The 72,089-nt window shown below is 39.5% G+C and overlaps 1 protein-coding gene and 1 pseudogene across 2 annotated transcripts in view; one reads left to right on the top strand and one right to left on the bottom strand.

Annotated features, from left to right (window-relative positions):
• Positions 1-55,803: 55,803 nt before the first annotated feature.
• On the bottom strand, positions 55,804-57,779 carry CGA (glycoprotein hormones, alpha polypeptide; the record flags this gene model as incomplete). Its single annotated transcript, XM_080806174.1, has 3 exons — positions 57,668-57,779; positions 56,305-56,489; positions 55,804-55,881 (listed from the first exon to the last, which is right to left on the bottom strand). The coding sequence occupies exons 1-3, from the start codon at positions 57,765-57,767 to the stop codon at positions 55,804-55,806; spliced, it is 363 nt and encodes a 120-aa protein (XP_080662300.1). The 5' UTR covers positions 57,768-57,779.
• Positions 57,780-67,248: 9,469 nt separating this feature from the next.
• LOC308344301 (large ribosomal subunit protein uL15-like) overlaps positions 67,249-72,089 on the top strand; it is a 5,432-nt pseudogene continuing 591 nt past the window's right edge. The window contains exons 1-3 of the transcript in view: positions 67,249-67,452; positions 67,556-67,790; positions 70,732-70,790. The product of the transcript in view is annotated as a large ribosomal subunit protein uL15-like (transcript). The remainder of the gene's footprint in view (positions 67,453-67,555; positions 67,791-70,731; positions 70,791-72,089) is intronic.

Raw genomic sequence — 72,089 nt, 5'->3', positions numbered from 1 at the left:
TCGTTCATTTATATATATTTAATCATAAGCCCAATTAACAATCACATTATTCTTAAGTATGACACTTAATAAACCCAAGAATTGAATGCTGCACTATTAATATGAATGCTCGGCAAGCTGTACTCTCTAATACATTCCCTGTAGTTTGGCACTTCATGTGTATGCCCTATAAAGAGCTCTCATAATAAAATCTGTGTCTAAGATAGCATATGGTATACTTACTATCTATCTTTAACTGTCCCCAGTAACTTGCATTGCGATGCTCCCAATTCTAAAACATACTTTTCTGTTACACTATCCTAACTTGATTAAAAGTTGTTGATGATTTATATTCAGATTTCATTTTGACTACTCCTATAACATTTTCCTCCCCTTCTCAATTCCAATCATTCTTCTTAAAATAGGATGTTAAACGGGACATTTCCGAATCTCAGTTGAAACTAATAGGTGTGACTTAACTCTAGGTTCTAAAGAGAGGTGCCAACTACCCATACAGGACTGGCTAAGAATCATTCCCCCCACCCCAAAAAAAAGAAAACTACAATCCATAGCATTTCACCAATCTCCAGGATACAGGAAAGCAAGCCAATATGTGATTTAAGGTTGTTGGCGAGTCCTTGACCAGAACTCTGAGTGTTATGCATTTCCACCCCAACCCCACTAGAGGACTGCCATCCCCTGCCACTAGCCTAAGGATAGGGCTTTCAGAAACTGCTCAGAGAGAACAGAGGTGTTTTCTGGGAAAATGAAGGATGGACAATGAGGAAGGGAGCCCCAGGAGAACATTACTGAGCACTGGGCCTGTGTAACCATGGAACAGAGTTTAACCTGTATCCTCTGGGGTTGGAAAGGGTACATTCTGGGGCCTGTTATTATCTAGAAAACCTTACAGGAGAGGCTGGCTAGAGTGACTTTTGACTGGATGGGGCAAAGAGAAAACATGACATTTACACTCATAGTGGGCCAAGCAGAACAGAGTCAGGCTTGAGTGACCTGGGAGGAACCCTGCCCCAGATGACTGCCAGAGGGGTGAGCTAAGCCACACAGAAAGATACTGCATGGCACAGACAAGAATGGACATTGCAAGGGGGTAGCCAGGGAACACAAAGCCAACTTCAGAGAAATGTTGAAGGCTCTTGGCCAGGGAGTGGGAGGGATATCTGAAAAACCAATGAAAAACTCCACAAGAGAAAGAGCTAGCATTTGGGCATGAGCCACAGAGATCACCAGTTCTAGATTACAGTCATACCAGGCAAGGCCAGATTGCTTCCATTCCAAATGATCAGAACTGATTTGAACCTACAGTAACTATCCTACTAAAATAAAAATGTTACAAAACCTGAAAACAAGACATCTTAATAGGTTATGCTTGAATTAATTTACTTTTTATGGCAAAGAGATTAAAAACAAGTAGCAGTTTTGAAGGCACAGAGGGACCGAGGGAAGGAAGCGATATTATTATTATTATTATTATGCATCATCTGGCACAAAATAAATAGTTTCTGGCAAACCGGGCTTAACCTTAGAATCGTACAAATTTGATTTTTAAGGGAATGGGAAACCTGAAAGAGATCTGAGAAACACAGGTGAAACTCACCTTTCAAAACCATATTGATTCTGCCTGGAAACCAACTATTATACAAATACAAATTGCAACACAGATTTGTTCAAGAGAAAGAGTTTTGTTGGCATAGTATCGAATAATGCCCATTAAATAAATGGCCATCTACTTGCTAGGCAAACAGAAGTGTCAGTCCCTGCTATTGTCAAGAGATCAGTCACTCACCAACTTCAATTAGAGACTGTGAATCAATACTCTGGTTTAAGAAGCATAACTACTCTCAACCACACAAAAGGATGGATTTCCTCAAGGAAATTTTCTCATGTATTCCTCACCCATGATCAAAATTTACAATAGACTTTACCAAGGTATTGTCAAAATATGATCCCCTGACACTTGAGACCTGTAGGTACGTGATGATGACAAAGTCAGGATCTGGGGCCTCATACTCTACAGTATTTCTAATAGAAAACTGCAAGCCTAGATACTCCCCATGCCTGGGATGGACTACAGGCAGGCTAAGCAGCTGTAAGCCACAGCCCACAGGCCCTCATGTTGTTCATCTTGAGGGTTGCTACCTGGGTTAGATTTCTAGGGCTGCCATAACAAAGTACCACAGACTGTGTGTCTTAAACAACAGAAATTGATTTTCTCACAATTCTGGAAGTTGGAAATCCAAGATCAAGCTGTAGGAAAATTCCCTTTCTGGTGAGGTCTCTCTCCCTGGCTTGTACATGGCCACCTTTTCACTGAGTCCTCAATTACCTTCCCTCTGTGCTCTCAGGTGAGAGCTCTCTTTTTCTCTTACAAAATTACCAATTCTGTTGGATTAGGACCCCACCCTTATGACCTCATTTAACCTTAACTGCCTCCTCAAAGGCTTTTTCTCCAAAACAGTCACACTGGGGTTAAGCCTTCCATGGTTTACCAACTTGGGGTGGGGAAATGATGACACAGCTCAGTCCATAACACAACCAATTTGGCAATAAGAGCAGAAATCAGGGTGGTTAATGTGAAAATGGAAGTATAAAATTTAATCCTGTCCTCTAGCTTCTCAGAATTCTAAGATTAACTATTCAACCAAAGTAACACTTTACTAATTCAGACATCACTAATTTGAAATTCACACTGGAGAATCTGAAGCTTCCACTTGTACCCTAGAGGCCAAAGTAATCACCGAGGCAATTGCAAGAGTTCACAAGATTGCAGAAGAATTGAGAAACAAGAGAGAATAAATTTCACCCACTGCCATTGGTATGTAAGTAATAAGCAGGTTTCTACTTACTCTATTCTTGCCGTGAAAGCAGGTTGGCCAGCTCTTCCTTCAGTGTTCCCTACTCATCTTTAGTCAACTAACTATATCTTCGCTGCTCTACTCTTCAAAAATATGTCTTTTCAAGAATTTCTGAGCTCTGGTGGTGAGGAGCAAGATGGCAGAAGAGTAGAACTAAATTTCTCCTGGTCTGAGGAATTCAGCTAGATGGTTATCAAACCATTCTGAACATGTACAAACTCAACAGGAGATCACAGAGAAGAATAGCAGCAATTCTTTGAGCAGAAAAAAGACCACTTTCTGGAAGGTAGGACATGTGGAGAAGTAAATCCAAGGTGATACATGGGACATTAGACCCCGGGGAAGGGGGGGAGCTGGCTCCCGGCAAGTGAGAGAGCAGCAGAGCACAAAATTGGAACTTTTAGAAGTCTGCTCCACGGAGGGACATTGCTCCAGAGGCTAAGCAGGGGGTGGAACCCTCCCTGGGTCAGTGTGGTCTCAAGACCCTGGAGTCACAGAAAGGCCAGAGGTGCCTGTGTGTGGCAGAGCTCCCAGGTATCAGAGCAGGGAAGCTGGGTGCAAATACAGAACCCAGTAATGAGCTCTCATCTCAGGGTTGCCATCAACCATGATCCAAGGAAAAGTCAAGCCACTACTCTTCAAGCAGGAACCCCACAAGTGGCAGATCTGGGGAGACCCCCTCCTTCTTCCTCTGGGAGGAGTGGCACGGGAGCACCATGGCAGGAACCTGCTGGGTTTGGAGACTCCAAATGGTGCCATGCACCAGAGATAGAAATGCTTAGTCACAGGCTGGGTGAGCTCAGAGTGCGGCCGGACACAAGGGAGATGGGAGGGATTGATTACTCTTCTCTGAGGGCGCACTGAGGAGTGGGACCTGAGCTCTTGGCTCCTCTGGGCCAGACACTGGGTAGCTGCCATCTTCATTCCCGTCCTCCAAAGCTGTACGGAAAGTGTTCTGGGAGCAAATGCTCCCGAAAGTGAACCTGAGCAGGTTACTTAGCCCAGCCCCTGGCAAGGGTGGTGCAATTCCGCCTGAAGCAAAGACATTTGACAATCACGGCAACAGGCCCCTCCCCCAGAAGATCAGCAAGAACATCCAGCCAAGACCAAGTTCACCAATCAACAAGAACTGCAGAATTCCAGAGCTAGGGGAAAACAATGCATAGAATTCATGGCTTTTTTCCCATGATCCTTTAGTCTTTCAAAGTTAAATTTTTTTAATTTTTATTATTTTTTTGTCTTCTATTTTTTTTAATTTTTCCTCTTTCCTATTTTAACTATTTTCTTATCAATACCTTTTTTAAAATCTATTTTAATTTTCATTTTTATAGTAATATTCTATCCCTTTATTGTATTTAACCTTATTTTTTGTATACATATAAGTTTTTCTTTCTTTAAAATTTTGGGATACAGTTTCTTCTAACAACAAAATATACCCTAAATCTAGCATATGGCTTTGTTCTAATCTCCAGCCTGATCACATTCTCTCCTTTTCTTTTTTTCTTTTTTCAACCACCTGATTATCTTATCAATTCCTTTAAAAACTTTTTTTAAATTTTTATCTTTACAGTCATATCCATCCCTTCATTGTGTTTACCCTTATTTTTATAGATATATAGGTTTTTCTTTCTCTAAAATTTTGGGACACAGTTTCTTCCAACACACCAAAATACACCCAAATTTAAGTGTGTGGCTCTGTTCTATTCACCAGCCTAATCATATTCTTTTTTTTTTTTTCTTTCTTTCTTCTCTCCCTGGTTTCAGGTCTCTTCTGATTTGGCTAGTGTATATTTTTCTGTGGTCATTGTTACCCTTTTAGCATTTTGTTCTCTCATCTATTCTTCTCTGGGCAAAATGACAAGGTGGAAAAACTCACCTCAAATAAAAGAACAGGAGGCAGTACTGACAGCTAGGGACCTAATCAATATGAATATTAGCAAAATGTCAGAACTAGAGTTCAGAATGATGATTATAAAGATGCTAGCTGGGCTTTAAAAAAGCAGAGAAGATACTAGAGAATCCCTTTCTGGAGAAATAAAAGAACAAAAATCTAACCAAGTTGAAACCAAAAAAAGCTACTAATGAGGTACAATCAAAAAAAAGAGTCTCTTGGGACACCTGGGTGGCTCAGTTGGTTAAGTGGCTGCCTTTGGCTCAGGTCATGATCCCAGCGTCCTGGGATCAAGTCCCACATCGGGCTCCTTGCTTGGTGGGGAGCCTGCTTCTCCCTCTGCCTCTGCCTACCACTCTGTCTGCCTGTGCTTGCTCACTCTCTCTCTAACAAATAAATAAATTTTTTTTTTAAAAAAGAGTCTCTTCCTGCTAGGATAAATTACGCAGAAGAAAGAACTAGTGATATAGAAGACCAAATGATGAAGAATAAAGAAGCTGAGAAACAGAGATAAACAACTACAGGATCACAAGGGGAAAATTCGAGAGATAAATGATGCCATAAGACAAAACAATATTAGAATAATTGGGATCCCAGAGGAAGAAAAGAGAGGGGGCAGAAGGTATAGTGGAACAAATTATAGCAGAGAACTTCCCTAATTTGGGGAAGGAAACAGGCATCAAAATCCAGGAGGCACAGAGAGCCCCCCCTCAAAATCAATAAAAATAGATCAACACCTCGTCATCTAATAGTAAAACTTACAAGTCTCAGAGACAAAGAGAAAATCCTGAAAGCAGCTTGGGACAAGAGGTCTGTAACCCAGAATGGCAGAAATATTAGAATGGCAGCAGACCTATATACAGAGACTTGGCAGGCCAGAAAGGACTGGCCTGATACAGTCAGAGCACTAAACAAGAAAAATATGCAGCAAAGAATACTATATCCAGCTAGGCTATCATTGAAAATACAAGGAGAGATAAGAAGCTTCCAGGACAAACAAAAACTGAAAGAATTTGCAAACACCAAACAGCCCTACAGGAAATATTGAAAGAGAGAGAGAGCCTAAGCAAAGAGAGAGCCTTAAAGTTACAGACCAGAAAGGAACAGAGACAATATACAGTAACAGTCACCTTGCAAGCAATACAATGGCAATAAATTCATATCTTCCAATAGTTACTCTGAATGTAAATGGGCTAAATGCCCCAATCAAAAGACACAGGGTATAAGAATGGATAAAAACCAAACCCATCAATATGCTGTCTGCAAGAAACTCACTTTAGACCCAAAGACACCTCCATATTTAAAGTGAGGGGGTGGAAAACAACTTACCATACTAATGGACATCAAAAGAAAGCTGGTGTAGTTGAGCTGGATAAAGCAATCCTTACAGTCTTTGTCTGAGCCAAAGACTATAATAAGAGATGAGGAAGGACACTATATCATACTCAAAGGGTCTGTCCAACAAGAAGATCTAACAATTTTAAATATCTATGCCCCTAACATGGAAGCATCCAACTATATAAACCAATTAATAACAAAATCAAAGAAACACATTGACAATAATACAATAATAGTAGGGGACGTTAACACCCGCCTCACTGAAATGAACAGCTCATCCAAGCAAAAGATCAACAAGGAAATAAAGGCCTTAAATGACACACTGGACCAGATGGACATCACATATCTATTCAGAACATTCCATCCCAAAGCAACAGAATACACATTCTTCTGTCATGCACATGGAACATTTTCCAGAATAGATCACATCCTGGGTCACAAATCAGGTCTCAACTGGTACAAAAGATTGGGATCATTCCCTGCATATTTTCAGACCACAGTGCTTTGAAACTAGAACTCAACCACAAGAGGAAAAGTTGGAAAGAATTCAAATACTTGGAGGCTAAAGAGCATCCTACTAAAGAATGGTCAACCAGGAAATTAAAGAATTTTTTTAAAATTCATGGAAACAAGTGAAAATGAAAACTCAACAGTTCAAAATCTCTGGGATGCGGTAAAGGCTGTCCTGAGAGGAAAGTGGATAAAGTCTGTCTCAAGAAACAAGAAAGATTTCAAATATACAACCTAACCCTACACCTAAAGGAGCTGGAGAAAGAACAGCAAAGAAAGCCTAAACCCGGCAGGAGAAGAGAAATAATAAATATCAGAGCAGAAATCAATAAAATAGAAACAAACACACACACGCAAAAACAGTAGAACAGATCAACAAAACTAGGAGCTGGTTCTCTAAAAGGATTAATAAGATTGATAAACCCCTGGCCAGACTTAGCAAAAAGAAAAGAGAAAGGACCCAAATTAATAAAATCATGAATGAAAGAGGAGAGATCACAACCAACACCAAAGAAATACAAACAATTATAAGAACATATTATGAGCAACTATATGCCAGCAAATTTGACAATCTGGAAGAAATGGATGCATTCCTAGAGACCTAGAAACTACCAAAACAGAACCAGGAAGAAATCAAAAACCTGAACAGACCCGTAATCAGTAAGGAGACTGAAGCATTCATCAAAAATCTCCCAACAAACAAGAGCCCAAGGCCAGACGGCTTCCCAGGGGAATTCTACCAAACACTTAAAGAAGAATTAATACCTATTCCCCTGAAACTGTTCCAAAAAATAGATATGGAAGGGAAACTTCCAAACCCATTTTATGAGGCCAGCATTAACTTGATCCCAAAACCAAACACCCCATCAAAAAAGAGAATTACAGAGCAATATCCCTGATGAATACAGATGCAAAAATTCTCACCAAAATACTAGCCAATAGGATCCAACAGTCCATTAAAAGGATTATTCACCACGACCAAGTGGGATTTATTCCAGGGCTGCAAGGTTGGTTCAACATCCACAAATCAATCAATGTGATATAATACATTAATAAAAAGAAAGAACAAGAACCATATGATACTCTCAATAGATGCAGAAAAAGCACCTGTAAAAGTACAGCATCCTTTCTTTTTTTTTAAGATTTTATTTATTTATTTGACAGAGAGAGAGAGAGCACAAGTAAACAGAGCAGCAGGGAGAGAGAGAGAGAGAAGCAGGCTCTCTGCTGAGCAGGGAGCTCAATGCGGGGCTTGATCCCAGGACCCTGGAATCATGACCCAAGCTGAAGGCAGCTGCTTAACCAACCGAGCCACCCAGGTGCCCCCCAGCATCCTTTCTTGATCAAAACTCTTCACAGTGTAGGGTTATAGAATATATACCTCAATATCATAAAAGCCATCTATGAAAAAACCACAGCTAATATCATTCTCAATGGGGAAAAACTGAGAGTTTTCCCCTGAGGTCAGGAACACGCAGGGCTGTCCACTCTCACCACTGCCATTCAACATAGTACTAGAAGTCCTGGCCTCAGCAACCAGACAGCAGAGAGAAATTAAAAACATCCGAATTGGCAAAGAAGACACCAAATTCTCACTCTTTGCAATGATATGATACTTTATGTGGAAAACCCAAAAGACTTCACTCCAAAACTGCTAGAACTCACAGGAATTTAGTAGTCAGGATAGAAAATCCACGCACAGAAATCGGTTGCGTTTCTATACAACAACAAAACAGAAATAGGAGAAATTAAGGAGTCAATCCCATTTACAATTGCACCCAAAACCATAAGGTACCTAGGAATAAATCTAACCAAAGAGGCAAAGAAACTGTACTCAGAAAACTATAGAACACTCATGAAAGAAATTGAGGAAGACACAAAGAAATGGAAAAATGTTCCATGCTCATGGATTGAAAGAACAAATATTGTGAAAATGTCTATGCTACCTAGAGCAATCTACACATTTAATGCAATCCCTATCAAAATACCTCAACTTTTTTCAAAGAAATGGAACAAAGAATCCTAAAATTTATATGGAACCAGGAAAGACCCCGAATAGCCAGAGGAATGTTGAAAAAGAAAACCAAAGTTGGCAGCATCACAATCCAGACTTCAAGCTCTATTACAAAGCTGTCATCATCAAGACAGTATGGTACTGGCACAAAAACAGACACATAGATCAGTGGAACAGAATAGAGACCCAGAAATAGACCCTCAACTCTTTGGTCAACTAATCTTCAACAGAGCAGGAAAGAATGTCCAATGGAAAAAAGACAGTCTCTTCAACAAATGGTGTTGGGAAAACTGGACAGCCACACACAGAAGAATGAAACTGGACCATTTCCTTACACCACATACAAAAATAGACTCAAAATGGATGAAAGACTCATTGTGAAACAGGAATCCATCAAAATCCTTGAGAACACAAGCAATAACCTCTGTGACTTCAGCTGCAGCAACTTGCTAGACATGTCTCCAGAGGCAAAGAAAAAAAGGTAAAAATGAACTATTGGGACTTCATCAAGATCAAAAGCTTTTGCACAGCAATGGAAACAGTCAACAAAACCAAAACAACCAAAAGAATGGGAGAAGATATTTGCAAATGACATATCAGATAAAGGGCTAGAATCCAAAATCTACAAAGAACTTATCAAACTCAACACCCACAGAACAAATAATCCAATCAAGAAATGGGCAGAGGACATGAACAGACATTTCTGCAAAGAAGACATCCAGATGGCCAACAGACACATGAAAAAATGCTCCACATCACTCGGCATCAGGGAAATACAAATCAAAACCGCAATGAGATACCACCTCAAACTAGTCAGAATTGCTAAAATTAACCAGTCAAGAAATGGCAGGTGTTGCTGAGGACATGGAGAAAGGGGAGCTCTCCTACGTTATTGGTGGGAAGGCAAGCTGGTGCAGCCACTCTGGAAAATAGTATGGAGACTCCTCAAAAAGTTGAAAACAGAGCTACCCTATGACCCAGAAATTGGCCTACTGGTTATTTACCTTAAAGATACAAATGTAGTGATCCAAAGGGGCACGTGCACCCGAATGTTTATAGCAGCAATGTTCACAATAGCAGACTATGGAAAGAGTCTAGATGACCATCTACAGATGAATGGATGAAGAAGATGTGGTATATATACACAATGGAATGCTATGCAGCCATCAAAAGAAATGAAATCTTGCTGCAATGATATGGATGGAACTAGAGGGTATTATGTTAAGCAAAATAAGTCAATCAGAGAAAGACAGTTATCATATGATTTCACTGATATAAGGAATTTGAGAAACAAGACAGAGGATCATAGGGGGAGGGAAAAATGAAACAAGATGAAACCAGAGAGGGAGACAAACCATGAGACTCTTTTTTTTTTTTTAAACATTGCTTTTTGTTTTTTGTTTTTTTTTAAGATTTTATTTATTTATTTGACAGAAAGAGATCACAAGTAGGCAGAGAGGCAGGTGGGGGGGTGGGGGGGGAAGCAGGCTCCCTGCTGAGCAGAGAGCCCGATGCGGGGCTCGATCTCAGAACCCTGAGATCATGACCTGAGCTGAAGGCAGAGGCCTAACCCACTGAGCCACCCAGGCGCCCCAAACCATGAGACTCTTAACCTCAGGAAACAAACTGAGGGTTGCTGGTGCAGGGGGGAAGGCTAGGGTGGCTGGGTGATGGACACTGCTGTGAATTGTGTAAGACTGGTGAATCACAGACCTGTATCCCCGAAACAAATCATACATTATAAGTTAATTTAAAAAATTTTCTGAGCTCCTCATGTATTTATAAATCATACCCAATATTCTCAACCGGACAGTCATTTAATTTATACAGAGTTGCTCTTCTCTAAATTCTCCCACTACCTCTGGCTATGCCATACAGCTCTTCTTGCTAGTTATTTTTCCTAAGCAGGTCTTTAAATAATTGTGAATTCTTTCAAGCCAGCTACTACTGACTTTTAATGGTTTTTATCATCCAAAGGGCTTAACACAGGGTGGAAACACAATGCGGTAAATATTTTTCTCTTCAAAGTAGCTCGAGTTCAAACCTCTCACTCCTTCAAATCAATCTTCCCAAGTAATGTTAATTACTGAGGCTGTGCCGCATCTGGCATTTTATTCATGCTTGACATCTCAAACCAATTCTGGAGCAAAAACTCTGTGATATCAAGAAAGAAACATAAAAGAGGTCTGAAAATTGACAAATTTTTTTAAAAAGGTGTAAAGAATCACTGAGCAGTAGTCAAGGAACGTCACCTAGAGAAGTTTTAATATAGAAAGGAAAGTTCATCGTTGAAGTACTAAGTGGGAAAACAATTTAATGTTAGCTTACATGTATTGGTGTGAATTATTTAAATGATAAGAATAAAATTAGTTTCTTTTCTTAAGACCAAATAAATGCAAACCTCTTGAATTTTCTGAAATACTAAAGCAAAGTTTTGGGTAGAGTGGGATGGGGTAGGACGGGGCCAGGGGGGTTGGATTGAATTCATCACCTAAGAGCAACTTCTACCCCTTTTCAAAAGAATAAGCTACAGGGGTCACATTCTGGCCTCACTGCAACATGAGACAGTGATGAAAAATTGCCTCTTACAGCTCTGTGAATTAACAATTTTCAACCCTTTCAATTTGCTTCTCTTACTCTAACTTGTCTTTACAACTGCACTCCACTAAAAGTCACCCATGATATAATTATATACACACTTGAAGCATATAAGCTAAAAACACATACTTTTACTAAAACTCTAGACACAAAAGGATAGGATAGATGGCACTGAATTGCCTAAGATATCCATTCTAGAACCTAAGTAAAGATTCTCAGCACTTTCTAATGCAGACTTTTACAATCCTGTAACTCCAGGCAGAGAAAGCTCATAACTCCCTCTTCCTGAAGTCCTTGAAGTTTGATAATCCAAGCAGCTAACTGACACACCATGAGATTTCAAATAAAAATCTACCATTCCCCTCAGCTTTGACTTCAACTCCTATAATCCCTTGTTTAAACTGGTCATTGTGAGATCTTTTATTTTTCCTACACAGTGGGATTATGGGATTGTGTCCGGAAACCAACTCAGAGATCTGAGGGATTGTCTCATAAAAGGGAGTGTGGGAGTGTAATAGTTTTCACCAGCTGGGTTTGACTCATTTTCAGCTGTCCTATCTAAAAACAATGTATTCCAAATGGCTGAAATACACACAACAAGGACAGCATCTTTCCTCGGAAAGTAATTTGAAGCCTTGTGAAACAATGAAAGCTTTTGAGCAAAACAACAGTTTTCCTTTGTCTTTTTTAATACAGAAAGCAGGTGGCCTATGGCATTCTATAGCCACAAAAAAAGCATTTCAATTTCAGTCCATCTGAACAGAAACTGGACAGTGATTTGGATCAATCATGGATCAAAGCCTCAAATATCTGTAATTTTTGTATTGGTTAGAGATTGCAAAATTGAACCAAGGGTGAATGATAAAACTAAGTTGTAGCACATCCAAAATAAACCATTAATTTGTCACTGATAAAAGTCATTCCGTTTTCTACTATTACAATTACAGTTGTGGTATCTATCTTTTCTGATTCCTGTGACAAAATATGGTATTTTAAAATTTTGCATACTTGATAACTACTCTTGCTTAACTTTAGGACATTGGATAGGTTTTTCCCACCAACTTCTCCAGGCCAAAAGTTATTCTGAAGTATTTTTCTCATCTGCCAATGAGGAGGCAAAAACTGACAACTGAAGTGGAGACTCATCACAAACAAATATCCCAGGGAGGATCCTTGTAACATTTGCGGAGTTAAGTCTTCAGATAGTTTTATTACTTGTCGGGTTTTCTTTTCTGCCATCTTTATTCTTGTTGCGTTTGCGGGGAGCTTTAACATGCTTAAGGGAATTTTGATTGAGATACTGTACCTCTCCTCTGAAGAATGTATTCCACCAGGATTTCAGAAACTCTGCTCATGTCATGCCAAAACGAACTCAAATAAGAAACACTCCCTTTACAATGCAGGTATCTGATAGGCAGATCAGTTACATATGGGATTTTTTTTTTTTGAAACTAGAAGCTTGGTAAAATAAAACAGAGTTGACATTCTCAAGTCGAACAGACTCAAATCTTTAGGTTAAAACAGTGATAATTTTACTTGTGTTCTGGATGAGGAAAAGTCACTGAGGATATAGACAAGAAAAGTGAAAAATAGATTTCTTTCTCCATCATCAAATGATTAGATATTATTTAATAGCTTATTATATCCTGGGGGGAACAGACCAAGATTAATTTCACAATTATTAGAAGCAGATACTGACGTTGATAAAAGGAAGTTGTTGAAAATTGCACCCTGGCTTTTCTACTGTTAAAACACTCTAACTTCCTGTCACTTAGAGAGCAACCTGGGCTGTACGTGATCACAGGCTTGAGTTCACATTATAAAAATAAATAACCCCAGTGAACCTTTTTCATGAGAGAACACCTTTCAGAATTAGAGGAAAAAGAGAAGGCCTGGTCTGTTCCATGGTTTCACATTACACAGGAGTGAACTCAATCCCTCAGGACACTTAACAAGTGATGAATAATTATAACCCCTTTATTCAGAATCCAGTAATTAGGTTGACAGAAAAGCAACTCTTTTGGGTGGGTGTGAATTTATTACAGCAAGTATAAACTCCTCCAAACTTTCCATAGCTACCGACACCATATTATGTGTTCTCCATACCTTATCGCACTTAATCTTCACAAACAATCCCGCAGGTAAATAAGAAAATTGAGGCTAAGGAGTCAAGAAAACTTGCCTGTGATCATACAGCTTATAAATATTTAATTCAGGATTTGGACCAAAGAAGAGTTTTGCCAACAACTACATTCTTAACCAGTACCTTCCCTGTAACAAAAGAAGCAGTAATGAGGAAACTGGGACACCCTTGGTTTTATGGCTATAATTCCCATTTAACTGGTGTGTTTGGTCCATAAAGGCAAACCAAAAACAGTTGATTTGCACTACAAATAAACCCAGGCAGTTATTAGACCTGACCCTTGGTGGTATTTTCCTTATGTACCCTCAGTCACTAAGCTTCAACACTCTAAATCAATGGAACCATATGTCAGCTGAGTTTATTGCATGTGGAAAAGCACCCAGGAACAAACAGAAGAAATAATACATTGTTTCCAGGAGCAAGTAAGTGATTATTGATCATGATACAGAAGAGTTCACTCAGGTGCTTTGCTGTAGTTGAGTGGGTAAGAAAGAAAGAAAAGAGGTTGGTAAAATAGAGCTCCATAAAGAGGTGGATATTCTCTATGCCCTCCCCAAACGCGATTTAGGAGTATAAATTTGTGCCTCAGAGCTTGCCACCCACCAACCACAAGTGTAACTGTATCAACATACTTTTATTTTATGTTAACCTTCTTTGTTCAGTTCTTCCTCTCTATTCTACTCTCCTTTTTGCCTCAGGCAACCCATGTGAACAATCTTGTCTACCATAATTGTCTTCTTTCTTCCGTAAGCATGTGAGAACTCCATTAATCGTGTGCACACACAGGACTCTGTGACTGTTCTTTAAAAACTGGATTATTTTATGCAGTCTTTGGCAACTTCCTTTTCTCACTCATGTTATCTCATGAAAATCCCTCCAAATCAATCAGAAGAGGTAAATCTAATTCATTCTGGGTCATGGCTGCAGAAAAGTCCACTCTCTTGCATGATAGCATTCACTTTGGTTCTAGATTTTCTCTACTAAGAAACCATGCTACAATAAACATGATTGCACAGATATTTTATGTGGTGGTGATTTTATTTATAAGGGATCCATTTCCTGGAGTGAAGTTTCTGGGTCAGGGTGTATATGGATTTGTGACTTTAAAACTGTTGCTAGATGTTATATTGCCAAAATGCTGCAACAATTCCTATTTGCACCTGCTGTGAATGTGAGAAGCCTTTGCCCCACACCCTCACCAGCAATGCCTTTTTCATGTCCATCTGTCTAAGAGTTCTAAAATGATATCTTGGTGTTTCTTTAACTTGGATTGCTGGCTCACTAGTGAGTGTGAGAATCTTTTCACAGGCTTGCTACCCATCTGAATTTTCTGTTCTGTGAATTGTTCGTGTCTTTTGATTTTATCTCTACTGAGGTCTTTTGGCAATTGGTTTTAATTTGTAAGAGGTCTTTGAATTTTATAAGCATTAACCCTCTGTCTGCTATCTGTATTACAAATATTTTCCCAAGGCTTTCATTTGTATTTTGACTTAGTTTATACTATTTTTTGCCCTATTGATATAATCTGAAATTCTGTCTATTATTTAACAGTTTCCAGGTTTCCAGTCATGGATAAGATGTCTCCAGCACCTAGATTTTTCAAAATTACCTAGATTTTCTTCCACGATATTAAAATGTTTACAGAAAGCTTTTAATCTATTGAAAATATTTTATGGTTTAAGGTGGGGATAAAAGTGGGAGCACACATTTACTTATTTGTATTAACAGCCAGTTACACAAACACCATTTATTACATAATTCAGTCTTTCACACTGAATTGATATATCTATTAGTTTCCTATTTATTAATTCTCACATATAATGGGATATATTTTTAGATTCTGTTCTGCTTTATTCTGTCCCATGAATCTATTTGTGTATTCCTAGGTCAGCATTTGATATCTATTAGGGCAAGTCCTCCTTTACTGCCCTTTTCTTTCCCCCAATATATTTACTTTTGGGGTTTGGAGCATTTATTTTTCCTTTAAAAAATTAAGTCATTTTATTCAATCTTCCAATTCTCCCTCTACCCAGACTCCTTTGGCATTCTATTTGGGATTGCCTCAAATGCATTTGTTAATTTTGTGAGAATTAACCTTTTATGATATTGTTTTTCAATCCAGTAAAACAATCCAGCATTTCCATTTATTCCAATGTTGTTTGAGTCCCTGACTTGTGACCACTGCCAATAAAATGAGACCTTTGAAATACTTTTGTTTTCTGTCTCCCTTCATCCTCAATCCTAGATGACACCTTCAAAAATGAATTTGTTTTTCTAAAAATTAAGTATTTTGATATCTAGCCCATTATTAGCACTTATTCATATTTATGCCATATGCATTCATGCATTCAGGTAAACCCTTATTTGGAACCTACCATTTGCTATGCATGGTTTCAGGTATTGGGGCTAGGGCAAGCGGAAAAAATCCTCTGCTCTCATAGAGTTTACATATGGGGAAACAGATACTGGATAAAACGAACAAATTAAATATAACTATGTTAGAAGGCTAGAAGAAGTGTTACAGAGAAAAATCAAAACATGAAAGTGGGATGTAATGCCATAGCATCGAGCAGAGGGTACATTAAATGTTAAATAGTGTGGCCAGAGAAGGTCTGAAGGACAAGATGGCACTGGAGAGAAGACTTGAAAGATGTAAGAAAGAGGTCTGTATGGATGTCTGAGGAAAAGCAATCCAGGCAGCGGAATGAGAAGTAAGAATGCACTGAGGAGGGGCGCCTACATGGCACAGTCAGGTAAGTGATCAACTCCTGGTTTCAGCTCAGGTCATGATCTCAGGGTCTGAAGATGGAGCCCCCAAGTCAGGGCAGAGTCTGCTTGAGAGTCTGTCTCCCTCTCCTCCTGCCCCTCCTGCTCGGGCTTTCACTCTCTCTCAAATAAATAGATAAATCTTACAGAAAAAAAAAGAAAGAATGCACTGAAGAGGGATCATGCCCAACTACTCAGGAACAAGGAATCCAGAGTGATTGATGAGGAGTAGAGGGCAGGGTCAGGAAGGGTGAGGGTAGAAGAGTAAGAGATGAGGCCTTAGAGATGATGGGGGTCAGGTCACACAGGGCCTTGCTGCCTATTATAACTTTTACTGAAATTTCACTCTGAAGATAATGGGAAAGCCATTGCACAGTTCTTTTTAAAAGCAACCATGATCTGGGGTGCCTGGGTGGCTTAGTCAGTTGAGCGTCCAACTCCTGATTTTGACTCAAGTCATGATCTCAGGGTCGTGAGATGAGCCCTGCACTCAACAAGGGGTGTGCCTGGGATTCTCTCTCCCTTTCTCCCTCTGCCCCACCCCCACTTTCTCTCTCTCTCTCTCTCTCTCTAATAAGAAACAAACAAACAAACATAATCTCCATGATCTGACTTAATGCTTTAACAGAAAGATCATTCCTGTGTTAAGAGTAAAGTGTAAGGGAATAAGATGAGTTGGGAGCCTACTGCAATCAATAGTCTAAGCAAGAAATACTAGTGTTATGGACTAGGTGACAAGTGGTCAGAAAAGTACATATTTTTAAGATAGAGCAATTAGATTTGTTGAGGGATTATATATAGTATACATGAGAAAGCAAGAGTTCAAGGATAACTGAAGATTTTTGACTGAGCAACTGGAAAGATGGAAATCTACTCACTGAGGCAGAAAACCATGAGAGGAACAAAGTAAGATGGTAATTGGAGGTGGTAAATCAGGTCTACTAGACTTCCAAGTAGCTGAGATAATAGACGGTTATGCCAGATTGGTGTTGAGGAGAGAAGTCCAGAGGAGAGATATAAATTTAGGAATTGTAAGTATATGGTTGGCATTTGAAAGTATGTAACTGGATAAAACCATTAATGAGGTGAATGGAGTTTAATGAAGAGAAGCAGCTCAAGGATTTTACCATGAGGAACTCCAAAGTTGAAAGACTGGGAAGACAGGAGAAGCAAAAAGAAACTGAAAAAATGTGGCCAATGAGACAGGAGGAAAGCCAGCAGAATGTGGCATCTTGGAAGTCAAATGAAAAAAGTATTTCTAGAGTGAGGAATGATCAACTTTGCCAAACGCAGCTGAAAAGACCAAATGAAGACTTAGAATTTCCCGGTGGATTTAGCAAGGTGGACATGATTGGCGACCTCAATAAGAGAAGCTGTGGTCATGTGGATGGCATAAAAGATTATTTAAGTGATACATAAACAATGAATCTTGGAACACTGAAAAAATTAAATTAAATTTAAAAAATAATACTAATGCATATTCCTGTAAATAAATAAATAAGTGAGAAAAAAATATATAAATAGCACAGACTTGTGAACAGCATCTGAAAAAGGAAGTGACATAACATAATAAAAAATTATGTAAAAAAATAAATTTTTAAATTTTTAAAAAATTAAAAAGGAAGTGATATATTTCTTGAAACTGGGGTTCTATTTACATTTGGATTATTAACTATAATTTTATTTTTTATATCAAGTTTTTCATTTTCAATTAGCATGAAATAAAAAGGCATCTTCATCTTGTATTTAATACTCACTGGCTCTTGATAGATATTTGTTTGCTAAGTATGTATGATTTTTACATTATAACACTTCCTAGCAAGGGCTTTCCTCATCAAATCAACATGCTAACAAATGACAGGAGTCAAGAACACAGTGGTCTCCTTAAACTGGTAAATGATTATCTTTTACAACAGTACCTGCAAGATCTCAGTTGATGACTGTGCTAAATGGTGAAGTAAAATTACATGAATTCTAGCCCAGACCCCTAACTTAAACTCAAATAATGTTTGCAAGTCCCTAGGTAGGCACTGAGGGGGAAAAAATATGTCATCTAGGACAGATGGCACTACTATATGACCTTTTAATCAAAGAGCTAACTGGCTTTTAAAAGTAAGTTTTCAAAACTGATCTATGTGTAAAAGGAGAGCAGTAGCAAGAAGAATAATAGCCCAGAAAACGATGCAATCCAATATGCCAGGTTTTGGTAGAAGGTGTCTTCATGTGAGAATTGCATACTAGATGGTGAAAAAGAAAAAGAAAATACTGTTAAGAGATAATATTCATAATTCCACTCCAGTGGGTTTTGTGAATAAACACTTGTGAATTCCCTTGATGTATCTCAGGCCTCAAGCCATTATAAAGTGTATGATACTCCTTTTTCATAAAGTATAGTTAAATTAGATCTCTCAAAGCTTCACCAATCTTGCCTCATGTACAGCAATTTGAGTACAGATTGAAACACCTCTAAAATTCAGAGTAAACATTCTCACCCATTTAGAAAATGCACAGAAGAATGAAATTCTACCTGCAGTACATTAGCCAGAAACTCACATAGTAGAGTGTGTGTGAGGAGAGAAAATCCTAATGTGTAAGGTGAGGAATACAGTCAAGGTGGTGTCTTTATCCTCAAGGAAACAAAAGCATGTGATAAATGAGGGTGAAAAAAAAGATACCATTTATAAAGCTGCAAATCATTTGCTTTGATTTATAGTAAACCAAATAATTACAAATATAAGTTACTATTAGGCAGGCATTGGATGACCTTGAGTCTTTGGAGGAAAATTGACATTAAAAATAACAAGATAAACTATTTGGGAGGGACTATTTTTTTTTTCTTTTCAGCATAACAGTATTCATTGTTTTTGCACCACACCCAGTGCTCCATGCAATCTGTGCCCTCCCTAATGTGCACCACCTGGTTCCCCCAACCTCCCACCCCCCGCCCCTTCAAAACCCTCAGGTTGTTTTTCAGAGTCCGTAGTCTCTCATGGTTCACCTCCCCAAGAGGGACTTTTTTAAATTGGGGTGTATTAATGTGTACCATTATATTAGTTTCAGGTGTACAACACACAGATTCAATATTTGTTTACATTGCAAAGTGATCATCATAAATCTAGTTAACATCCATCACCACACAGTTATAAATGTTTTTTTCTTGTGATGTAAACTTTTAACATCTACTCTCTCAGCAACTTCCAAATATAAACATACTAGTATTAATTATAGTCACCACGCTATGTACTACATCCCCAGGACTTACTTATTTTATAACTGAAAATGTGTACCGTTTGACTACCTTTACCCATTTCACCCATCCCCACCCCCACTGCCTCCCAGCAACTAGCTATCTGTTCTCTACGTATCTTTGAGTTTATTTTTGGTTGGTTGGTTAGTTGGTTGGTTGGTTGGTTTTTCACAATTCCACATATAAATGAGATCACATAGTATTTATCTTTCTCTGTCTGATTTATTTCACTTACCATAATGCCGCTAGTTACAACCATATTGTTGCAAAGGGCAGGATTTCCTCCTTTTTAACAGCCAAGTAGCATTATACATGATTATACAGAATGTACCACATTTTTTCATCCATTCCTTCATCCATGGATACTTAGGTTGTTTCCATGTCGTGGCTATTGTGAATAATGCTGCTATAAACATGAGAGTGCAGATATCTTTTCAAGTTAGTGTTTCTGCTTCTTTTTGACATATTCCCAGAATTAGAATATCGGAATGACATGGTATTTCTATTTTTAATTTTTTTTCCAATGAGTTACTTTTTCTTTTTTTTTCTTTTTTTCTTTTTTTTTTTTCTTTTCAGTGTTCCAGAATTCATTGTTAATGCACCAAACCCAGTGCTCCATGCAATATGTGCCCTCTATAATACCCACCACCAGGCTCACCCAACTCTATTTCTAGTTTTTTGAAGACCCTTCATACTCTCTTCCATACGGCTGCACCAATTTATATTCCCACCAACAGTGAAAAGTGAACTATTGATATGTTATTCTACTCAGTTTTTCAGCTAATATATCAGAGAGGTATTGTTAAAAATGTCTCTTGGGGTGGGTGGTTGGCTTAGTCACTTAAGCATCCTACTTCTGATTTCAGTCATTATCTCATAGGTGGTGAGATGAAGCCCCATCAGACTCAAGTCTGCTTGAGTTTCTTACTCTCCTCTCTTTCTGTTTCTCCCTTCCCTCAAAAATAAATAAATAAATATTTTTAAAAATGTCATTCAAACAACTAATAATAATAATGTTAAATTTAACATACACACATATACCCACTCTGAAAGTATGGAAAGCTTATAAAAATGTCAGTAAGCGGCTTTTCCCCCTATTCTGCTAATCTTTATTTCTAATTTTTTTTACAATGAAGCTGAACTGCTTGTATAATTTTTAAGGGTTTTTAAAAAATGTTCATGCATGGAAGAGTAATGGTTGTTAGCCAAACTTAGGGTACTGGAACTGAAAAATTAGAGAGTATTTCATCCAATGTTTCTATGTTACAGATGAAAAGACTGAGGTAGAGAAAGGTTATGTCAGTTTTGCTAATAATGATCTGAATGTATAGATCATGTAACTCAGTGATTCTCAACCCTGGCTGATTTAAAGGATAATAAAACTATGCCTAACAAGAGCCTATTCCAAACCAGTTGGATTGTAATTGGAGCTACTGTGGACCAGAAGTTCAAGGTTGTCCACTCTACCTCCAAATAATCTTAGAAGAATAATAGGGACAGGAGATCACCAAAAATAAAATCAACAGAAACTTTAACAAGTATCTCTGTATAAATTCCCTTTCCTAAACATATACTTGTCTATTAAATGTGTGAGCCAGCTCATTCTGAAACACAGCTTGGCAATACGGATGATGTATCTGTCTCTTATGCTAAGGGTGTGAGTTCTTCTTTGCACCCTTTGGATAAATTCACATCTCAGATTCTGCAAAGCATAAGAAGAGTAAATATTTATTGGATGCTTACTATATGCCAGACACTGTTCTACATATTTTATTCAGTTTATTATCTCAATCCTAGGAGGTAAGTTTTACCACTCTCCCTGTTACATGGACACTGCGGCTCAGAGAAGTTAGGTAACTTTGCCTACAGTGACTAAGCATTTTTTTTTTTATTACCTTCAGTTAACCACAGTACAGTACAGCATTAGATTTTGGAAGCAACTTAAGTGGACAAGCCTGGAGTTGAACTCAACCATGCTCCCAAACACGTGCCCTTCAGCTGCACAGTGCTGTGCTGTAGGAGGCTTACACATAACCAAGTCCAAAGAGTTAACTTGAATTCTGATTTCTACATAGTAAATCAATAGTGGGGCTCCAAGAAGAGGGGGAAAGAGGACACAGGGGAGAGAGAGAGAGAGAGAGGACAGTGTAATAGTACCAGAAGGAGAATCTAAGTTGTTTAAGCGCTCCCCCTGAGGAAAGTCTCCAAGCTTTCGTATGTGGACTTCAAGTCGTCTTTTAACCACACAGCAAACCTCATGCTTCACGGCTGAGCTCTGAAAACTGAGGTTGCCCGAGGGTGTCCACTGTAGAGGGGAGTGTGCCTACGTCATCAGATGCTTGATCAAGTATATGCATTTAAAATAAAAGAAGTATTCCAGAGTTCCAGTGTCTCCAAACCAACCAACCAACCTCTGAGATCAAGAAAAAAACAAAGCCAAGGTTGGGGCACCTGGGTGGTTCAGTTGGTTAAGTGACTGCCTTTGGCTCAGGTCATGATCCTGGAGTCTGGGGATCGAGTCCCACATCGGGGTCCCTGCTTGGCAGGAAATCTGCTTCTCCCTCTGACCCTCCCCCTTCTCATGCTCTCTCTCTCTCTCTCTCTCTCTCAAATAAATAAATAAAATCTTAAAAAAAAAAAAAAGCCAAGGTTAATATCCCTGGTCCCACGTGTAAACACACATTTTCCCAGGAGTATCAGCAAATGAGTTAGACTGAATCCGTGTTTCTCAAACTTGAATTCACAGATACATTCCCAAGGCACCTAAGGGTAACTTTCTATGAGAAAGTTAGTGTTGTCATCTTATTTTAGTCACGATCTTGTTTAAAAAGCGTATTTTCAGTCATATGGATAATTAGCTGCCTTATTAGCAAGACTGCCATGTAATTCAGTACTTGTGTTTGTACTTGTATTTACAATCCTCCCGTGCCCAACGATCACCTGTAATCATGGTATTTATCTTATGTGTATGTTGAGCACCAAGCGTGGCCACCGTTCTGTTGTCATATCCTAACATCACAATGATGACAGTTGGCCCACATCTGCTTTCGTGTACCGGTAATAAATTAAAAAAAAAATGTTTTTCCTTTGCAGTTTAAATACTTTTTAAATTAAGACTTTATTTTCTTTATTTATTAAATTGAAATTGACTTACTATTATATAGTAAAGCAAAATAATGTGTTCCTTGTCACAAGCTAATGGAAAGAACATAGATAGAGATGTAGTAGATAAATAACTCGTTTACACCAATCTACATGGTAAGCTTTCCCCCGTCCTCCCTTCCCCCCTGGGCTCACTCAGTCCAAGCTAAATTCATATTGTCCAGAAATGTATGTCAGCTCCCCTAGAAGTCCTTGAAGACATTGTTTCTCTCCCTCCACTCACCTTCTGCCCTACATGAAGATTGATATGATTAACGTCGGGGTAACTCTTCACAACTTTAAAAGCACATTTGCTTACATTATTGCATTTATTCCTTATAATGTCTCTGTCATTTTCATGTCCACTTCACAGATGAAAAAAATCAAGGCTCAAAGAAATTAATAACTTAATGATAAAAATAACAATAATGATAACATTGGCTACAAAACCTGTGCTAAGCATGTGACATGCATTACTCATTTACTCCTCAGAACAAGTCTTAAGGTACAGTAGGCATAATTCTGGGGTGGCCCTCAAGTTGCCCTGCCCTTCTTCCCCACCCCTTGTACGTTCTCTGGACAATCCTCATACTGTGAATTTGGTAGCTGTCTCATTAAAGTCATTAAAAGCAGAGCTGATGAACTTGTTACATAAATAGCCATTTCCCTAGCTCTTTCCTCTGGTCACCCTCTCTTCTCCTCAAAATCCAACAACTGAAGAATTAACATCTGTCACAGCCCATCTAAAAGGTACCCCTGAAAGGCTGGTGCTTGTGCCTTTTTTATTGCTAAATATATTTATATGAACCCTGACTAAAAAGACGGAATGTCCCCCAGCCTCATGTCCACCGGTGTCCTTTGCTTCAAATATGTCTTTTGGGCTTATTCAGTATAACATGATTTGTATATGATTTACAGGCTAAAGTACTCATATTCACCAAGCCTCTGTGGTCTTGTATCAGACATACAATAAGCTGGCTATAAGTGGCAGAACCCAACAGTCGGCATCGAGAGCCCTGGTTTTCGGCCGAGTGCCATATTGCCCTCCTTGGTCATCATGGCTGCCCAGAAGGGAATAAATACTCAAATCCTAACCCTGTCCTCCTTCCAATACCCCAGTGACGTCAAATCTGACTCATGCAGTACAGAAATGCCCAGCACCTCCTTCACCAAGTGGAGCGATTGAAGATGACCCTCCAAGAGACCTGATGAAGTTGGAATACCAGAAATATGTCCTCAAGTCTCAATACAGGTGACACAGAAAACAAAGCAGTCTAAGCTCAAGCCCAACACCTTCTAAAACCCTAACAGGACACATTAGTTCTGCCTCTAGATAAGCTGTGTGAAAGGACGACATTTCTGGTTTTAAAAGTCTTTGACAAAATGTTTTAGAAATATTTACAGATTGAGAAATATTCTAGATAATTTATAGGTCAAACTTAATCATTGCAACAAGCAACCCTATCTCAGGACTTGTGTTCTTGCTGTTCCCTCTACCCAAAATACTCTTCTCCATGTAGACCATCACTCCCTTCATACCTCTGTTCAAATGGCGCATTGCCAATCCTTGTATAAGACGAATCTGCTCCCATATCCTCCCCTGGCCATCCTTGTTCCCTCTCCTCTCTCCCAATGTTTCTCTCCATACCTCTGTCTCCATTGGCCACACTCTGTACTTATTTGTTTACAGTATATATATTATATATTATACATAATATATAATTCTATAATAAACAAGTCATATATTATAAAACATAATGACATGTATTAATTATATATACATTTAACTAAATATATAACTAATAAACATGTTACTAAGATATAAGTTGGAATAGAAAAGGGAATTTGTATGCTTAGTTCTTTGCTGAAATCTCAGTCCTTAGACAGTGCTTGATACATAGTAGGTATCAACAGCTACAAACTAAGTATATTCTACTGAACAAGGAGATTGCACTAGAGAAACTAGATTGGTTCATGACAGATCCAGAATTCTGACCTAAAAGTTCAGATGCCAAGTGTGAATTCTTTATGTGGAATAAAAGGGAGAGGTGCGAGATACCTTCGATACTCACTGGGGAGTTAAAGGTGAATTTGCTCATGCTGGGAAGCTTGGTCTGCAACAGAAGGCTGGATCCTGAGAAGGACAACCAGTCTCAGAAACAGACATGGCAAAACCAGCAGGACCCACCTCAAAATTCTCTGAAAGAGTGTGGTTTTGCTGGAAAAATTAGATGCTCTGTGAGCAAGGAACGGAAAGAAAAGAGAGAGGACAAAGAGGGACCAGAAGATCTTTCTCTGTGGTCTAGGCTATCGGTTACAAGTTTCTGTTGCTGACTGATTATGCAGGAAAGGGATTTTTAAATAAAAGGATTTGGGGTTTTTCTAAAAATCAGGATGAGTTGGAGAAACAGGGTTGGCACCTGAGGAATCTTCACTGAAAAGGATGGTTTTTCAGCTGACTCATCATTCTCAAGCATAGCACAGGTTGCGGGTTTAGGGGCTGAGCTATTAGACAAGATGGATCAGTGAGGGGAATGCTGGGGGAAAGGAAGAATGGCTGCCAGGAAGCACCGAGCCAAGAGGGGAGGGGCCCTCCAGGCAGCATCACAATCCTACAGGAGGCCTCTGCTATCTCAAACTAGTTTCAAAACTCACAAGAAACTTTGCTGCTTGAGACACAGAGGAAGAAACGGAACCAGGAGGAGAAGTACAGGTAAGTAGGCTGCCTTTCCCACGGATTGGCCCCAAAAGGGCTCCAACCAGAACGTATAGGGCATCCCAGGATGCAGAGGGAGTGACAGGTGCAGTCTGCAATGACACGTGTCCAGGGGAAGTAAGTATGGAGAGTAGAGCTGGAAACAGCAATGGAGAGCCCAGTAACACGTCACATATTCCAAACATAGATAAGAACTGGGGAATACGCCACAATGTGACTGAACAGCCAATATAGTTCACCTACTACACTCCATGCACTTTTTCAGAGAAGCAACTCATGCTCCATTCTGTAACCAATTACTCTTCCTTTATTGCAAAACTCTATCAAGTGTAACATCTACTTCCCAAGCCCTCAACATATTGGAAGCAGGAGAAAAGCCAACACACCAACTTCCACAAGAAATAGCAGACAAAAAAAAAAAAAAAAAAAAAGTAAGAAAAAAAGAAAGAAATAGCAGACAGGAGTTCAATGTTTTGGGAGGAAACATAAAATCAGAAGACTAACAGACAGACAACATTTCATGTAAAGGTTAAAACAAAACAAAACCTTACACATCTCAGTAGCCCCATGATAACATTAAATTAGAACAAATTATAATGAAAGAATTGCTCGGGGTGCCTGGGTGGCTCTGTCAGTTAAGCATCTGCCTTGGGCTCATGTCATAATCTCAGGTTCTTGGGATCAAGCCCAGTGATGAGCTCCCTGCTCAGTGGGGAGTCTGCTTCTCCCTCTCCCTCTGCCCCTGCCCCATCCTGCTCATTCTCTCTGTAATAAATAAATAAAATCTTTAAAAAAAGAATTGCTTGGGGCACCTCGATGGCTCAGTGGGTTAAGCCTCTGCCTTAGGCTCAGGTCATGATCTCAGGGTCCTGGGATCGAGCCCCACATTGAGCTCTCTGCTCAGCAGGGAGCCTGCTTCTCCCTCTCTTTCTGCCTGCCTTTCTGCCTACTTGTGATCTCTCTGTCAAATAAATAAAATCTTTAAAAAAATAAAATAAAATAAAGAAAAGAATTGGTCAATTTATTCATTCACTGAGATATTTAAGAATATTTATTCAGCACCTAATATGTGTCAAGAACTGGGCTAGTTGCCTAAGGCACAATCATGAATGAGACAAAGCTCCTGTTCACAAGGAAGGCTTGATCTAAATGAAGATACATATCATTTTAATGCAATACAGTTGATAATGAATTACAATAAAATAATAGAGAAAAACCAAGAATGCTATTACAACACAGAAGACCAGCACAAAACCTCATCGAGAAAACTCAAGAGAGGCTTTCCAGAGACATTAGGGTCTACACCAGGGCTTGAGGGATACATAGGAGTTAGCAGGGGAAGCAGAGGCAGAACAGAAGATGTGAGAAGAAGCAGTGAGAACAGAATGTACAAAAGTCCAGAGGCAAATAGTAGCTCAGGGTCAGTTTAATGGGCATGCAACCCATTTTCCGGTCCCATGCTCAGAAGCCTAACCCCCTGCTGCTTAGTTTAATATTGTGCTCCCACTGTCCTGAAATCCTGAATAATTTTATCTTTGAACTTGTGTTGTAGGAGTGAAGGCCAGTGGATAATGTGTCACGTGGCTGAGCAGAGGAGACGCTCACAACACACAGTGGGTAGCCACCATCCCTTGCCGTTCCATTTGCCTACAGCATTCCTCTGATGAGCACCGAAATCTGGCAGGCCCACAATAGGTGGAAGTTCATCAAGACTCAAAGCAAGTAAAAAATAAGTGTGTTGATCTTCGACTGGGTGAGTGGGGACTGTTAGAGATTACATGCCTGTTCCAACCAGAACTTGCCGCAAGCAAAGAAAGGAGACAGTGGGACTCTAAGAAACATCATGACCTACGATAGCTTTTCTTACCCTTACTTTTCTGTCTTAGTGAAACACCTAAGCTGAAAATGATGACTTCAAAAGAAAAGGATATAAAAAGTAGCTCACAGGTCTTAATTTCAGCCTTTCCATCCCCATCAGTAGATGAAGACAGGAAGTGTTGGTAGAATGTACGGGTGTCAAAAAGGAAATGAAAAACAGTTGAGTTGGTTTTGTGAAGTGTTTCCACTATCCTGAAGAAAACCAAATACATATGTGTGTATGAACTACAAAATACAAATTGTGCAATTTCAGTGATTATGCATGTAAGATAAATGCTCTTATACGTTTTTAAAACCAGCATCACACAATATAAAGATGAATGATAAAACATGATGATACGGGGCACCTGGGTGGCTCGGTGGATTAAGCCGCTGCCTTTGGCTCAGGTCATGATCTCAGGGTCCTGGAATCGAGCTCCGCATCGGGCTCTCTGCTCAGCAGGGAGCCTGCTTCTCCCCCAACTCTCTGCCTGACTCTCTGCCTACTTGTGATCTCTCTCTCTCTCAAATAAATAAATAAAATCTAAAAAAAAAGAAAAATGACAATACAAAATTTTCATTTTTCTTTACTTACAACAACTTAAGTGGCAACTGAAAAACACTGTAACAATTGGAGAGAGAGACTGTGGAAGAAAGGAAAAGCTATATATTTTTCCTGCTTTTCGGAAAAGGGCCCCACATTTTCTTTTTGTACTGGGCCATGCCAATTAAGTAGCCTGCTGTGACAACGTAAGAAGTCTGTGTGATGTAGAAAGTTCCAAATTAGAGGAGATTACGATGTATTGTATCTGTGGTTGTTGGGAAGGAAGAAGAGATTTGAGTCAGGGAAGACCACCTGGCAATCTGTAAGGGAGGAGAGTGGCTTTGAACGTCAGTGAGAAAACTGATAGGAATTTTGGAAGGGCTGAAGTCTTGCCAAAAATTCATCTAAAGGAAAAAATCACGGATCAAAAAAACAACGACAACAACAAATTTGCACTATGGAAAGACTACTTCCGTGGTCACCACAGGGGGAAAATGGCAGCATATGTTTTTTTTTTTTTTTTAATTTTTTCAGTATTCCAAGATTCACTGTTTATGCACCACACCCGTGCTCCATGCAATACATGCCCTCCTTAATACCCACCACCAGGCTTACCCAACCCCACTCCCCTCTCCCAGAGTATATACAAAACTATTTGTTGCACAATGTTTATAATAGCCGCAAACTGGAACCAGCCCACATGAACACGAGCAGGAGGATGAATGAATACCCAGCGGCACAGGCATGCAGTGGAATGCTTCATGAAGTGGAATGTTCAGCGATGAATGGACTATAGCTACCGTGCAAAGACATGGATGAATCTCACAACGTTGGACCCCAAAAAAGGAAGTCACAGAAGAATAATGGGATACAGTAATTCCATTTATCAAATTCAAGTATAGGCAAAATTAAATTGTATATTCTTAAGATATTTACATAGATGGTGAAACCATAAAGAAAAGCAAACCATTAACACAAGTGTTAGGATAATAATTACCTCTGGGGAGAAAGGAGGGAACTCTCGGTAGGCTCCTTTTTTTTTTTTTTAAGATTTTTAAAATTTATTTATCTGAGAGAGCACACAAGCAGAGGGAGAGGAGAACACAGAGGGAAAGGAAGAAGCAGAAGGAGGGGGAGGAGCAGAGGGAGAGAGAAGCAGACTTCCCGCTGAGTGCAGAGCCCCACTGAGGGCCAAAGCCCTGAGCAAAAGTCAGATGCTTAACAAACTGAGCCAACCAGGAACTCCTCAGAGGGCTGCTGCTGCTGCTTCTTTTTTTTTTTTTTTTAAACATTTTACTTATTTATTCAAGAGAGAGAAAGTGCCTATGCGAGCAGGAAGGAGGGGCAGAGGGAGAAGGATAAGCAGATTCCCAGCTGAGCAGGGAGCCCAACAACATGGGACTGCGTTCCAGGGCCCTGATATCATGACCTGAGCCAAAGGCAGGTGCTTAACCCATGGAGCCACCCAGGTGCCCCTCTTGGTGAGATTCTAAGAGACATTTCTTTACCTGAAAAATGGGTTCATGCAAGACAATTAATTTCAATATTGTTCTCTGGACTGCGCATATATATTTTATAGACTTTTTTTTCTATATGTGATGTTTTACAATAAAAATATTTAATATGACCATTTTATTAGACATAAAAAATTGCTTTTTAAAAAATACTTTCAGGGGCACCTGGGTGGCTCAGTGGGTTAAGGCCTCTGCCTTCGGCTCAGGTCATGATCTCAGGGTCCTGAGATCGAGCCCCAAATTGGGCTCTCTGCTCAGCAGGGAGCCTGCTTCCCTTCCTCTCTCTCTGCCTGCCTCTCTGCCTACTTGTGATCTCCGTCTGTCCAATAAATAAAATATTAAAAAAAAATACTTTCAGCAAATTACATATAGAAAAAAATCTGCATTCTAATGAGAGCAATCAAATAGAAATGTGCGTTAAGCATTTCAAGTAAAAGCAGAACATTAAAATCATCCCCAGTAGGGTCGGAAGAGGTGCAAAGCTGCCTTGTCACTGCTAGTCTTCATTCTGGATAAGAAGCATATAATTTTTTTATGAATTTGAAAACATTTAATTCACTAATGAGTAGCTGGTGCTTATTTCATTTATCATATTGACAAAAGCTAGGCTGACATTCTCATCATGCGACCATATTCTCAGGAACAATTACAAATATGCATTCCAACTCATTTAATAATGAATTAATTGTCCCAACAGTACTAATTGTTTTGAACTGAGCTTTGTCAGCTTGTAATTCTATTTCTCTGCTTCCTTTGACCAAGGATTACTCTTAAAGAACCATGTCTTCGGAAGACAAAACCATGAGACATTTTGGTAGAGCAGAAATGTGTAGACCTCGAGGTCAGTCAGGAATATGTGCCAGTTCAGCTCAATCACTTCCAAGCTGGGTGCAACCATGGGCATAACACTTAATGTTTCCATTCTTCTGTTTGATATCTTAAAAACTGAGGATAAAAATGTGGACTCCAAGGTCTACTTTGCAAAAATGTCAACAAAATTCAAAATCATACATGGTAATAATACATGCCTAGATATAAAAGATGATTCAAAACAATATAGTTGAGGGGCGCCTGACTTGCTCCGGTGGTGGAGCATGCAACTCTTAATCTTGGGGTTGTGGGTTCAAGCCCCATCTTGGGTGTAGAGATTACATAAAGAAATAAAGTTTTTAAAAAAAAAATAAAATAAAGGGGCACCTGAGTGACTCAGTTGGTTAAGCGTCTGCCTTCAGTTCACGTCATGATCCCAGAGTCCTGGGCTCAAGCCCCAGGTCTGGCTCCCTGCTCAGCGGGGAGTCTGCTTTTCCCTCTGCCCTTCCCCCACTCATTCTCTTGCTCTCTCTCTCTCTCAAATAAATAAAATCTTTTTAAAAAATAAAATAAAAATATACAAATAAAATGGTGTTGTTATGATTTTTTTTTTAATTTCATAAGATCATAGCCAACTAAATCCCTAAACCAACCCACAGAATGCTGCCAAAGAGGCCTGGACAGAACTCTGGTGTGTCACCACTGTTCTTGTTGAACATCTCCTAGTTTATGTGTTTATCAATAGCGTGAGACACACATGGAATGATTGTTACATTTCTAGATGATGTAAAACTAGACCAGATGGATAAGACAATTCAGTGGACCCTAACAACATTGGGACCAAAATCAACAAGGCAAAATTTGATGTGAATGGTCCCATGCTTGAACTTTCCAATAGCAGTACCTCACCGTGCTCTAGCAGCCAGTCATGGCTGAAAGAACTATGTGGCTTTGAGTTTGAGATGAGCTAACATAAGGGTCCTATCACAGGTGAAAATGTGGGCTACAGTAGTCCCCCTTATCCACAGGGGTACATTCCAAGACCCCCTAACCTGAAACTTCTGACGGGAAGACCCTATATTATGTATCTTTCCTATACCGACATACCTCTTATAAAGTAATTTATAAATTAGGCCTCATAAGATATTAACAATAACTAGTAATAAAATGGAACGAGTATAACACTATACTGTAATAAATGTTATGTGAATATAGTTTCTCTCTCTCTCAAAATATCTTACTCACTCATTTTTTTAAAAGGTTTTTTATTTATTTATTTGACAGAGATTACAAATAGGTAGAGAGGCAGGCAGAGAGAGAGAGAGGAGGAAGCAGGCTCCCTGCTGAGCAGAAAACCCGATGCGGGGCTCGATCCCAGGATGCCGGGATCATGACCTGAGCCGAAGGCAGAGGCTTTAACCCACTGAGCCACCCAGGAGCCCCTCTCAAAATATCTTAATGTACTGTACTCACCCTTCTTGGGATGATGTAAGGTGATAAATTGCCTGTATCATGAGAAGAAGCGAGGGGAATGATGCAGGCTTTGTCACGTAGCATCAGGCTACCACTGGCCTTTTGATGATACATCGGAAGGAGGATCATCGACTTCTGGACCACAGCTGATCGTGTGTAACTGAAATTGCAAATAAGGGAGAACTATTGTACTTGACAAGACAGGCAGTATCCAAAGGAAGCCATAGAGACACATTATGGGAGGCGCCCCAGTGCAATAGGCAGGAAAGGAAGCGCTCTCCTCTTGAGTCTATGACCCTTCTCAAAAGCCCTGGTAAGGTGGCAGTGGGAACACGCAGATTTGGATTATGTTCATATCGATCCAATGTTTAAACTACTAAAGTGTCTATTTCAATAATAGCCTCAGGAAATAAATACTAAAAACTATCACAAAAACTCAGGTTTGTATTTGGGGATGGGGGCGGAGTGGTTTGGTTTGGTTTGGTTTGAATACATAGCAGCAACAATAAATGAAATGTCATGAACCAAAGGAACAAAAGCAAAAAGAAAGAAAGGTAAGAATTACAGTCATGACAATTGCAATGGTCTCTTCCTATGCCTCTCTTGGAGTCACCAGTTTCTTCAGTTCATTTCAAAGAAAATTAATCAATTGGTTCTAATATTGTTTCCATCTCCAAAACATATATATGTATGTATTTTTGGCCACACATTGCCACTGGGTGGTGCTCCAAGTCAACAAAAATATCTTAGGGATGCAATAAGCAAGTAAATAAAAAGCAGGCAGGCATTGACTGGTTTTCAGACACACACCCAAAACGTTTAAAATATTTTCTCTTTTGTGTGGATGCATAAATGAGCACAAACCCTGAAAGAAAGGAGGTAGAAGGAAGTGGCCATCTTTAAAAAGAAAAAAAATGCATCTCTGTTACCGAAGAGAAAAAAAAAACCAACAAAAAACCAGCCAGCTATGAAAAGAGGTTGCTGCAACAGTTTTCAGAGATCAATTTCATGCAGTCTCCTGAAGGTGTGATCGGTGGCTTACAGTAACGGCAGAACTAAGGGGCTTATACAGAGATTTGTTTTTTTTTTTTTTAAATTCACCCTTTTCTCTTGCACAGAGGCACTTGCCTTTTCTGAAGCCGATTCACGTATGGACACTGTGTGGATGGACATGTGCTTCCCTGATGCATATATGTTAAATGTATTTCTACAAAGAAGGCCAGGGATGCCCTTGGGGTCCAGATGGTCTATCTGGCTCCAGCATCTATCCCTTTGGGAACATCAAATACAAAATGCCGCTCGGACAACCAACTATTGCACTGTTTTAGATAAGGCAACTTGCACTTTCCCCCCTTATCAAATTCCTGAAAGGAAGAGGTGCAAACCACACAAGAAAAGAATAATGTGCTTTTCATTGCCTATAGAGCATGTGCTGAAAGGTCCTTTGTTGAAGAGAAGATGGAAATCGGATGTGTCTTGATTGGCTCTCACATTTGCATGTGTAGCTATAATAACATTTGTTCCAATTTTTCAGTTTCTTTTTATTGCCCTGATTTACCCGATACGGGTTTAACAAAATATAGTTGGGTAATAACAAAATAGCTAGTGGTGCTGGGTAATTAAAAAAAACAAAGCTGACACTGAATGAGCTTTTATTACATGCCAGGTGCTGAACAATTCACTTCCTCATTCCCTTTAATACTCATAACAACCCTCTCAGGAAGGAATTTTTATCATCTCTACATTGCAAGTATAGAAATGAAACCTCAGCAAGGTTAAGTAACTTGTGCAAGGACACACAGCTAGGAAATGGCAGTTCCTGGCTCAGATGCATTTCTGCACGAAAACACATGCTCTTCCTTTTCCATAAGTGCATTTCAGCAAGATCTCAGTTGTCCTACGTAAGGCACTGCACCTGAGAGAAGGTGTCCTGGTTATGAGCTACCTTGCTGGCCCCGCCCCCTCAGCTCCTTGGTCTCACAGAGCAACACTGGGATCTGAGGGTGATGGAAGACCCGGCTTTCCAATGGGAATTTCACCCAAAATAAGCACCACACCCCCTCTGTTCAGCAGAGTTTTGATTCTGCTGACCTTCATTTCCATCCATGACAGTCACTGGAGATCACCCAAATCTACTGAGCCATGAGGTGATTTTAAATCTTTGAAACACGAATAATAGAAATAACTATCACTCAGGGTGTTATGTGAAATGAATGAACATGTGTAATGCTTCCAACCTTGCCTGGCCCACTGCACAAGCTAACAAGTGTTGGCCATTATCAGCATCATCAATCCCACATCTCTAGGTTTGCAACCCCTTTTCCCACCACGGCCTCTCTGCCTGCCACCTCTCTGCACACATGACTGCCTGTCTGCCACGGAAGCATCTGCCCTGCCAGGTCCCTCCCTCTCCAAGGAATCTTGCAGCTGGCTTTCAAGACTATTGTCACTAAAATGCCACCAGGTTCCTCACACTCTCCATATTAAATAATAATGATACTTCTCCATGATCTCAAAAGTTAAGTTTTCTGCCCTTCAACTACCCAGTACCTTCAAAAATCTGCTTTCAACCTATCTTTCCAAGCTTCTCTCCCCAGTTTTTGCTTTATTCCAGTCATGCCTCATACCAAGCCTTTGTACACAATGTTCTACATGCCAGCATAACCACCTTCATTTGTCAAAAGTTGACTAACCACTTAAGACACAGATGAAATTCTACTTTCTGCCAGCCTGATGTAACTGTTTTCTCGTAGGAATTCCCACAGCTTTCTTTTTTGGAAACTTATTTATTTCTCTGACCTTATTCACTGGTTTTATTGTTATTTCATCCTTTCTTTTATGAATTTTTCCACAGGTAGGTTATAAGCAGAATGAGGGCAGAGACTGTTGAAATTGTATATACTTAATTTCTACAGCTAAAAGTCCTGAGAGAGTATATGAGAAGCTCTGAAGGAATTATTTACCAGAACAAAGCTAGACAGAATTCCTCCCCCAGACTAACAGGAGTCAATATTTGTGATCCTGAGAGCCTGAAAGCTTAAGTGGAAGCTTCTAAGACGGTGGATGTGAGATATTTGGTCCTCTGCATTTCCTGAGGTAACAAAGTATTGTTGGAATTACCAAAGGGAGAGAATAGCAACCTCATTGGCACCAAAACGCTGGACAGATTAGTTTTTCCTAAAGACTCTGGTCAACCAAATGCTCTGGCAAACTCTAAGAATGTAATAGAACTTGCTATTACCAGGAAATTTTAGGAATTATCAAGAAAGAACACGCAGAATATTTTTTAAATGATTTTAACATTCTTGAATATTGAGCTATTCCCTATTAAGTATCAGGGTCTTCTGGCCACAAAGATTGTGAAATAAAATGTGTTTTGTTTTGTTTCATTTGTCTACATATTTTAGTACTTTAATGTGCACTGCTCCCACCAGGTTTGATTTTGATGTTCCAAACACTGACCACTCTGAAGAAAACATGGTCCATATTTGGGTTGTTTTTTGGCAGGTCATAAAGATCACATTGGTCAAGTCTACATAGTCCTAATTCTCAGTGGCTCAATAAAACTAAGCTTAATTTCTCACTCATACTACTTGCCCATTGTGGCTGGGAAGCCCTGCTGCATATAGTAACTACTCAGGGACCCAGGCTTATGGAGGCTCCATCCTCTAGAAATTCACCCTGGAACAGTCCCTGGGAGGCAAAGAGAACTTTCATGAAAGTCACTTTCACTCATATCTCATTGGTCAGAAGTGGTCACCTGGCTCCACCCATCTGCAAGCAGGGAATAAATGTGGACTTTTTATATAGGTGAGCACGCCTGTATTCATCCAAGACACACTGATCTACATTTCTCCTCTAATGGATATGAGCTTCTGTTTCTTGTGTAAAAGTTCAGGAAACTCAGAGGGACTGATCACAGATGGCAGAGGAGTAGCAGACTGAGATGACATCAAGTCACAGAAGTTCAGCGAGATAGTTATCAAACCATTCTGAACACCTACAAATGCAACAGGAGATTGAAGAGAAGAAGAGCAGCAATTCTGGGAACAGAAAATCCACCACTTTCTGAAAGGTAGGACCTACGGAGAAGTGAATCCAAAGTGATGGGAAGATAGACCATTGGGGAGTGGGGGAGGTGCTGGCTCCCAGAAAGTGGCAGAGCAGCAGAGCACAAAATCAGAACTTTAAGAAGTCTGCTCCACTGTGGGACATCACTCCAGAGGCTAAGCCAGGGTGGAGCCCTCATGTGGACAGCGTGGTCTCAGGTCCCTCAGGGTCACAGAAGGATCAGGGGTGTCTGAGAGTAGCAGAGCTCACAGGTATCAGAGCGGGGAAGCTGGCTACAGAGATGGAGCTGAGGAGTAAACTCTCAGCTTGGGGTTACCTTAAACTGTGATCCATGGCACAGTCAGGACACTGCTCTTTGAGCAGGGACCCCACAAGTGTCAGATCCAGGGAGAGCCACTAGAGAGCAGAGCATCAGGAATCCGCTGGGTTTGCAGACTCCAATGGGGCTGTGTGCCAGAGACAGAAACACTCAGTCACAGGCCGGGAGATAAATGATACCATAAGACAAAATAATATTAGAATAATTGGGATTCCAGAAGAAGAGGAAAGAGAGGGCAGAAGTTATATTGGAGTGAATTATTGTAGAGAACTTCCTTAATATGGCAAAGGGAACAAGCATCAAAATCCAGGAGGCACAGAGAACCCCCCTCAAAATCAATAAAAATAGGTCCACAGCCCATCATCTAATAGTAAAACTTACAAGTCTTAGTGACAAAGAAAAAATACTGAAAGCTGCCCAGGACAAGAAGTCTGTAACATACAATGGTAAAAATATTAGATTGGCAGCACACTTATTCACAGAGTCCTGGCAGGCCAGAAAGAACTGGCATGATATATTCAGAGCATTAAATGAGAAAAATATGCAGCCAAGAATACTCTGTCCAGCTAGGCTATCATTGAAAATAGAAGGAGAGATAGTACATTTAGAGGAAAATGTATTTATAGATATATTAATATTATTCTAGTTCAGACTCCAAGAAAACCAAGTTTAAAAAAAATGCTATGTGACCACTTAATAATTCATTTCTTTAATCATTTAACATTATATATTTCTCAGTGACAATCTACTACAAGTTTTGTGTTTCCTTCCATTTCTCAACCACCTTGTTATGTATATATTCTTATTTTGATTTTATAGATGAGTAGACTAAGAGATAATGAGGGACATTTAGTAATTTACCTAAGCTCACTCAGCTAGTAAAAGGCAGAGATGATGTTCAACAAATATTTTTAAATTTATAAATAAATGAAATAGTAAAGTTGCTTGGGAAACATCAAAAAAAAAAAAAAGGAAAGAAAGAAAATAGAAGGAGAGATAAAAATCTTCCAGGACAAACAAAAACTAAAAGAATTTGTAAACACCAAACCAGCCCTATAGGAAATATTGAAAGGGGTCCTGTAAGCAAAGAGAGAGCCTAAAATTAGTAGACCAGAAAGGAACAGACACAATATATAGTAACAGTCACCTTACAGGCAATACAATGGCACTAAATTCATATCTTTCAATAACTACCTTCAATGTAAATGGGCTAAATGCCCCAGTCAAAAGACACAGGATATCAGAATGGATAAAAAAATAAAACCCATCAATATGCTATGTACAAGAAACTCATTTTAGAACCAAAGACACTTCCAGAATTAAAGTGAAGGGGTGGAAAACAATTTACCATGGTAATCAACATCAAAAGAAAGCTGGGGTGGCAATCCTTATATCAGATCAATTAGATTTTAAGCCAAAGACTATAATACGAGATGAGGAAGGACACTATATCATACTCAAAGGGTCTGTCCAACAAGAAGATCTAACAATTTTAAATATCTATTCCCCTAACATGGGAGCAACCAACTATATAAACCAATTAATAACAAAATCAAAGAAATACATCGACAATAATACAATAATAGTAGGGGACTTTAACACACCCCACACTGAAATGGACAGCTCATCCAAGCAAAAGATCAACAAGGAAATAAAGGCCTTAAATGACACACTGGACCAGATGGACATCACAGAACTATTCAGAACATTCCATCCCAAAGCAACAGAATACACGTTCTTCTCTAGTGCACATGAAACATTCTCCAGAATAGATCACATCCTGGGTCACAAATCAGGTCTCAACCGGTACCAAAAGATTGGGATCATTCCCTGTATATTTTCAGACCACAATGCTCTGAAGCTAGAACTCAATCACAAGAGGAAAGTTGGAAAGAACCCAAATACATGGAAGCTAAAGAGTATCCTACTAAAGAATGAATGGGTCGGGGCACCTGGGTGGCTCAGTGGGTTAACCCTCTGCCTTCTGCTCAGGTCATGGTCTCAGTGTCCTGGGATCGAGCCCCGCATCGGGCTCTCTGCTTGGTGGGGAGACTGCCTCCCCCTCTCTCTCTGCCTTCTTCTCTGCCTACTTGTGACTTCTCTCTCTGTCAAATAAACAAATAAAATCTTTAAAAAAAAAAAAAAAAAGAATGAATGGGTCAACCAGGAAATTAAAGAAGAATTGAAAAAATTCATGGAAACAAATGATAACAAAAACACAACTGTTCAAAATCTGTGGGACACAGCAACTGCAGTCCTGAGAGGAAAATATATAGTGATAAAAGCCTTTCTCAAGGAACAAGAAAGGTCTCGAATACACAACCCAACTCTACACCTAAAGGAACTGGAGAAAGAACAGCAAAGAAAGCCTAAACCCAGCAGGAGAAGAGAAATCACAAAGATCAGAGCAGAAATCAATGAAATAGAAACCAACAAAACAGTAGAACAAATCAATGAAACTAGGAGCTGCTTCTTTGAAGAAACTAATAAGACTGATAAACCCCTAGCCAGGCTTATCTAAAAGAAAAGAGAAAGGACCCAAATTAGTAAAATCATAAATGAAAGAGGAGAGATCACAACCAACACCAAAGAAATACAAACAATTATAAGAACATATTATGAGCAACTATAGGCCAGCAAATTTGACAATCTGGAAGAAATGGATGCATTCCTAGAGACCTGGAAACTACCAATACAGAACCAGGAAGAAATAAAAATCCTGAACAGACCCATAACCAGTAAGGAGATTGAAGCAGTCATCAAAAATATCCCAAAAAATAAGAGCCCAGGGCCAGGCGGCTTCCTAGGGGAATTCTACCAAACATTTAAAGAAGAATTAATACCTATTCCCCTGAAACTGTTCCAAAAAATAGAAATGGAAGGAAAACTTCCAAACTTATTTTATGAGGCCAGCATTAGCTTGATCCCAAAACCAGACAAGACCTCATCAAAAAAGAGAATTACAGACCAATATCTTTGATGAACACAGATGCAAAAATTCTCACCAAAATACTAACCAATAGGATCCAACAGTCCATTAAAAGGATTATTCATCACAACCAAGTGGGATTTATTCCTCGGCTGCAAGTTTGGTTTAACAGCCGCAAATTGATATAATACATTAATAAAAGAAAGAATAAGAACCATATGATACTCTCAGTAGATGCTGAAAAAGCATTTGACAAAGTACAGCATCCTTTCTTGATCAAAACTCTTCAAAGTGTAGGGATAGAAGGTACATACCTCAATATCATCAAAGCCATCTGTGAAAAACCCACAGCGAATATCATTCTCAATGGAGAAAAACTGAGAGCTTTTCCCCTAAGCTCAGGAACACGGCAGGGATGTCTATTATCATCACTGCTGTTCAACATAGTACTAGAAGTCCTAGCCTCAGCAATCAGACAACAAAAAGAAATTAAAGGCATCCAAATCAGCAAAGAAATCATCAAACTCTCACTCTTTGCAGATGATATGATACTTTATGTGGAAAACACAAAAGACTCCACTCCAAAACTGCTAGAACTTGTACAGGAATTCAGTGAAAAGTGTTAGGATAGAAAATCCATGCACAGAAATCAGTTGCATTTCTATGCACCAACAACAAGACAGAAGAAAGAAAAATTAAGGAATCGACCCCATTTACAATTGCACCTAAAACCATAAGATACCTAGGAATAAACCTAACCAAAGAGGCAAAGAATTTATACTCAGAAAATGATAAAGTACTCATGAAAGGAACTGAGGAAGACACAAAGAAATGGAAAAATGTTCCACACTCATAGATTGGAAGAACTAGTGAAAATGTCTATGCTACCTAGAGCAATCTACACATTTAATGCAATCCCTATCAAAATACCATCAACTTCTTTCAAAGAAATGGAACAAAGAATCCTAAAATTTATATGGAACAAGGAAAGACCCCAAATAGCCAGAGGAATGTTGAAAAAGAAAGCCAATGTTGGTGACATCACAATTCCAGACTTTAAGCTCTATTACAAAGTTATAATCATCAAGATAATATGGTACTGGCACAAAAACAGCACATAGATCAGTGGAACAGAATAGAGAGCCCAGAAATAGACCCTCAACTCTATGGTCAACTAATCTTCAACAAAGCAGGAAAGAATGTCCAATGAAAGAAAGACAGTCTCTTCAACAAATGGTGTTGGGAAAATTGGACAGCCAGATGCAGAAGAATGAAACTGGACCATTTCCTTACACCACACACAAAAATAGACTCAAAATGAATGAAAGACCTCAGTGTGAGAAAGGAATCCATCAGAATCCTTGAGAAGAACACAGGCAGCAGCCTCTTTGACTTCAGCCACAGCAACTTCTTCCTAGAAACATCACCAAAGGCAAGGGAAGAAAGGGCAAAAATGAACTATTGGGATTTCATCAAGATCAAAAGCTTTTGCACAGCAAAGGAAATAGTCAACAAAACCAAAAGACAACTGACAGAATGGGAGGAGATATTTGCAAATGACATATCAGATAAAGGGCTAGTATCCAAAATCTATAAAGAACTTTTCAAACTCAACACCCAAAGAACAAATAATCCAATCAAGAAATGGGCAGAGGACATGAACAGACATTTCTGCAAAGAAGACATCCAGAAGGCCAATAGACACATGAAAAAGGGCTCCGCATCACTCGGCATCAGGGAAATGCAAATAAAAACCATAATGAGATACCACTTCACACCAGTCAGAATGGTTAAAATTAACAATTTTAACAGGAAATAACAGATGCTGGTGAGGATGTGGAGAAAGGGGAACCCTCCTACAGTGTTAGTGGGAATGAAAGCTGGTGTAGCCACTCTTGAAAACAGCAGGGAGGTTCCTCAAAAAGCTGATAATAAAGCTACCCTATGACCCAGCAATCACACTACTGGGTATTTACCCTAAAGATACAAATGTAGTGATCTGAAGGGATACGTGCACCTGAATGTTTATAGCAGCAATGTCCTCAATAGCCAAACTATGGAAGGAACCTAGATGTCTATCAACAGATGAATGGATAAATAAGAAGTGGTATATATATACAATGGAATTCTATGCAGCCATCAAAAGAAATGAAATCTTGCCATTTGCAAGGACATGGATAGAACTAGAGGGTATTATGCCGTGCGAATAAAGTCCATCAAAGACAATTATCATATGATCTCCCTGATATGAGGAATTTGAGAGGCAACATAAGGGGCTTGGGGGTAGGGAAGGAAAAATGAAACAAAATGGGATCAAGAGGGGAAAAAAAACTTAAAGAGACTCTTAATCTCACAAAACAAACCGAGGGTTGCCGGGGGGAAGAAGGGTATGGAGAGGGTGGTTGTGTTATGGACATGGGGGAGAGTATGTGCAATGGTGAGTGCTGCGAAGTGTGTAAGCCTGACGATTCATGGACCTGTACCCCTGGGACAAATAGTACATTATATGTTAATTTAAAAAAAGAGAAATTTAAAAAAAAAAGTTCAGGAAACTCAATGTTATTTAAATAAGTGAACACATTGGAAAGAACAGAGAGTCCAAGCAGATGACTTCAGTATGTTTAATTCCTGGATCAGGAAATTAAATTTCTTCTGAACTCCACCAATATCTGTCTCTTTTAGTTAAAATAATCATCTAGGCCTTCTTTAATATTTTGATTAATGGAACAATCAGAGAATGTGACTAAGTGGAACATTTTTCTCTTTCCCTTCTGAGTAGAGAATGGACAGCCAACAAACACTTGAATTTATTTGGTCAAGACAAGGTTAAAGACTTACCATTTTCCTTTGTGCTCTGACTTCATGGAGTTGTTGTTTGTAATAGCAGTGATTTTTTATTGCCTGTGTCCTATAAGAAAGATTATGTGTTAATAAGAACCCCCTAACCAGCCTTCTTCACATAAAAATGTGAAGTGACATGACAAATGAATCCTTTGGGGAAATTCCTCTAATTTGAATAGAGCCAAAACCACAGGGAATAAGGGCAATAATCATTGCTGCTTTCTCTTGCTGAAACTTAGCCCAAGATGTTTATTTGAGAGAGTTAAGGATGAAGAAATGCAAAACAAAGGATTTTCAAGCAGTACTTCAAAACTAAGATCAAATGTCCTTGAGGAAAACAATTTCAAAAATTGTCCGGATTCTTATTTGCATTCTTACACCAATTAGGATTTTAAGAATCATCTGGAACAGCATTTTTCAATCATTGGTGGACATTAGAAATACCTGTGGAGGGGTACCTGGCTGGCTCAGTCAGTAGAGCATGCAATTCTTTTTTTTTTTTTTTTAAGATTTTATTTATTTATTTGACAGAGAGAGATCACAAGTAGGCAGAGAGGCAGGCAGAGAGAGAGGAGGAAGCAGGCTCCCTGCTGAGCAGAGCGCCCGATGCGGGGCTCGATCCCAGGACCCCGGGATCATGACCTGAGCCGAAGGCAGAGGCTTTAACCCACTGAGCCACCCAGGTGCCCCGAGCATGCAATTCTTGATCTCAGGGTTGTGAGTTCAAGCCCAGAGTTGGATGTAGAGATTATTTAGAAATAAAATCTTTAAAAAAAAAAAAAAAGACATTCAGAAATTAAATCTTTAAGAAACACCTGTGGGGGCACCTGGGTGGCTCAGTTGCTTAAGTGTCCTACTCTTGATCATGGTTTATGTCCTGATCTTGGGGTCATGAGTTCTAAGCTCTGAGTTGGGCTCTACTTTGGGCATAAAGGCTAGTAAAAAAGGAGGGGGAGGAGGAGGGGGAGGGGGAGGAGGAGGAGGAAGGAAGGAAGGAAAAAGAAAAGAAATACCTGTTAAGTTTTCAAGTATACACATACTTTGGCTCAAAAACTAGGAAGACTGATTCATTAGGTCTGGGGTTAGGCACGAGGAGGAGGAGGAGGAGGAGGAGGAGGAGGAGGAGGAGGAGGAGGAGGAGGAGGAAGGAAGGAAGGAAAAAGAAAAGAAATACCTGTTAAGTTTTCAAGTATACACATACTTTGGCTCAAAAACTAGGAAGACTGATTCATTAGGTCTGGGGTTAGGCACAAGGATCTGTAATTTTTAAAGTCTTAAGTGAGGTTATGATTTTTTTTAACTAGGAAATTAAAAGAACCTCTTACCTAAAGGAACATGGCATTCTGCATTTTGTTCTTCAGTGCTATCATTAATGTATTCTCCATTTATTGAACTAGGGAAAATGAGTCAGGGCACCAAGGGAGAGTCATTATCGGAGCGGAAATTACATTTAGGATTTTCTTAACCAATAATCATTGCCCATTATTTGCAGCCACATAATTGATAATAAAATTCTCTTTCCAAAGTTACTCTCTGAGCTTTGTACTGTCTTCATCTCCTACAAGCAGGTTATTGGTGCCTGACAGAGAACACTGGCATTTATCTTCTCTCTGTACTTAGGACAAAAGCAAATACTTTGTGGTGTGGCCCAGTCTACCTTCATCCATTCCAGCCATACCAGCCAGCTTTTTCTATTTCAACAAGTCAGCTGGACTCTAGGTGGGGCAGAAACATGGATTAGATGGCCCCAGCTGGAGCAAGAATTGGGGCAGGGACCCAGGTGTGGCCCTGGGAGAGTCCAGTCTGGCTTTACTGAGGAATAGCAGGTCAGTGTCAGGGAGATCCTACAAAGTAAGGAATGTGTGGGAGTACATAGTCACCAAGAATTCAGAGATAATTAAAACCTGGGGAGCCACTAGCAGCTAGACTTTCAGAGTCTGAAAAGGCATTGAATTAGGGCTCTAATAAACCTAGAAAAGTATCTTAGGTAGATGTTCAAGCAGATTGAAAGTCAGGAAAATTCTGTCACAACAGTCTGTGATTAAAGAACAATTAAGCAGCTTAACTGAATTTCTTTACTAATTTTTTCAACGAAAACATGAATAAGTCTATTACTGACCCCTTTACATAGGTTGAGAGCAAAACTCAACTGAGAACAAAATCACTTCCTTAGAGCAGCGCCTTTGCCTGCGTGCCTCCCGCACAGATTCAGCCAGAACGCCTCACTTCCCAGCCTCTAGCACTGAACCACCAAGCTGGAGTACTGGCTGATTTCCTCACTCAAACCACATCACAGCAGGCCTTGGAGCACGGAGACAGCCATTGCCTCTGACTGGAAAGTCCTTGGATTTCCTTTTCTGCCTTCTGAGGTGATGTCTATGGGTCAACGCCTGCCTTAGAGATTCCCAACCATGGAGAGTGGCCCCTGCCCAAACCTCCTATCCCAGGCAGAGATGAATACCCCCACCCTTCCCAACCTCAAGCCAGCACACCTCAAGGCATTCTCAGGGACAGCGAGGTTGGTCGAGGTTGAGAATCATTGTCTTAGAATGAATATCTATTACACATGTATTTGAAAGCCAACAATTCTATCTTCTTCACTTAGGTTGAATTCAAATGAAACTAAATTAAAACAGCACATACAGTGTGGCCATGTTAGTGAGCATATTTACTCTGTGTGTATGCATTAAAATATCTATTCACGATGATTGTTTCCGAGTGGTGGGATTAAGAGTAATTTTTTGCACTGATTTTTGTGTTTTTCCATATTGAGAGAATTATTTTACAATGATATTTTTATAAAATGAATAGTCATTTTAAAAGAGACTTCATCTATCTTACCTAAAAATATCTACCCAGTCCCAGCCCACTATCCTCTATCACTTCATGATATTGGTTTTCTTTATAGCTCTTGCCACAGTTTGTAGTTATATACTTATTCACTCATTTATTTATTTTCTGTCTTTGCCTCTTGACCTTAAACTCCTCAAGGGAAGGACTATGTTATTTCACTCACTAATGTGTACACAAAACCTAGCTCTGGGCCTGGCACAAACCAGTTGCTCCAAAGTCCTTATTGCTTGATGAAGGCCTGCCACAGAGCAGATGCTCTGAAGTATTTGTTGCTTGACAGATGGGTAGACAAATATGTGATATAGTAGAAGGGGGTCCAGTATGACTTGAGGGTAAAAGGAGAGAGTGAATACTGTTAGAGAAGATCAAAGAAGGCATCACAGAGAAGAAGACACATGAACTGAGTCTGGAGCAATGAACAGGATTCCGGGCAGCAAAGAAGGAAAGCTGTCTAGGTGGTGAGAACATCCAGAGTAAGGGTACAGAAACATGCAAGGATATAAATGTTTGTGAAACAGAAGCTGGGTGTGGCCAGAAAGTGGGCAGAATCATATGGGGGGAAAAAATGAGACAGGAGGGTTGGGTTGGAGCCCACTGTAAAGAGCCTGGAATCACCATTAAGTAGTGGGGACTTTAATTTACAAGGCAACCTTAGAACATATGGGCAAAGGAAAGGAGGACAAAGGACAAAAGTCTGAGAAATACCTTGTGGAGAGACAAAGATGGGAAATGAGTTCAAACAGAGCAGCTGGAGTTGAGGAAAACCAGGAGAAAAAAGTGTGGTGGGAGGCAAGGAAAAAGTGTTTTAAGGAGGAAGAGGCTCAGAGTGTCAGATGCTGCAAAGAGACAAAAACAATAGAATTTGGCACATACACAGATTAGCAATGACTGTAAAAAGACTCAATACAGTAGAGTAGGAGATACAGGAAAATGATTATAAGGAGGGTTTCTGTAAACTTATTTTGAAGTTATTGTAGATTTGCAGGAAAGTAGGAAAATAGAACAGAGTTCCCATATACCCTTCACTCATCTCCTGCTAATGTTAACATCTTGCATAACCAGAATACATGATCAAATCCAAGAAATTAACATAGGCACCATGCTATTGATGAAAGTACAGATTTTATTTGGATTTTACCAGTTTTCCACTAATGTTCTTTTCCTGTTCTGGGATCAAACCCAAAAACCCCACTTTGCAGTTAACTGTGTGTCTCCTTATTCTCCCATCTGTGATGGTTTCTCATCTCTCCTTGTCTTTCATGACCTTGACCTTTTTAAAAAGAACTGGTCAGTTATTTTGTAGGTTTTCCCTCAATTTGCGCTTGATGATTTCTCAAGATTAGATTGAGATTATTATGCATTTCTGGCCTGTCTTGGCTTGTCATTCTGGGGGGGCTTTGATGTTGATAACACGTTATTCCTGGTACAAAGTTATGACTTTTCCCTTTATAATGAGTAGGTGTCTTTGAGCAAATTCTTTTTTGATGATGTAAACATCCTATTTTTTCCTCAAACTTCTGCCCACCAATTTTAGCATCCAGCATCCTACAATTATTACTTTGGTGATAACTTGCTATTTTTCTCATTCTTTCCCTTTCTAGTAATTGGGATTCTGCCATAAGGAAAAGCTATATTTTGTCCTCATTTGCTCATACAGTTAAGCATTTATATCAGCAAGGATTCATGGATATTTATATTATGGGTTTAATCCATTATTTTGCTATTTATTTTGTTCAAATTGCTCCAAATTTGCTCACTGGGAATTCTTTTAGGTTGGTTCTGTGCTTTCCAACTCCATCAAGTCAAGTTCCTCAGCTAGAGATTTGATTTAAGCTTTTCAAATAAAATCAGCCTTGTAGAAAGATTGCGCTACAATACTCTACGCTGACAAAAACTCTCCACTCATTTCCTCCTCAAACCTTGGAAAAGATTGATTAGGAGCCTTGAATAATGTCAAAAGCTGTTATAAAGTAGCCAGTAAGGTTTTAAATTATGTGTTGTCACCTTACAAGTGAGTATGAGAGCAGGTGTGAGAAGAAGCACATTCTCCTAGAGGGAGTGCCAGATTCACCTGTGGGGGAGCCCAACCACACCATCTCCTTCCAAGCAGCGGTGAACACCTGTTACTAATGGGTATCACACAGTCCTTCAAGTCAGCTGTTAATGGGGAAAACATAAAGGTAGGGAAACACTAATATAGGAAGTTCTGGAAATGAGAACACAGCTGTTTGTCAACCCTCCCCTCCACTTCTAACTTGCCTTTGGCCATAAATTTATTGTCCTTTTATAACATAATTTTAATCTACAACTCTCTTGAATTCCCAGGCTCATCAAACTTCCAAAGGCACAATTCTGAAAGGCAAAGGGGCCATCTGGGACTCAAATGGCCCTGTGTGGGAATCTAGGAGGATTTCAGAGATTTTAATGTTCCTGGCGTGGGGCTAAGCATCAGCCGTCAGGAAGGTGTCCTACACCCCCAAATTTCACCACAAATTGCTGCTTCCCATTTGTACATTGAAACTGGTCATGCTAAAAGGTAAAAGTATATTATTTCTCTTCTAAAATATAATCAAATACTTACTGGTATATGGAATAAAAGAGCCTGAAATCTTCAAAGGTTGATGCAACTGGAGGTACCCTTAGGAAAACTGCGGAATTGATAACAAAATTTCTTCAAAGACATGGGGTAGAATTCTTTGAGAGGAAAGTTTGTGAGGTGCTCAGAGAGAAAGCCCATAAACCTGCCTAACTTCAGTCTTTCTCTACCACTCCTTTACCTTCTCTTCCCTTCGTGCTCCTGAGGGCATAGGGAGGGCAGATTAGGACAGCAAAGTGGTCCAGCTACAACTCCTCTCCTTCAGCAAACAATGGATATGTGGAGGGACACTATCCTTCAAAGTTCTGGAGCTGAATAAGACTTGGGGATGTCATGTACAGCACAGTGACTTTTAACAATACCGTATTAACAATATGGTATTTAACATTATACAGTAGTTAACAATACCGTATTATATAGTTGAAAGTTGCTAAGAGGGGTGCCTGGGTGGCTCAGTGGGTTAAAGCCTCTGCCTTCGGCTCAGGTCATGATCCCAGGGTCCTGGGATCGAGCCCCGCATCGGGCTCTCTGCTCAGCGGGGAGCCTGCTTCCTCCCTTCTCTCTCTCTGCCTGCCTCTCTGCCTACTTGTGATCTGTCTATCAAATAAATAAATAAAAAATCTTAAAAAAAAAATTTAAATAAAAAAAAAAAAAAAGAAAGTTGCTAAGAGAGTGGATCTTAAAAGTTTTCATCACATGAAAAAAATTGTATCTCTGTGAGGTGATGGATGTTAACCTGCGGCAATGATTTCACATATAATATATGATATATAAGCATATATGATATATTTATGATATATAAACATATATCAAATCACTATGTTGTATACCTTGAGCAAATACAATGTTATATGTCAATTATATCTCAGTAAAAGTGGGGAGGAACAAATACATTAAAAGCATAGTGGTTTTCAGCAATATCTCCTAAATAAACTAATTTAAAGTTCAATTTTATGTTTCAAAAAGAGAAGGCCAGGATCCCCAGTCCCAATTTATCTCTACAGTAAACTAGGCCCAGAACTCTCTGAAATCTTAAGTAAGTCATTCTCACCATCCTACCCAAATTCAGCTCTCAAAATCAAGTAAGGAGACACACAAGGAAATGAGTCCACAGAGATGAAAAAAATCTTCTGTAGCCCTTTTTCCAACCACAGGAGAGAAAATGGACTTGACAGAATGAACCTATGAAGGCACTTAGAAATATTTTTTTTTTAAGATTTTTATTTTATTTGACAGAGAGAGAGAGAGAGAGAGAGATTACAAGTAGGCAGAGAGGCAGGCAGAGAGAGAGAGGAGGAAGCAGGCTCCCCGCGGAGCGGAGAGCCCGATGCGGGGCTCGATCCCAGGACCCTGGGATCATGACCCGAGCCGAAGGCAGAGGCTTTAACCCACTGAGCCACCCAGGCGCCCCTACTTAGAAATATTTTTATGTTCACTAATGTAAAATGATAAAGGCAGTGAACCAAATGAAGATAATGTTAATGGAATTTCATACATCTTAAATTATATAACAGGTTACTATATAATTAATTCTATTTCCGTTCCTTATCTTGCTAAACATTTTTCAGGATCTCTTTCCTGAATGTTCAGTAGATGTGTTTGTGTATGCTTTGTTGTAAACAGCAACCAATCTTTTTTGTGTTTTTAAAAAAATCTTGCCTTCTATCCTACTGCTTCCTAACCTTTCACCTAATGGCACACAGGAAAACAAATGGGATGAACAGACAGGTATTTCGAGATGTCCACATAGGCCGTGATTTTAAATAAATAAATAAATATATATATAAATATATAAAAGATGTCAAACTCCTCATCAAGTCTTTTTAATGACAATCTCTTCCAATTCTGGATAGTCCTTACCAGCTGAAAACATTGTGCATGTTGGGAGTAAAAGAATTTTCAAGCCGCTATTTCACAAGCATTCAAAACTTAATAATAGTATAAACGCTATATAAAGGAACCGATGGCTTTTCCTTTTCTTTCATGGACTGTTGTCATGTTGAAATTCATGTAATAATGTGAATAGATGTTGAGCTTTATCTTTAGCTCATCCAATATCTCTGAATAATGTTGAAGCTATAATTTGCTGAGTACCCATGCATTAAAACTGTCACCCTGCAGCTAGTTGAATGTCACTAAAAGGGCACAGGAGAGGCAAATGAACAGAAGGATGGCATCAAGATGAAGACAAATGTACCCAGACAGCTAGACCCATCCTGCCAGACATCCCTGGGAAAGCACACAGGCTCACCGGCCTCACCCTCCAACTCCTCCAAACACTCCGTGTACCATCTGTCCACGAGGTGCGGTGTCTCTGCCTCTGACTGATGAACTAGAGGAGGGAGCAGAGGGGAGAGGCCCCTCTTGGCCGGGCTCAGCTTCACAATGCCGTGCTGAGCCCTTGTGTCTTCAGCTTCAGGAACCGTGGGGCACACCTTCAGAGCTTACTCTATCTAAGCAGATGTCTTCCACATCACAGTGTGGTAACAGAGACACAGTCACTAGAGTGACTATAATTTAGTTTAAATAGTTAAGAAATTCTCTCCCTGGGGGCTCCTGGGTGGCTCAGTCAGTTTGGCTCAGGTCATAATCTCACGGCCTGGGATTGAGCCCCGCACTGGGGCTTCTCCCTCTCCTTCTGCCCCTCCCCTCTGCTCCTGCTCACTCTGTCTCTGTCTCTCCTCCCTCTCAAATAAATAAATAAGATCTTTTTTTTTAAAGATTTTATTTACTTATTTGACAGAGAGAGATCTCAAGTAGGCAGAGAGGCAGGCAGAGAGAGAGGAGGAAGCAGGCTCCCTGCTGAGCAGAGAGCCCCATGTGGGGCTTGATTCCAGGACCCTGGGTTCATGACCTGAGCCGAAGGCAGAGGCTTTAACCCACTGAACCACCCAGGTGCCCCAATAAGTAAGATCTTTTAAAAAAAGGAAATTGTCTCCCTAATACTCAAAGTTAAGTCTTTAATTTCTCCCACCATAACTTCAACCCAAGCATCTGCCAGCACTTCCTTATCCACACACCCATCCCACTTCCTCCGTCTTCACAAAACACAGGTGCATTTCTAGGTCAAGCCCAGGTTTCCTTTCTTCCTCTTCTTTCATCCCTCTGAAACCGTCTTGGGCAAACCACTACTTCTGCTTTGCCTCCCAGTTCCCCTCTGTTTCCCAGACCTAGCCCTGATGCCTCCTTTTTCTAGTTATCCCCAACAGGAGTTGCAATTGAGAAAAAGGTATGTGTAAGGAAATCTGTACATGCTGAAATTCTACTTAATATCAACTTACTTGAGAATCAATTACTGTTACAGATAATTTACAACTGAATAAGTGATCGCTTTGTGATCAAGAGCATTTGGAGAAAATGGATATAGTTTTCTGTGCTTCCCAGCTTTACTCTCCTACTTTTCTGCAAACATTTCATTCATGGAAATGGCTTTAAAAACAGCAGAATAGCTTCATTAGAAACATCACCAACTTTCAGTTATGTGCCAAACTCTCTGGCTGCTTCTTCAGAGACTCCTCCCTGACCCCCATTTCCCTCACTCTCTTCCCAAAACCTCGGCTTGCAAGTCCTTCAGATGAGTGAGCTCTGGAAGACAGGTTCAATAGGCAAGTACTTATCAGAGCACACATTTCTCTAGGGTTCCAGAGGGAAATTCATTTAAAAAATCCAACCGTTATTTCCTTTTTATGTCCCCCATTTTGAAGTTTGATGCAATAATTAATTTCTCTCTTTGCTTCAGGCAACTCAGACTTGGCTTTAGTTCTTTGTGAAAACAACATTTAATATTTACAATTCCATATGCTACCCAGTTTCGAATAGGAGAATATGGAAATCCTACTTGGGTTTCAGAAGAGAGAAATCACTTTGTGTTTCTCTTAATGAAGTTCAAAAAGAACGTGTCTGAAGGAGGTGTTGAATGAACCAAAAACAAAAACAAAAACAAAATGTCATAATGGTAAAACTGAAGCTCTACCTTCAGATAAAACATCAGTGGACAATTCATAGTTCAGACTTCATTTCTTTTACTAACATGGCATTTCACCCTGAGCAAATCTCCAAGAGAGTGCCGATTCGGGACCCAAGGAAAAATAGGTTCTTTGCAGTTAAACACTTCATACCTTGAGAGGAAGTTGGAATTTGAAAGAAGCAGCACAAAACTGGATATGGGGAGACCCAGGGTTCAATACATTCTCAGTCCCTGTACAACCAAAGTTCTTTGTGCCTCCATTTATTCAATTGTCAGATGGAGACAGTGCCACCTGCCCTGACTTGCAGTCCACAAAGGGCTGAGTCAGACACACCGACATGAGGCACAGAAAGCTTTGAGAAAGTAGAAGTGCTGTACTGATGTCAGGTGGTTTGACATCGATTAACTTTTTATCTAGTGACTGGACCTCTCTGGACCTCTTGAGGTTTGTGGTCCTAACCAACTTCTTCATGTCAGCTTCATGGTCATTTACATGTGTATTCTCTGGTTTTACCTTCCTGTTGGACCAGATTCTTCTAGTTTCCGCATAGCTGGTAAAAGCAAAACCAAACTATTTGGGGGAATATTTTCTCCAGAAGCCTCCCAACACTATAAGAATATTAGGAATCAACATTTGGAATCTCAGATTGGAATTGGAGACACGTGGAATCTAAGATTCTCACCAGTTTAGGACATTATCTCCCACAGTCATATTAAGATAAAGAGGTCATGGTTGTGGCTGGCATGGAAAGTTGCACAGTGTGTGGACTACACAAAGGTATTAAGGACTGATATCTACTTTTCTGTGCCATTTAGTTCTGAAGCCATTTACTTAAGGTGCTCTGCCTACCCAGAGAGGGCATTTTCATCCATTTGCACAAAGGCTCCAGAATGGCTAGAGGTCTTCACTTTGGGTGATTACTTGGGTTCTGGCAATGGTGGAGGATGAGGTGGCAGCCTGTAGAGCCATGACTTTTCCCTCTCTGCTTTAATCTAGGTCAGCCACCTCTGAGGCTGCAAACTCTTCCAGCACCCCTTCTTGCCTCTCCCCCGTCCCTCTCACACGTTTTTCCTGCCCCAACTTTTTCTACCCCCTCCATTCTTCTTTCTCTTCCCTTCCCTGTGTCTCTTTCCCTCTCATTGTTTGCTGCCCTTTCCTTCTGCTCTCAGGAGACAGACTGAGTCACAGGAACCATCCTTGTTCCCTGGCCTCCTCGTTGAGCTCTCATCATCAGTGGCATCCCCGTAATCACTTAGAAGTTATAGCTCCAGGATTCTTGATGCAACTGCAGAGAAGTAGAAGTCTAGCTTTTTTGTTTTATCCTTTCATCATTCTGCCTGACACCCCTCTCTACCTAGTGACCAGGGTCCATGACCCGAGCAGACAGACCTAGTGGTCTGTTTATCTTATCTTTCAGGTTAATGGTCAACTATGTTGCCTCCATCAGATGTGTTGGGGGGAGGGGGCGGGGAGATGCCCAGGAGACTGTGTCTTTGTCCTAAGGAAAGAATCTCAAATGGTAGACTTTCAGGCAGCTTTCTGGCTGAGGTAAATGGTAGAGATTTTTTTGGATAGACTAATCCCTCAAACACGTGCTCGTTCTACCTCTTTCTTTTAGGAATTTTTCACAGATAAGCTTAAAACAAAATGTCCAGCCCCCATGCCTGCCTCTCTTCTGCCTCGCTGCTTTTATGGTTGAGATTGTAATCTGTTCTCTAGAGAGGTCATATCAGGGCTTTCAACTCGACTGTCGCACAAGACATAATCATTTTCTCAGCCAGGCTGGCCCAGAATCCATGGTTGGTGGGCCAGCATCTCTTCATCACACATTCATGCTCTCCTGAGCAATCCTAGACGCCCCCGTGCTTTTGGCCTCGCCCACCCCTGACGACCCTCAAGCCTGCACCTCGGGGCTGGAGTCCTTTCCTGAGCTCCGTGTCACTATACAGGCTGCCTATCACACAAGTTCACCTGATATTCCTTAGACGCCTTAACTCACGGGCCCCAGACTGAATGTCATTTCCCCCCTCTGCTGCCATGCAAACCTTTTCCATTTCCTGGTTATTGACCCAGTCATCCACCAGCCACCCAAAGAGCCAGGAGCCGCACCCACAATTAGCTCCTCATTTCCTCCTAATTCCTCTCAACTCCACCTCATTTTCTTACTCTCATCCTCACTGCCAGCACTCTTTCGTGCCAAGACAATTGCAAACTTGTGCTCCTGGGTCCAGTCTCTCATTTGCTTGCTCCCAAAATGATTTTTCCAAAGTGGAAAGCTGACCATATTAATTCTTTAATAAGACCTCCTCTATTCAGGTACTCCTAAGGCAAGCTCGCAGTAGGTGTGGGGGGGTCAGAAGAGCAGGGTCTGGAGGGCCCCACTCTCAGCACAAAGTTTCTTTTTTTACTCTGATTTTTACAATTTTACATTCTATTCTATAATGTGTTGGTCTTGGTTTTAAAATCAAAATAATATTTCCCCAAAGCTTCAAGCAAAATCGATCTTGCAGAAAAGGGCGTTTTATCCTGCAGCTTCTGGAACCCTCAGGCCCTCTAGTTTGAGAAGCTGCTGTCCTAGCTGGAGTGCACATTCTCTGCATGTTATACAAGGACTTTGACAAGTGTTCGTTTGTCTCTGCGGTTGCAGGACTTATCCATCTCCCTGTGATCCAGTCGCACTGAACTTCTTGCAATTCTGTGAGCATCACACCTGTTCTCATCTCAGGATGTTTACTTTTACGGTTTTCCTCGAACTAGACTGAGTCCCTCCCCCATCTCTCTGCTTCACTATTAGGCCCAACTCAAGTATTATCTGCCCTGTGAAGCTGTCCATGACAAACCCTACCAGGCCGAGTTAACCATCCCTGTTTTTGTGCCACCAAAGTTACCTCTCACATAGCATGTATCCCATTAGATTGTAATTCTTTGCCTATGTCTCTGTTCCCCAGTGGACTGTGGATGGCTGCAGAGCAAGTCTGTGTCTTACTCATCTTGACCTTCCCAAGCCCAGCACCATGCCTGGCCCATGCCCAGATGGGAAGTCAGTATAGCCAAGACATTTCATCCTAATGTTCTCCAGGGTTGATCTGACTGATCTGAATGACCATAAGAATGTCTCCTCCCCATCTGTCAATTAGATGATCCCAGATGGACAAGGACACTCTGATCAAGGGGAGGTCAGTAGCTTTCCTCTCCTGAGGAATTCCCCGACGAGCTCTCCAGACCCGACACATGGTAGATTCTCAGTGAATATCTATTAAATATCTGTATGAACTAATGATCAGCTCCACTGTTCTCTTGAATTAAGCTACATTATATTTTCTCCACCTTATCTTTCCAGGAATCCTGGTATCTCTGAATCCCCATAATGTAACAACATGCCAGCACTTACTAGATGCTAAATAAATGTATAATAAACGAACGAATGAACAAATGGAGTAATATCTTCATGTGTTTTTCTTTAAAAGTACATGCACTCATTTTAATTTTTTATCCTGATACCCGGTGTGTTTACCAACCTGTTAGGAACTAGTTTTTCATTTAGAAGTGGAGTCTTGACAAATTAATGGTAACTGAAATTATTTTGAAACCTTTATCTGTGACCAGTGTGGGTTTTTTTTTTTTGTTTTTTCTGTTTTTTTTTTTTTTTTTAAATTTCAGGCTCCTTTGGGAGAGAATTTTTGAGTGGCTTTGATCTCTTCCAGAGCTAATATAATGTGATGTAGAAAGCCATGAGCCTCAGAGGAAGGGCCATCTCTCTTTTTAAGTATAAATACTCAATAAATGTGACACCACTCTTAAGCATTTGGATACAACTACATAAAATTCTACTAAAGTAAAAAGCTTGGCACCCCGTCTAGCCCACAGTGAGGGCTCGGTGAGTACTTTGCTCATCATTTATTCACTCCCTTCTAGGCTTGAATGTGGACAGTAAGAGCCAATGTCCGTGGGATATCAAAGCAGTGCCCAATTTTTATTGAGGACAACAATGCCCTTTCCTTAACCACCATTCAGTTGCAACGTTGTTGCCAAGGACTAATAAAATGTACTCTTTTTTTTTGGCTAGGTATAAGCCAAGTGGATAGGATCTTCAGGCTGGGAAGGATTTTGTCTTGCTCAAAACTTACAGCAGTGTTCTCTAATTCTTTTTCCCTAATTTTGCACATTTCTTCCAATAGAAAGTGTCTGATCAAACGTCCTCAATCTATGCATAATTATTTATTTATAAATTTTATACATTTATTACCATACTGATGTATATATACTTTTATAAAAGTCATCAAAGGGGTGATATAAAAATGAATAGCAATGGAGGTTCTTGTGTTTTCTTTCCTCAACCCAACAGGTTGTTTTAAAACTAGCCCACTGGCTAGAGGACGTACTTCTGGATCTTACCAGAAGGATCTTGGCAAGATCAGTGTTCTCTGGCGTCATTGAGTGCATGGGACCCTGGCTCACCCATTGGCTCCCTCCCTTCAATTAATCTTATCAAAAGTACCTGGCTTAAACCCTTAAGAAAAAAATTAGAATCCAATGATAGAATGATGATTTAAAAGGCTTTATTTCCAGAGGAACCAGCTTTTTATGTTCATGCTAAATGCAGTACTTCACTCCAAATGAAAAGAACTAGACTTCTGATTATACTGTAGGATAACGAGAAAGGCAATAAAGCTGCAGTACATCCCTGAAGCACACCAAAGGAGTATGGTAAGGAAAAAGGGGTTTTATCTCACAAGGCCATAAACACTGAAAAATTAACTTTTCACTCCAGGAAATCAGCAGTCATCAACATGCTCTTTTGCAAAACATTTAAGATTTGTGATAATAACAAGTACTGCAGTGGCACTCCGTGTGGTTCTCCACTTTGGCATTTCCCATCACTGTGGCCTAAAAGGAAAGTAAGAAAAAAGATGGATGGATGGATGGATGGATGGAGGGAGGGAGGGACAAAATTGAAAAATGTTAAATAACGTTGTCTGTAGGCAGCCGGACTAAACAGATGCTTGTTCTGTTTACACATTCTCTATTTCAGCTAATATTTCACTCTAAAAGTTTGGGTTTGCCCTGTGTACATACGTTATACTCTCTTCCAACCCACCCCTCATCACCTCCACAGCTGTTCCTTGCATTCTGAATAAGTCCAGTTTGTCCCCACAGGTTATTTTTGATGTAAGGGGACAAATCCGTGTACCAATGTCAAGCAAAGGATGGGTCATTAGACACTTCTGACATGAAACCCCTTGGATGTGTTCTGGGGACATTTCTCAGGTTGCACTATTAGAAAACTTTTGGGGCCCTCTAAGTTCTCACCTTAGTAAATGCTTTGGCCACACAGCATGTGGCTTCTGAAGTGATGTTCTTTGGGACCAACATTGTCTTCTTGGACCTTGCTGGAGTGGGATACGCTCTGGAGAAGCAGCAGCCCATGCATTGAAAAATTGGGGCACCCAACTTGGAGAAGTATTTGTTTTCCTTTAGCTTGCATTCTGGGCAACCTACTACCAAAAAAGACAAAGAGTAAAATAATCCAAAAATGACTCAAAAAGAAATGGCTCAAGTGGCAGAACATATGACTTTTGATCTCAGGATTATATGTTTGAGCCCCACGCTGGGCATAGAGCTTATTTTTTTTAATTGAAAAATAAAATTTAAAAAAAGAACCTGAGTTTTCCCTGATTATGAGATGGTAAATATTCTTTTTCCATTGGAAATAGAAGGAAAATAATAAACATTTTTTGGCTGTTAACTTTCATACATAGTATCTATTTGTACTGATTGTATTTATTTTCATGGAAAACAATTTTTGCAGATATGCATGAGAGATCTCAAGAGTAGTAGTTTCTCACATAAACATAAAAAAAAAAAAGAGTTGTTTCTGTCTCTTCAGCCATGGATTCTCTATCCGTGTTAATAGCACACCTATAGGAAGCACAAAACTTGACAGATGAAAACACCATGCTCATCTGAAAGGAGAATTTTGCCCAGAGGCAAAACAGTTTCCCCTTTAGAACATGCTATTGTTTTTTTTCCCCCATGGAAACTCCAAATATTGACAGAGAAAAATATGTCAGAATTAAGAAAGCTTGGTGAATGGAGAGCCCTGATATCAGATGGGGCGCATCCACACTTGAGAACTGGGATTAAAATATTACCAATTGTCTAAGAAAAAGCATAAACAAGAGTAGCTCACAGTTTCATCACATACAGAATTATATCAGCTACTCTATGAGATTTTTCAAACAATACAGCAAAACAAATGTACTGCATAAAATGGTTTTGTTTTTCTCATTTGCTAACTGATGCGAAAATTCGTCTACAGAGGAAATGTTAAAATCTTCTCAAATCTTCCAGGAAAAATGTTTTAAAAAATTGAGCTAACTAAATAAGGAGCATTTTCTACTTATAAAACTCAGATAAAGAATAATAAGTAATCTATTTCAGACGAAAATGTATATGCTGCTATTTAAATGGACATGTTAGATAAATTTTCACTATACATTATCTGAACCTAATTTAACTTTATGTGTATAATCGAAAAGTGTCTGGATATGTACCCAGCAGCAAAGATTTATCACATTTGAAAAGGAGGTGGAAATGTAATTAATGGAGTTATTGATGTACATCTAGAAATGTGTGTTTTTCTTATTACTGCAAATCCATTCAGTCACAATACCCTGCATTGTAAACTCTCCATCAGGAAAGGAATGGAGAATATGCAGAAACACAGACAATGTGGCCAGAATGACAGCTGCGTATTTTCTGTAGGAATCCATGGCTCTCCTGCAAAACAGAAAAGGTAAACAAAGTTACTCTAAAATTGGCTTACCAGTCATAAAAACAACTAGTAGTTTTAACAGGACTACTAATAATACTCATCAGTGTCTTGACCCCTCAGCTTATAGCTCCAAACACACTCGGGAGCCATGTAAATAAGAAAACAATTTTTCCTTAGGAAAGAGCTAGGAAATCAAATCTTTCCATTTCACATATAAATCAATAGAATTGGACTTAATGCAGATAAAAAATTCTCTTTTTAAATACATCATTCTGCTAAGCCTCAGTGTCCTTAATTGTAAGACATGAAACTTAAACTAGATAATATCTAAGAAGACAGAGAAGGCGAAAGAGAGAGATAAGCTCATATAAAATAGATAAGCTTATATGTGATATATAAAATGTATAAGCATTTGAGTTCATCCTTCCCAGTCCTACACTCCCAGGTGGGAGAACAGAAGGAAAGGATAATGTCTTTCCTGCTTTTTTAATTAAGATTTATTTTATTTATTTGAGAGAGAGAGAGCATGAGAGGGGAGGGGTCAGAGGGAGAAGCAGACTCTCTGCTGAGCCGGGAGCCTGATGTGGGACTCGATGTGAGACTCAATCCAGGGTCTCTAGGATCATGACCTGAGCCAAAAGCAGTTGCTTGACCAACTGAGCCACTCAGGTGTCCCTCTTTCCCGCTTTTTATTCACTGTGAGTAGTGAGCTCTAAGTTTCATTATCAGTGTGCAACAGTAAATGCTAATCCAGCAATGTGGCAAGAGCAGACAGCAGAGAATGTTTATCAGAGTTTTCCTAAATGCATTTCTTGACTTATTTATACCTGTAGATACAGCTTTACCTAAGCATTTTGAGTGCATAAGATCAGGCTAGCCATTGTCAGCTGAATGATTGACCATATCCAGCACTGACCTCACCGCACCTGAGAATGGGCAAACAGGGAATTGGATTGTACCCCTACATTTCCTACAAAAACCTCATATAAGATAAAATGGGCAAGTTTTTATTCCTATTTTTTAAGTGAAAGTGTTATGGATTACTCATGTTCAAACCATGAGAGATAAGATGAACAGAGCATCAATTACCAATAAAAAGATAATTCAGAACATTTAAAGGAGAATTAGCACCAACTTTACAGAAACTCTTTTAGAAAATAGAGGAGGAGGAATAGTTTCCAACTTATTTTGTGAAGCCACAATTACTCTGACACAAAAACTAGACCAATTCAGTATGAAAGAAAAACAGCACACAAGAAAGAAAGAAAGAACACAAGAAAGAAAATGAAAGACTGGTATACCTCATGAAATTAGATGCAAAAATCCTAAACAAAATAATAGCAGATCAAACTCAGCAATGTATAAGAAGATTTATATATGACCTACTGGGAATAATTCACATATGCAAGGTCGGTTCAATATTCGAAAGTCATCTAATGTAATCTACCATATCAGTAAGATAAAGAAGAAAAAAAATGATTTGATATATCAGTTGACAGCATTCAATACTCTTTCATAATAAAAAGTTTCTACAAACAAGAGTCAAAGTTTTCTCAACTTGATAAAGAGCATTTACAAAAAAACTGCAGCTGACATCATACTTAATGGTGAAAAAATGAATGTTTTCCCCCCAAGATCATCAACATAGCAAGGATGTCCACTCTTACCTGTTATTCAGTATAGTCCTGGAAGTTCTAGCCAGTTTAAAATGGCAAGACAAAGAAATTAAAGACACACAAAATAAAAGGGATGAAATAAAATTATCATATATGTAGATGACACGATCATCTATGTTTAAAAAAAAAAAAAAAAGGAACCTACAGCAAAGGTCCTGGAACTAATTAGTAAGTTCAACAAGATTGCATGTTGTAAGATCAACACACAAAAATGAACTGCATTTCCTCATACTAAAAACAATAACGTGAAAACAAATTTAAAACACAATACCATTTACAATTGCTCCAAAGAAAATAAAATACTTAATCTACCAACATATATACAGGATTCCTTTGCTGAAAATTACAAAAAAACTGATGAAATAAATTAAAGAAAACCTAAATAAATGGAGAAACATATCAGGTTTATGAACTGGAAGACTCAACATGGTAAAGGTGTCAGTTGTTTCCAAATTGATCTTTTTCATTGAATGAAATGCCTATCCAAACCCCAAAACAGCTTTTGTATACAGAGACAAGATTATTATTGAAAGGCAAAAGATCTAGAATAGCTAAAACAATTTAAGAAAGAAAGGGAGGAATCGCTGTTCCTAGTATTAAGACTTACTATACAGCAACAGTAATCAAAGTTGAGTGGTATTGGCAGAGGGATAGATACATAGACCAGAAGAACAAAATAGAGAACCCAGAAATAGACCTACACAAATATGGCCAGCTGGCTTTTGACAAAGATGCCAAAACAATTTAACAGGAATTCAACCTTTTCAACAATGGCGCCAGTACACTTGGACATCCATAGGCAAACAAATAAACAAAAATTAAATACAAATCTTATACCTTGCATGAAAATTGTTGAAAATGAATTATAGACAAATGTAAAATGAGAACCTATAAAATCTTTAGAAAAAAAATAGAAAAAAAATTGGGGGGACCAAGGACTAGGTTAAGAGTTTTTAGGATTAACAACAGAACATGACACATAAAAGAAAAATTAATAAATTGGACCTCGTCTAAATTATGGGTTAATGCTTTGTCAAGAAGATAAAAATACAAGGTAGAGACTTGAAGAAAATATTTGCAAGCCACATATCCAACAAAGTGTTAGTATCTAGAATAGACACTAAGCTCTCAAATTTCAATAGAAAAAAAAATCTAATTAGAAAATGGCTGTTGCAGGGGCACTTGGGTGGCTCAGTCTTTTAGGTGACTGACTTTTGGTTTCTGCTCAGGTCATGGCCTCAGGGTCATGACCTTGATCCCTAAGTCAGTCTCTGCATTCAGCAGAGAATCTGCTTAAGATACTCTCTCTCCCTCTCGCCTGCCCCTCCCCGCTCAAATAAATAAACAAAATGTTTTTAAAAGAGAGAGAGAAGAAGAAAATAGGTTTTGCAGCAGAAAGGATATACAGATGGCAAATACATACATGGAAAGCATTTAACATCATCAACCTTTAGTAACATGCAAATTAAAACTACAGCAAAATAGTATATACCCATCAGAATAGCTAAAACAAAACATAATGATAATACCAAACACTGGTATGGGTGCAGAGAAATAGGATAATTCAAACATTGCTGGGGAAAAATAAAATGAAAAATCATTTGAGAACTTCTTTCTCTTTTTAAAAAAAGGATTTTGTTTATTTGAGAGAGAGAGAGAGAGTGGGCACACGAGAGAGAGAAAGAGAAAGCATCAGCTAGGGGAGGGGCAGAGAAGCAGACTCCCCACTGGATAGAAAGCCTGATGTGGAGCTCGGTACCGGAACCTTGGGATCATGACCTGAGCCAAAGGCAGATGCTTAACCGACTGAGCCACCCTGGTGCCCCATTTGGGAGTTTCTTATAAAACCGACCATATAACCCAACAGTTGTACTCAGGCATTTATCTCAAAGAAACGAAAATTATGTTCATACAAAACTTATATACAGAGAGGTTCAGAGCAGCTTTATAAATTTATAAAAGATAAAAACTGGAAACAGCCCAAACACTTTCAGTAGATAAATAGTTATACAAGCAATGGTATATCCACATGAGCTAATACTATGTAGCGACATAAAGGAATACATTATTGATATCCATGCAAGGCAGATGGAGCTCAAGGGTATTGTGTTGAGTGAAGGTTGCATGCTGTATGATTCCATTTATATAACACTCTATATAATATAATAAAATTAGAGAGATGCTGAATAAATTAGCAGTTTTAAGGAGTTAGTGTTGGGGAGGGAGCTGAGGGGGGGATAAGACTGGCTATAAAGGGAGCCACGTGGTGATGGAACAGTTCTGGATCTCGATTGTCATAGTTGTCATACTAATGTACACACGGGATAAAATTGCATGGAACTACACACACACGAGCACACACACACACACACACACACACAATACCAGTGAAATCTGACTAAGCTCTGTGGGTTGTACCAATGTCAATTTCCTGGTTTTCACATCATACTACAACTAGGCACAGTATTATCTTCGGGAGAAACTGGCTAAAGTACACCCAGGACTTCTCTGTACATATTTTTGCAACTCCTTCTAAATCTATAATTTTTCAAAACAGGAAATTTATTTTTTTTAAAAAAGGGCATTCTAAAATAAGGTTTAAAATTGCACGAGTCAAAATTTGTGGTTATTTTTCATGCAGATTGACAGAATGAGACCATATTTTGGCCAAAGGTTTATATCTACCTATACATCTTTTAAGAAAAAAATTGTCAGCAGAACTAACAGAACAGTTCATAATACAGGAAAACAAACTGTATGAATATAGGTAAGGCTAAAGCAGAGGTATGTTATTATTTCTCCCTGATGTATGTGCTTATACATAAGTAATTATGGGTTTTATTTACCTCTGTACCTAATTAGCACCAAATAAACATTGTTCTGAGTTGGTGGTTCTCAAAGTGTGATCTGGGGACTCTCAAAACTTTTCAGTGAGTTTGTGAGGTCAAAACGATTTTCATAGTAACCCTAAGATGCTATTCACTTTTTTCACTCTCAGCTTCTCATGAGTGTTCAGAGAAATTTTCTAGAGGCTACATGACATATGCAATTGCAACAGATGGAGTAAAGATGCACATGGGAATCTAGCTATGTTCTATTAGGCCAATTTTTGAAAAAAAAATTACAGAAAGATAAAAGCATGCCATCTTTCTTACTGGTTTTTTTGTTTGTTTTGGGAGTTGTCATTTTTTAATAAATATATATTTGTGTTAATATGTAATAGGCTAAATCTTATTGTTTCAAAATGAATAAATGTGTTAAAACTTTTTCTAACATGATTTCTAAATCAGTAAATATTGAGAAATATAACTTCATAAAAAATTCTTTGGACTCTTCAACAATTTTTAAGAGCATAAACAGTTTCTGAGACCAAAAAGTCCAAGAACCAGTGCTTAAGTGATTTACAAAGCCACAAGGAAATTTTCAGAATTGAAACTGGTTTCCTTTTTTAAACTAGAATCATTTTTGTGCTTTGATATTGCAGCTCATATATTATGAAAATTCAGCATTATGCAGTGAACAATTATATCAGAATTAATTCAGAGAGAAACATTTATAACAAGATTGCAGAATGTGAGAGCATGAAGTCAACACGCATTTCAGAATCTGCTTCATGGTAAAGTGAAGAGCAGGTTGAAAAAGTAGAACAAAAGTCACCATTGCTGTAGCTTTCAGTAACAGAAGTGACTTTATTTTAAAAAAGAAATAGGATTAATCAAGCAGAAAGGGATTAACCTTCAAATCCTGAAAACATTTAAATAAATATTTTTATCATTCAAATCACCTTCAGGTCTTTCTGCTTTGGAATTTGGGAGAAAACATTAAGAATCAAGACAGGAAAAATAATTATGTCCAGCTGGGATTTATGCTATTTTGCAAAATATGCTCAATCTAAATCAGATTTCCTGACCTCATCCTCTTTTGGCATTGCAAGTAGGTACCTTGCAGACATCCCATCTCTATACATCTATACATCTCTATACATCTATACATCTATACTCTATACATCTGACACCACGGTCAGTGCTCCAACATGCTCTTACCTCCCGCCACCTGCCACATCAGAATAGTGTGAATCCAGCTTGGCCGGGAAAGCCTCTCTCCTCTATCTCGGTCCATCCACCTCAGCCCTTTAAGAAGCGGTCCTGCTGCCAGCTTCCCCATGAAGGTTTCACACAACCCCAAAGCCAGAATACATGTCTCCATTGCATCCACCTACCGCTTTGCTTGGAATTCTTAGATCAAGTTCCACAATCTGCCCTGAACTCTAGCCAGTAATGTACATGTTGGTCTCTCCATTTCCATGAAAACCTCCTAAGGGTAGAAACTACGCTCCTCTGATCTACCACCATCCCCAGTGGCCAGATCTTGCACAGAGTAGATGCCATTATGTTGCACTGGGACTTTACAACAATAATAATAGTATCAACCCAAAGTTGCTAACGTAGAGCTGTCATTAAAGAACAAGATAACTCTTGAATGGGGACTTAGAATAAATGTTTAATAAAATGAGGTAATTAAAATAAAATAAAGTATTTTCAAATAATAAATTCATTAGAGACTCTATGTTCTCACCAAGTCCCTAATTTGTAGCTGGCTGACATGTGAATCTCTAAGTGTTAAATATGCCACAGGTAGGAGCCACTGTATGCTGAGATATAAAAGTCACAAGAATTTAAAAGAAAGCTTTAATAAAAAGCATATGTGGGCGCCTGGGTGGCTCAGTGGGTTAAAGCCTCTGCCTTCCACTCAGGTCATGATCTCAGGGTCCTGGGATCGAGTCCCGAGCCCCGCATCGGGCTCTCTGCGCTGCGGGGAGCCTGCTTCCCTTCCTCTCTCTCTCTGCCTGCCTCTTTGCCTGCTTGTGATCTCTGTCTGCCAAATATATAAATAAATAAATAAATAAATAAACCTTTAAAAAAAAAAAAAAGCATATGTAAGAGCGTCAAGCTTTAAATTGGGTGTCTCATCTCTTAGTTTACGTCAAACTGTATGTGTGCACAAATTTAAATTTGCTAAGACTGAGGAAAAGACAACATTCTTGAAAGTATAGAAGAGTATTATTGCCATAATTTAATATTATTAATGTTTTCATATTATTTATCGTGATTATATATAATTAATAAACTAAATGATTTACAAAATAGGTAAACACTCTACCAGTACATACAAGCTAACCAGCTAGCTAGATAGGCCAAGTATTCGAAACATACACATACATACACACCCTGTATGTCAAATGGGGTACAAAAATTGACACCCCACTTTTGGACATGGAAGTGGCACACATACTGTCATACTACAGAGGGAATTTAGTCTAAGATACTTCTGTGACCTTCTTTGGAAATACAACCCACTATCACATGAAAACTTAGGGGTAATGAATAACCAGGGGGCTTCTCTTTGCATCTCCTCCACTCTGTGGTTTGTTTTTGTTTTTGTTTTTTAACATTTTATTTATTTATTTGAGAGAGAGAGAGCATGAGAGGGGGGAGGGTCAGAGGGAGAAGAAGAGGGAGAAGCAGAGGGAGAAGCAGACTCTGAGCAGGGACCCAGATATGGGACTGAGGACTCCAGGATCATGTCCTGAGCTGAAGGCGTTCACCGAACCAACTGAGCCACCCAGGTGCCCCTCTGCTCTGTTTTTTTTTTTTTTTAAACTTTTTTTTTTTTAAAGATTTTATTTATTTATTTGACAGACAGATCACAAGTAGGCAGAGAGGCAGGCAGAGAGAGAAGGGAGGAAGCAGGCTCCCTGCTGAGCAGAGAACCCGATGTGGGGCTCGATCCCAGGACGCTGGGATCATGACCTGAGCCGAAGGCAGCGGCTTTAACCCACTGAGCCACCCAGGCGCCCCGCCTCTGCTCTGTTTTTATGGCAGAAAAAAATCCTTATAAAGTTAGGCACCTGTCTATTGACAATTCTGGCCTGTACACACATATCTGTACACACATGTATACACACATATATGGAGATGTACATATATATCCAAGATTGCTCCAAGAAGATTACAAGTGCTTGGTACAATGTGACATCCCGCCCTTCACTTGCAAAGATGCTGCTATTCCTCCCCACCCCCCCATTGCCAAAGAATAAGGTTTTCGGTTTTTCTAAAGGTGGTGATGGGAGGGGTGACTCATCCACACTCTCCAAACCGAGAAGCCGGTCTGACTCATAGCATGCTTTTGAGATGACTGGCTAAGACTAGAGGCACAATTCTTTTTGAACAAAACAGTAGAAATGTAACTGACTTCTAGACGGTTAGTTAACCCAAGGCTTCACCTCATTAGCCCCATCTAACCCAGCTAACTACCAAGGAGAGGAAAAGTCCAGCTGCCTTCAGTGAATAGTAACGAATGAAAGGGAACCTTTGAGGTAAAGCCTTTAATCCTTGGCACATTGCCTGGCATGAGAAAGGTATTCGATAATTGTTCACCAAACAGAGGCTAGGCCTGTTAGTTTTGTGTCTTGCCTGGTGAGAGAAGATAGCCATAGCTCACCTTGAGGAAAGATTTGAAGGAGGAACGTCACAATGTTTGCCATCCATCATCCCACAACTTGCACGGAGTCGGCCCCCCCTCTGCCTGCTGCTGAGTGACTGCCTCTGTTTCTAGGTGGACGAATTTAAAAGAGCCTCGGGGCCAGTAGTAAGGAAACTCAGCTTGGAGTGACCCTGGCAACTATTTTTCTTTGCTCTCACGCTCTAGGTGCAGTAAATGGGTTTCTACCTTGTTCTTGTAATGTGCTCTGAACTGCAGGTCCAGAATGAGCGTCTTGTATGATCCCATGCTCCAGCCCCCAGCCTCAATGATCCTCTAGGTTCTAGACACTCCAACATTGCTTCCAGGCACACAGAGACCTTCAGACCCGTTAACATATTCGCTGACAGTTTTTCCAAAGATGATGATGTGGATGGTTGAGCAATTGGGGGGACAAGGAGAGACTGCTTAATGCTCCCTCAATCTGTCCCTGGTCATTTCATCCACTCTTGGATATAGATAATTACTATTTTCTCTATCTTATAAAAAGATGAGTTTGGGGGAGAGGGGACCTGGGTGGCCCAGTCAGTTAAGTGCTTTGGCTCAGGTCATGATCCCAGGGTCCTGGGATTGAGCCTCCCATGGGGCTCCGGAGTCATTTTCTCCCTCTCCCTCAGCTCCCCCCTCACTCATGCTCTCTCTCTTTCTCTTGTGCTATCTCTCTCAAATAAGTAAATAAAATCTTTAAAAAAATATTTAAAATAGGCTAAAAATAAATAAATAAAAAGATTAGTTTGGGATAATTTGAGAGGAGTTCAACGTCGTTAAGTGCAAAATTTAAGGTCCAAGTTGAACCTCTGAAAGACTTAAAGACTTTGAATAAGCACCTGCTACATGTCAGGTACCATGCCAAGCACTGGTGACACAAACTTGAATAAGCTTCCTGCTCTCTGGCCCAGATACAAAGGCAAGTAACTATGAGAGGTGAAGAACGCTGTAATGAAAGCATTTGTTGACACTGCGGCATTTGCTGGATGGAGGACATGACAAAGGAGAGATGACAAGCAAATAAGATTAAGGAGCATCTACTTGACCGGAAGAGAATCTCTACAGCAGTAAATACGTATTTTAGTGTTTTGATATTTGTTCCCATAACTTATGAAGCAGCTACAGGTGGCAAACAGTGGGCTTCAAAGCATCCCAGGATCCAGAGGAAAATAAGGCCAAGTGAAGTCACACAGATCAGGGGCAGTATTCGGGATGGGATTTCTGTCTATGAGTCACATAACAGCGTTTTGTGCCTCTTTCGCTGGGGCTGCTGACATGCCATCCAGGCTGAGAAAGACTCGGAAACTTCCAGGGAATGTAAGCCGTGGCCACGGCTGCTTGCGCAAGCACCAGAAGCACCCAGGGCCCAGGGTCGTCCTGGTGGCATGCGTCATTGGCCCAGGATCAACTTCAACAAATCATACCCAGGACTTTGGAAAAGTTATTTTTAAAGCAGAGTTCTTATTATTACCGAAGCCAGTATTGCAGATACTGTGTATCTGCACAATAACTGTGCAGATACGATACTGTGCAGATACTGTGACCTTCTTTGGAACTACAGCCCACTATCACATGGAACCAGAGCTTCTGCCCAGCTGTCAACCTTGATAAAGTGTGGGACCACGTCCATCAGCCAACTGGAAGAAATGTGGCCAGAAACAGGACTGGAGCTGCTCCTATCATTGATGTGGTGTGATCTGGCTACTGCAAAGTTTTGGGGAAAGGAAAGCTCCCAGAACAACCTGTCATGGTGAAGGCCAAATTCTTCAGTAGAAGAGCTCAGGAGAAAAATTGGGTGGTTGGGATGCTGCATCCTGGTAACTCAAATCCATGTGGAGGGAGGAGGCCCAATAAATGCCAAAGAGTGCTTTACAAAAAACGACAACAACTAAAAAACAACAACAGTGCTTTGTGTCTTCACAAAATCTTTAAAAGGATCCAACTTGTTTTCCAGACAAAATGGGGAGAAAGAAAATGGAAAAAAGTGGTTCCATGGACAAGAGAAATATATAGCACAACTTGTATAATTTCTGTCTTACAGAGCAGGGGTTTCCATAAGGAAACACTGAACGAAAGATGACCTTGAGATATTTATCTTAAATATTTATTTTAAAAATAAAGGAAAAAAGCAAGCAGTAATTAGAAGAAAATTCAAGGGCTTATGGATTTATGAAAATAACTTTAATCCCTATGACCATTCTTTTACCATCATGTTTTTAAAAGTTTCTTTTCTTTTTTAAAGATTTTATTTATTTTTTTGACAGACAAAGATCACAAGTAGGCAGACAGGCAGGCAGAGAGAGAGGAGGAAGCAGGCCCCCTGCTGAGCAGAGAGCCCAATGCTGGGCTCGATCCCAGGACCCTGAGATCATGACCTGAGCAGAAGGCAGAGGCTTTAACCCACTGAGCCACCCAGGTGCCCCAAGAAGTTTCTTTTCTTAATTGAATAAATTTAAGGGGCTTATAATAAGATGCACACTTTCTACTTTAATTTTTATTTAAAGGCACTTTACAATGTTAATTATGTAATTAAAATCTTGATTTTTCCATTACCCTCTGGTTTTCCTGGCATATCAGCATTTTTTAAATTGTCTGCATACTAAATCAATAAGAAATTTTGATAAAACGGACTCTATGTACCACAAAATATTGTTCTAAATGAAAATTTCAAGTGTTTGCTGTTTTAAAATACCCAATTTTAAAAATTAACATTATTGGAATAATAAATGCTGGCAGGAATGAAACACCAGATAGTATCAGTTTATCCCTCAGAAAAGTAAAATATCCGAAGGCTAGAAAAGTTTCATATGGAGCATTATTATAGCAATATAAGAATGTTTCTTGTAACTTTTAAAATTTGTGCATTGTATTTTGTTATGTTTCTCTGAGCTATTTTGATGCAATCTTTTGACACACCACCCATCATTCCCATTTAAAAGCATTAAAGCATAAAAACATATTTCATTTGCCTTGAAGTTTTTCAATAATAGAATAGGCAGGCAGGGTTATTGATTTCTCTTCCCTGGCATCTTACTTTATAAGGATTTGTTTTTCTGTAATAAAAATACCAGAAGAGCTTCAAAGAGAAGCCCCTTCATTGTTCATTGCCCCTAAGTTTTCATTTCTGTGGCAGGTTGTACTTCCCAAAGGTGGCAACAAAAATATATCTCAGCCCATTCCTTCTGTAGCATGACCTTGCCATTTCCACAACAAAACACAGTGTGTCTAGGGGCATCTGGGTGGCTCAGTCGGTTGAGCATCTGCTTTCAGCACAAGTCACAATTTCACAGTCCTGGAATTGAGCCCCACATTGGGCTCCCTGCTCAGTGGGGAACCTGTTTCTCCCTTTCCCCCTGCTTGCTGCTCCCCATTCATGCTCCTCTCTTGCAAATAAAGAAACCTTAAACAAAAAAAAGAAGAAGAAGAAGAAAACCCACAGTGTGTCTATTTCTGTATCCCATTTGACTACTGAAACCAACAGAATATGGCAGGAACAATATTGGGCTGGTTGTTAGGTGTATCCAGGCCCTAACTTGGCAGTTTCTGCTTCCTGTTTCTTAGAAGACAGTTGCCAGGGGCACCTGGGTAGCTCAGTCATTAAGCGGCTGCCTTGGGCTTAGGTCATGATCCCAGGGTCCTGAGATTGAGCCCCATATCAGGCTCCCTGCTCAGCGGGAAGCCTGCTTCTCCCTCTCCCACTCCCTCTGCTTGTGTTCCCTCTCTCTCTCTCTCTCTCTGTCAAATAAATAAATAAAAATCTTAAAAAAAAAAAAAAAAGACAGTTACCAGATAGAAAGTGCTACTACTCTGAGATCACCCGACAAGAAGAAGCCAACCTGCACGGAGAGAGAAAAGAAGGCCAAGCAGTAAGAAATGAAGAAGTCATACTAGATGACCTGTCCAGTTGAGCCTCCAGATGACTCCAACCCCAGCCACAACCTGACCATAAACACCTGAGAAACCCAAGTGAAAAACTGCCCAGGTGAGCCCAGGGTCACCTACAGAACTATGACAGAACAGTAACTTGTTTCACCCACTAAGTTTTGGGGTAATTGGATTCACCGCAATAGATCACTGGAACAAATATCTATTGCTCTCTCTTATAACAAAAATTTTTCCTCCGGGGTCTGAAATATAGGACCCCAATCTTGTCTTTCTGCTTTCTCCTCTTTCTACTGTCCTCTTACTTTTCCTCTGTGGGAGGTTATTTCTATAACACATATTCAGTTTACTCTATTTGGGAAATGTAGCAATGTGTGAAAAAAATTTGGAGTGAGCATTATACACAGTATCTATCTGCAATACTGGCTTCGGTAATAATAAGAACTCTGCTTTAAAAATAATTCCTACATTTAATGGAGCACTTGTGTGTGCTAGATGTTCTTTTGGGCACCTTGAACACATAAACATATTCAATACTGATGACAATCTTGTCAAGTATTACTTTCATTTTGGCTAAAGAAATTCTTGAGGCAAAGTAACCCAGACAAAGTCACAAAATTTGCTGCTAGTGGAGCCAAGATTTTAGAATATCTCTTTACAATTCCAAACTCCAAGCTCTGAACCACACTTCGCTATACAGCCTTCAAATCTTTATATTTTACAATGGAGTTCTTAAATGATTTTTTCAGATGGTATATCCCTAAATAAGATGCCGACATTTTTTTGTCTAGAGCAACATTATGTTATGCCAGCTTAAATATAACTTGCCCATTTAATTTTTGATTTTACATATTTATCTGACTTCACCTTCTTCAGAACAGCCTCGAGAAAGCCATTCCATCCGGATAGAGGGGCGTTTTACACCTGATCGAGTTGTGAGGACTGGTGTCTGACTGTGGGAGAAAGGAGGAAACACTGGCTTTCATGTAACAGTCCTTTGTTTGATTCTCTTTACATCTCTATGAGGAAAGCCTCCTTGTGGCACAGATTTAATAGACTAGAAAACTATGCTTCAGCAAATTAAAGGGATCAGCCAAGGTCACATGGAAAGTGATCTGTTCCTAAGATCATACTTCTTCCACCCATACCACTCCTATGGCCCTACTTACTTAATCCATTACCTCCTTTAAGACATTGATTTACCTATAGATCGTGCTGTTACAATTGTCTTCTCTAATTTATTTCCCAATATTGCCCCTGATTCCACACTAGTCCAGCCTCAGCCCCTTCTAAACCCTCTCTAAACCCTAAGCCCTGTTCAAACACTCTATTGTATTAAGGATGCTAGAGCATTTTTATAACATTATCTCTGAGTCTGATGAACCAAGAAATTACCAGATTACTTTGTGCAACATTACAATAGGTAATGCTGAAATGTTACACACCAAAACCAGAATTTGCAAAGATCATAAATTGATAACAAACTACTTCAGGATTCACAATCTGTTTAAAAAAAAAAAAGAGTTGTACTGTTCTCAATAGAAATATTAATTGATTCCTGTACATTTTCTTTTTGTGAAAGCAAATTATCCTGATCTCTTTTTGGACAAGATGTACTTTACTTTCTAATTCTGCTATTTCTATTTCACAGCTTTACTTTGAGTTTTCATGTAAATTTGAGTCCCACATTTATAAGAAATGTACAATGAAACTGAGACCCTGTTCTGGAACATAATCAATTGCTTTTCTAACATTGTTCACATACTACCCTTTTCAGCAGGAAATGGTAAGAAATATGACTCAAAATTTCAGAAACCCTATTACTGAAAAGAGAGAGAGAGAGAGAAAGGAAACTTAAACCAAAACCAAAGTTAAAATTGAAATGAAAGCACATGAGCTATTCATAAATGGTAACTGTTCTTATCTTTTTTTAAATAATTCAAACTATAGCAAAGTATTACAATGCAATTTGGATGACCAATATTTTAAATAGTTGATCTGGCCTTGGGTCAAGTAATTATTTAAAAGGTATCTTCAGGGGTGCCTGGATGGCTCAGTGGGTTAAGCCTCTGCTTCAGCTCAGGTCATGGTCTCAGTGTCCTTGGATCGAGCCCCACATCAGTCTCTCTGCTTGGCAGAAAGCCTGCTTCCCCCTCTCTTTCTGCCTGCTTGTGATTTTTCTCTCTCCCTGTCAAATAAATAAATGAAATCTTTTAAAAGATAAGTAAATAAAA

This window comes from Martes martes, assembly GCF_963455335.1.
Source record: "Martes martes genome assembly, chromosome: 6".
NCBI lineage: Eukaryota > Metazoa > Chordata > Mammalia > Carnivora > Mustelidae > Martes > Martes martes.
The sequence above is the reverse complement of the archived record's forward strand: the minus strand, read 5'-3'. Positions and strand labels throughout refer to the sequence as shown.